At 39.8% G+C, this 60,948-nt stretch overlaps 6 protein-coding genes across 7 annotated transcripts; 2 read left to right on the plus strand and 4 right to left on the minus strand.

Annotated features, from left to right (window-relative positions):
- The first annotated feature begins 4,177 nt into the window (after positions 1-4,177).
- Positions 4,178-6,358, plus strand: LOC112214673. 2 transcript variants are annotated; one of them, XM_024373590.2, is made up of 6 exons: positions 4,178-4,243; positions 4,385-4,753; positions 4,900-5,250; positions 5,362-5,490; positions 5,592-5,641; positions 5,773-6,358. In XM_024373590.2, exons 1-6 carry the CDS (start codon positions 4,204-4,206, stop codon positions 5,887-5,889), a joined length of 1,056 nt encoding a protein of 351 aa, XP_024229358.2. In that variant the 5' UTR covers positions 4,178-4,203; the 3' UTR covers positions 5,890-6,358. The 2 variants fall into 2 exon arrangements, with proteins under 2 accessions (XP_024229358.2, XP_024229355.2); XM_024373587.2 differs by lacking the exon at positions 4,178-4,243 and having other exon boundaries at positions 4,258-4,753.
- A 4,145-nt stretch (positions 6,359-10,503) lies between these two features.
- LOC112214676 lies at positions 10,504-14,867 on the plus strand. The gene is made up of 6 exons (XM_024373593.2): positions 10,504-10,564; positions 10,721-11,065; positions 11,222-11,263; positions 12,884-13,066; positions 13,257-13,291; positions 13,388-14,867. Exons 1-6 carry the CDS (start codon positions 10,522-10,524, stop codon positions 13,520-13,522), a joined length of 783 nt encoding a protein of 260 aa, XP_024229361.1. The 5' UTR covers positions 10,504-10,521; the 3' UTR covers positions 13,523-14,867.
- A 9,395-nt stretch (positions 14,868-24,262) lies between these two features.
- On the minus strand, positions 24,263-25,550 carry LOC112214677. Its single transcript, XM_042297802.1, has 5 exons — positions 25,472-25,550; positions 24,925-25,269; positions 24,798-24,839; positions 24,449-24,580; positions 24,263-24,294 (listed from the first exon to the last, which is right to left on the minus strand). Exons 1-5 carry the CDS (start codon positions 25,512-25,514, stop codon positions 24,263-24,265), a joined length of 594 nt encoding a protein of 197 aa, XP_042153736.1. The 5' UTR covers positions 25,515-25,550.
- A 6,537-nt stretch (positions 25,551-32,087) lies between these two features.
- Positions 32,088-34,890, minus strand: LOC112214674. Its single transcript, XM_024373591.1, has 6 exons — positions 34,804-34,890; positions 34,352-34,699; positions 33,363-33,713; positions 33,044-33,175; positions 32,840-32,874; positions 32,088-32,486 (listed from the first exon to the last, which is right to left on the minus strand). The coding sequence occupies exons 1-6, from the start codon at positions 34,841-34,843 to the stop codon at positions 32,349-32,351; spliced, it is 1,044 nt and encodes a 347-aa protein (XP_024229359.1). The 5' UTR covers positions 34,844-34,890; the 3' UTR covers positions 32,088-32,348.
- A 6,844-nt stretch (positions 34,891-41,734) lies between these two features.
- On the minus strand, positions 41,735-43,160 carry LOC112214876. The gene is made up of 5 exons (XM_042297803.1): positions 42,836-43,160; positions 42,344-42,685; positions 42,104-42,232; positions 41,953-42,002; positions 41,735-41,851 (listed from the first exon to the last, which is right to left on the minus strand). The coding sequence occupies exons 1-5, from the start codon at positions 43,158-43,160 to the stop codon at positions 41,735-41,737; spliced, it is 963 nt and encodes a 320-aa protein (XP_042153737.1).
- Positions 43,161-56,374: 13,214 nt separating this feature from the next.
- LOC121839344 lies at positions 56,375-57,977 on the minus strand. Its single transcript, XM_042297804.1, has 4 exons — positions 57,974-57,977; positions 57,497-57,838; positions 56,752-57,102; positions 56,375-56,553 (listed from the first exon to the last, which is right to left on the minus strand). Exons 1-4 carry the CDS (start codon positions 57,975-57,977, stop codon positions 56,393-56,395), a joined length of 858 nt encoding a protein of 285 aa, XP_042153738.1. The 3' UTR covers positions 56,375-56,392.
- Positions 57,978-60,948: the final 2,971 nt, after the last annotated feature.

The following is a 60,948-nucleotide window of genomic DNA, read 5'->3' on the forward strand; positions in this document are numbered from 1 at the left end:
GTCACTGTTCCACTGACTGTCAGGTCATCGTAGTGGGTGTACAGTCTGAATAGTCATGTCTTTTGTAGTGTTTTCTTCCACAGGAGAATTGAAACACTATATAGTTGTCGCGCCCTGACCTGAGTATTCTTTGTTTTCTTTATATATTTTGGTTAGGTCAGGGTGTGATGAAGGTGGTATGTGTGTTTTTGTCTCATCTAGGTTGTTTGTACTGTCTAGGGGTTTTGTAGATTCATGGGGTTGTTTCCATCTAGGTGTTTATGCAGGTCTATGGTTGCCTAGATTGGTTCTCAATTAGAGGCAGGTGTTTACCATTGTCTCTGATTGGGAACCATATTTAGGCAGCCATCTGCTTTGGGTATTTTGTGGGTTATTGTCTATGTTTTGTTGCACGTTAGCACATTGTTTATATAGCGGTCACGGTTGTCTTATTTGTTTTTTTTGTTTAAGTGTTCTTCATTAAATAAAGAAGAATGTATTCTAACCACACTGTGCTTTGGTCTACTCCATAAGACAATCGCGACAATAGTAGATCATGCTGTCATAATGTATTTTCACCCCCAAGAAGAAGTCCTCCTCTAGAAGAGCAAGAGAGAAGACCAGCAGAGAGGATGCTGTGTACTCTGATGTCAGGAACCTGTAGCAGCAGTGAAAGATATCACCACTGTCACAAAGACTACAAGAAGAAATGTTACTATTTGTAGCATAATAAAACTGCTTTTAGTAACAAACGTTTGTATGGAGTTTTCAAAGTATCAAAGAAACTGTTTGTTTTAACATCGTTTTGCGGGTACTATTTAATGAAGCTGCCAGTTGAGGACTTTTGAGGCATCTGTTTCTCAAACTAGACACTCTAATGTACTTGTCCTCTTGCTCAGTTGTGCACCAGGGCCTCCCACTCCTCTTTCTCTTCTGGTTAGAGCCAGTTTACGCTGTTGTGTGATGGGAGTAGTACACAGCGTTGTACATCATCTTCAGTTTCTTGGCAATTTCTCGATTGGAATAGCTCAATTTCTCAGAACAAGAATAGACTGAGGAGTTTCAGAAGAAAGGTCTTTGTTTCTGGCCATTTTGAGGCTGTAATCGGACCCACAAATGCTGATGCTCCAGGTACTCAACTAGTCTAAAGAAGGTTTTATTGCTTCTTTAATCAGAACTACAATTTTCAGCTGTGCTAACATAATTGCAAACGGGATCAATTAACATTTTAAATGATAAACTTATATTAGCTCACACAATGTGACATTGGGACACAGGAGTGATGGTTGCTGATAATGGGCCTCTGTATGCCTATGTAGATATTCCATAAAAAATCAGATGTTTCGAGCTACAATAGTAATTTACAACATTAACAATGTCTACACTGTTTTTCAGATAAATGTGATGTTATTTATTGAACAAAAAATGTCTAAGTGACCCTAAACCTTTGAATGGCAGTGTACATAATAGTAGCATCAACATATATTGTAGTGTAATTAAATTTCACATATTTAATTGTTTTTTTGGTTCAACCATAATGCATAATAAGCATCATCAACAGGGGGAATATATTGGGTGTGCGCGGATTAGCTCTAGAAAGAATATATCAATTTATAAGACTTTTTCATAAAAATAGGCTTTCCCACATGAACAGGTGATGAGATGATACCCCGAACAGGGTTTTTCGACCTGTATGTGGGTGTCTGAAGAAGGATGTTTTTATTGTGATATTGCACTGTGCGCAAGAGACACATTTGTAGTTCCCATTTGGAATGTGTGTCAAGAATGTCTGAGTGGGCTCAGGGTGCATGTCTGATCTCATGAAGCTATCTCCAATATTGCGACCACCGGGACATGGACTTGTACCCATGTACCAACTTACTATGAAAAAGTGTCATTCCAGGGAGATTTCGCAAATACATCTTGTCTTGAGCTGCAAAGGACGACTTGAGTTTTATTTTGCCCATACTGATGTTGGTTCGTATCATTGTGGAATATTCTGGTATAATGAATAGAGATGGTGCATATGCCATGAAGGTCAGTGAAGAAACTGAAAGTTTAGTAGCAAACTATGTTTCCAATTTGAATTTCAGTTTATTTTCCATCAGAATGTCAAAATGTTATGTGGTTCTCTTTAGCCAATTGTCACATTCTGACCTTAGTTCCTTTGTTATGTCTTTGTTTTAGTTTGGTCAGGGCGTGAGTTGGGGTGGGTAGTCTGTTCTTTTTTATATGATAAAATCATCTATCATTGGTGTTATATATGATAAAAATTACAGACCTCTACATGCTTTGTAAGTAGGAGAACCTGCCAAATCAGCAGTGTATCAAATACTTGTTCTCCCCACTGTAAAAACACTAATGAACAATGTTTTCAAGTGAAATGAAATAGAACGGTATTAATTACTGGAAAGGAAGACCCAGAGTTACGTCTGCTGCAGAGGATTAGTTCATTAGAGTTACCAGCCTCAGAAATTGGCAATTAACTTGAACCCCGGATTCAAAGAAATGCTTCCCAGAGTTCAAGTAACAATGTCACGGTTGTCATAAGAACGGGACCTAGGCGCAACGGATGTTGAGTTACACATATTTATTGCAAAGTGAAACTTAAAGAAAAAAACAATAAATCAAATAAACAAACAACTAAAAGTAACTAAGTGGTGCACAAACACAAAACAATATCCCACAAATGCAGGTGGGGAAAAAGCCTACCTAAATATGATCCCCAATCAGAGGCAACGATAAACAGCTGCCTCTAATTCGGAACCACTTTAAGCACCAACATAGAAATATCTATACTAGATCACCCCCTAGTCACGCCCTAACCTACTACACCATAGAGAACTAAGGGCTCTCTATGGTCAGAGCGTGAAAAACAGACATGTTTCAACATCAACTGTTCAGAGGAGACTTTGTGAATCAGGCCTACATAGTCTAATTACTGCAAAGACACCAATAACAAGAAGAGACTTAATGGGCCAAGAAACACGAGTAATGGACATTAGACTGGTGGAAATCTGTCTTTTGGTCATGATTAGTCCGAATTTGAGATTTTTGGTTCCAACCGCCGTGTCTTTGTGAGACGCAGAGTAGATGAAAGGATGATCTCCGCATGTGTGGTTCCCGTCGTGAAGCACGGAGGAGGAGGTGTAATGTTGTGGTGTGTGCTTTGCTGGTGACACTGCCAGTCATTTATTTAGAATTCAAGGCACACTTAACCAGCATGGCAATGACAGCATTCTGTAGCAATACACCATCCCATCTGGTTTGCGCTTAGTGGGACTATCATTGTTTTTTCATCAGGACAATGACCCAACACACCTCCAGACTGTGCAAGGGCTATTTGACCAAGAAAGAGATTGATGGAGTGCTGCATCAGATGACCTGGCCTCCACAATCACCCATCCTCAACCCAATTGAGATGGTTTGGGATGAGTTGGACTGCAGAGTGAAGGAAAAGCTGCACACAAGTGCTCAGCATATGTGGGAACTCAAGATGATTGGAAAAGCATTCCAGCTGATGCTGGTTGAGAGAATGTCAACAGTGTGAAAAGCTGTCATCAAGGCAAATGTTGGCTACTTTGAAGAATCTAAAATCTAAAATATAATTGTATTTGTTTAATACTTTTTTGGTTACTACATGATTCCATATGTGTTTCAAACTGTTGATGTCTTCACTATTATTCTACAATATAGAAAACAGCACCGTATATTATTCAATTGCGGTTACAAATAATATTAGTATTTAATGTTGGAGGCTTATGATGAAAACCAATAGCCAGAAATGCAGCTTCTATGCAGTGGTGGGTAAATGTACATTATGGATCACTTTAACCCTTGGGCTGGGCTGGGCTGGGCTGGGTTAGGGTCGGTAGTATCAGCAGCACTAGAGATATTTCACTGTTTCTTGTCCAAACATCAATTTCATTTCAGAAAATGTTTAATTTTTCTCAAAAAAGAAACAGCCGTATCAGGCAAATATTTGATAGCCTTGATCTAGTAACTCTGAATCGCTTTATAATGTCTTCTTGGAAAGTCATTCCCGTGAAGCTCACACTATGGTAAGCCAGAGGACACACTTCTAAGATTGTCGTCAGCCAATAAAATCTCTAGTTTCAGTGTTCCCTCCTACTGTATGATGGGTACATCTAAAGTGCCATCATATATAAGGTGCCCCACTGTCAGACCCACACACTATACAGTGCAGAAGGGTGTAATGCTACAATGATGAATAGAGAAGTATTTATATTTTACATCAACTTGGGTAAGAGTAAGACATTTTAATTTAGTTCCTTATTTAATCATTTGTAGTATGTAGTTTGAATATAATAAGCGAAGTGGATGTTGTCTGTAATGGGTAGAAATGCCTGTGACTTTGTTCCATGTTGTTTGTTTGCTTTGACAGTTTGTGCTTTCACCAAACCAAACGTAATTCAACCAATCCCTGTGATGGTTACTGAGCTGGGAGGCACTGTGACTCTCACTTGCCTTTGTCCTAATGTGTCGGTGACCAGATTTAATTGGTTGAAGCAGAGTTTTGGACAGGAACCCCTCCTCATGGCATCATCTCTTTATGCTGGCCAAGAGAATTATTATTCCAACAACTTTATCAAGGACTTTACTGAGACCGAACGTTTGGGTGTGAGGAGAGGAGAATACTGCTATAACTTGACCATATCCAAGACAGAGCCAGGGGACTCAGCTACATACTATTGTTCCACTGCAGCCATCTATGAGCAAACATTTGGAGAGGGAACTGTTTTAATTGTCAAAGGTAACTAAACATTTGCATCTTCAATTTCAAAATGTATGGCACAGTATATTGGTATGTTTCTGCAACTACTTCATCAAATGCTAGTGATGAATACATGGCTTGTTTTTCACCCACTTAGTCTTACATTAGTTACTCACCTTCTTCAGATTCAGAGTCCAACAGAATGTCTGTGCTCCAGCAACCTGTGTCTGAGTCAGTCCATCCAGGAGACTCTGTGACTCTGAACTGTACAATACACACTGAGACCTGTGCAGGAGAACACAGTGTCTATTGGTTCAGACATGGCTCAGGAGAATCCCATCCAGGAATCATTTACACCCATGGAGACAAGAGTGATCAGTGTGAGAAGAGCCCTCAGGCTGGGTCTCCTCCACAGAGCTGTGTCTACAACCTCCCCAAGAGGAACCTCAGGCTCTCTGATGCTGGGACTTACTACTGTGCTGTGGCCTCATGTGGGGAGATACTCTTTGGGAACGGGACCAAGTTGGACATTGACGGTAGGTGATACAGATTCTATTTTATTTTATATCTACTGTATAGTCTACTATGTAGAACATACATTTACTTGCTATTCTGGGTTTCTTCTGTTACTGTTTGAATTTCAACAGACCATAGAGCAGATCCTCTTCTCTTGGTGTCCTGCCTGGGTGTAGTATTGTGTGTCACGTTCACCTTGATCATTGTCCTGGTTTGCATCATGTACAAGATGAACAACACAACATGTGTGCAGTGCAGAGGTAAGTTACTATCCCTTGATATTCGTTGATGTCACCATTTGTTGTTGTTTCAGTAGTGGAAGAAGTAGAAGTATCCTAATCTTTTTTGTCATTCGTTTTAGGACTCGTCTCACAGACCAGAGGTCCTTCAGTTACCAGGTCAGATGCAGGGGTAAGCAGAAATACTTTTATATTGTCTGAAGTCTATTGTGAAGCCTGTCTTCAACCAACTTCACTATTTTGGGTTAAAAAAACTAAATTTAAAATAATTGATTGTCAACAATGCTATTTTGTGCTTCACAGGACCAAGATGAAGACAGTCTCCATTACGTAGCTCTGAATCTGAGCAACAAGAAGAACAGGTCTAGAAGACAGAGAGGTCACATGGAGACAGTGGTGTATGCTGGGATCAGACAGTAGAACTGGATGAATGAAACAATGATCCTTTTATACTAGATAACTCTTTATTAACTAGTTCTAGCTTCATTAACTATCTTTGAATGCATAAGCAGTCAAATGTGATGAAAACAGTGGTCATAGCTTGTTTGTTATACAATGTTGAAATAATTGAATGCATTGCTATTTTTTTATTTTAATAATAATAATAATAATAATTAGGGGTGGTGCTTATATTTGTCTTGGTACACAAGTGTGTAATGAAAATGTTTTGTGTTGTTGTTGCTAACCCCAACTCCCCCTGAGACACCCGCAGGGAGTGGGTTCACAGCCAGGGTCACCATTGTACAGCACCCCTGGAGCAATTAGGGTTAAGTGCCATGCTCAAGGGCACCTTTACAGATTGTTATTATTTGTATTTATTTGTTGTGCCTATTTTAGCAACAGTAAAATAGTTGCTTGTGTAAAGAAAAATAAAGTGTTTCCAACTGTTTGAATTTGAATAAATTGAACCCACTGCATACTATGATGATATGACGCGTTGTACAGACAGATGCTATTAACTGTCTCAGATATTATGGTCTGTTTAAGCCTTGTGGTGAAGGTGGAAGTGTTGCTTTCCACTGATGGAAACTAACCTCTAATAGACATTTAACACAGGAAGACTGACCTGCACCCACACTACTCTCTTCACACTACTTAGTGGGTGTGAAACAGACCCTTAGTGCAGCAAAAGCCTCTCAACACAAATGTGTAGGACAAAGTTTACTTAATGATGTGATGTCTAGCAGTACCACATGTTATGGAAAATGATTTAGGCCTCTTGCAATAGATCTACTCATAGTGAAAGTTGCACAACAGCCAGCACCACAGAACGAGGACAGGTCATAGTCAGCCGTCATAATTTTTTTTTTAAGACATAACATAATAAACCAATTTTACACTCCGTATATCTCTATTCTCTGTCTACAGAAACATCTCTGCGACCACATATACAAATTTACAATATTATTAAAGTAACAGCAGTTTAGCTGAATATGTGTCAGGCTCCATCACACCATTAGAAATGGAGAAACACCAAGACACATCTATTTCTTATCACAGAAGAGGTGCCTTTTTATTGAACCTTTATTTAATTACTTAATTATTTAATTAGTCTCGTTGAAATGTAAAAAATATAAATAAATTTCAAGAGAGACCTTGTGCTTGCACACCGCAAGAATCTCTTTGACTCTACATACCTCATAGATATACAGTTGAAGTCGGAAGTTTACATACACTTAGGTTGGAGTCATTAAAACTTGATTTTCAACCACTCCATCAAATTTCTTGTTAACAAACCATAGTTGTGGCAAGTCGGTTAGGACATCTACTTTGTCCATGACACAAGTAAATTTTCCAACAATTGTTTATCGACAGATTATTAATTTTCAAACACCTGAAGGCACCATGTTAATCTCTACAAACAATAGTACGGAAGTATAAACACCATGGGAACACGCAGCCGTCATACCGCTCAGGAAAGAGACGAGTTCTGTCTCATAGAGACGAACATACTTTGGTGCGAAAAGTGCAAATCAACCCAAGAACATTAGTAAAGGACCTTGTGAAGATGCTGGAGGAAACAGGTACAAAAGTATCTATATCCACAGTAAAACGAGTCGTATATTGAAATAACCAGAAAGGCTGCTCAGCAAGGAATAAGTCTCTGCTCCAAAACTGCCATAAAAAAGCCAGACTATGGTTTGCAACTGCACATGGGTGATCCTAACTGACCTAAGACAGGGAATTTTTACCCGGATTAAATGTCAGGAATTGTGAATAACTGAGTTTAAATGTATTTGGCTTAGGTGTATGTAATCTTCCGACTTCAACTGTACACATTGCCGCTCTTGCTGCTGGTGAGTCTCTGATCCACCTCTACGCAGACGACAAATACCTAGGTGTCTGGTTAGACTTTAAACTCTCCTTCCAGCCACACACAAACATCTCCAATCCAAAGTTAAATCTAGAATTGGCTTCCTATTTCGCAACAAAGCATCCTTCACTCATGCTGCCAAACATACAGTCGTAAAACTGACCATCCTACCGATCCTTGACTTCGGCGATGTCATCTACAAAATAGCCTCCAACACCCTACTCAACAAATTGAATGCAGTCTATCACAGTGCCATCCGTTTTGTCACCAAAGCCCCATATACTATCCACCGCTGCAATCTGTACGCTCTCGTTGGCTGGCCCTCGCTTCATACTCGTCGCCAAACCCACTGGCTCCAGGTCATCTACAAGACCCTGCTAGGTAAAGTCCCACCTTATCTCAGCTCGCTGGTCACTATAGCAGCACCCACTTGTAGCACGCGCTCCAGCAGGTGTATTTCACTGGTCACACACAGGGCCAATTCTTCCTTTGGCTGCCTCTCCTTGCAGTTCTCTGCTGCCAATGACTGGAACGAACAACAAAAATCTCTGAAACTGGAAACACTTATCTCCCTCACTAGCTTTAAGCACCAGCTGTCAGAGAAGCTCACAGATCACTGCACCTGTACATAGCCCATCTTTAAAACATAGCCCATCTATAAATAGCCCAAATAATTACCTCATCCCCTAATGTATTTATTTATTTTGCTCCCTTGCACCCCAGTATTTCTACTTTGCACATGCACCTACTGCACATCTACAATTCCAGTGTTTTTAATTGCTATATTGTATTTACTTCGCCACCGTGGCCTTTTTATTGCCTTTACCTCCCTTATCTCACCTCATTTGCTCACATCGTATATAGACTTGTTTTTGTACTGTATTATTTACTGTATGTTTGTTTATTCCATGTGTAACTCTGTGTTGTTGTATGTGTCAAACTGCTTTGCTTTATCTTGGCCAGGTTGCAGTTGTAAATGAGAAATATACTGTATATATACTGTATATATATATATATATATATATATATATATATATATATATATATATATATATATATATACACACATATATGATTTACAGTAAATGCTCTCTTTGTAAGAAGTGCAGTGTCTGTTCACACACCTACCAGGAAGGGTGTTATTTGATAAATCTCCCACCAATCAGAGAGAATAGGTGACTTTCTGTCTTTCTCTGTAACTGTCAGGCAAGAAGCCTACTGATCACAGTACTTCACCAGTCCATTTGGTTCAGGGCAGGCGAGAGTAACCACGAAGGATGGACTGCAAGATGACCCCATTATTATCTGTCTGGTGATTCTGCATCTCACTTGTAAGTACTGTATGTGCATATCTACAGTAGACTGCCTAGTCCATTTCTCATGTGTTTCAGTAGCTATTTACGCTAAAGATTACTGACATTGTCTTCTACCTTGGCTCAACTTACTGACATGGCTTCACTGTAACTCTTATGCAAACTGTGAATTTATACATTTTTCTTCTACATCAATTAGCCAAACTTGAGCCCTTTACCTCTGAATGATTTACACCATGTGCAAATACAGGGGCAAACTGGGATCAAAAATCGTAGTATTTTAGTATTTTGATACTTTGTAGATAGGGCCTCCCGAGTGGCACAGCAGTCTGAAACACTGCATTGCAGTACAAACTGAGTTGCTACAGATGCTGGTTCGATACCCATGCCGGCCGCAACTGGGAGACCCATGAGGCGACGCACAATTGGCCCAGCGTTGTCCGGGTTAGGGGAGGGTTTGGCCAGCCGGGATGTCCTTATCTCATCGCGCTGTAGTGACTCCTGTGGCGGGCCAGGCAGATGCACGCTGACATGGTCACCAGGTGTACAGTGTTTCCTTTGACACATTAGTGCGGCTGGATTCCAGGTTAAGTGTGCATTGTGTCATGAAGCAGTGCGGGTTGGCGGAGTTGTTTTTCTAAGGTCGCACGGCTCTCGACCTTAGCCTCTCCTGAGGCCGTACGGGAGTTGCAGCGATGGAACAAGACAACTTGACATCACGAAAAGGGTGTAATGAATACATACAATTATTTTAAAAATTGTGGACATACATCATTTGTATGTACAATAGTAATATTTAAAATGAGTAAATTGGGTGATTTTGTATACATTTATTTAAAATTGCATAGGGACGCTTCTGGGGAGACTCTGATTAGATGCCAGCATAGTCGCCTGAATTCATTTAGACGGAAACGGCCGATGTACTTGGGCCGATTCTTGGCAGTCATTCATTTTGATTCCGGGCCGAGTCCGACACCAGATTCCAGGCGGATTCAATCCGTTCCGGTCCCCCGGAAGAGGGCCGCTTGTGGGCAGATTCCTCATTGCTAGCTGGGTAGTGGATAGTTCGTTTGAACTGGTAAAATCCATCTGTAGGGGACAATACAAATAAAGCCTTAAGAGCACTAACCCTGATAAGGTGAAGTCTTATGGTCACCTATTATCCCCACTAAACCCAAACACCTACTGTATATGAACCCAAACACTTATCTCCATTTTAATTCAACATACCTATGCTGAACTTTTGTTTTTACACTCCACATAAAATGTCTCTGTCAATTCTGCTCTCTGTAAATAGACATTGTGGTCCAATACCAACTACCACACCCACTACCAATGAAATCACCTTTGATCTCACTGTGATCTCAGAGTGAATAGTGCTCTCTGATTCACAACCAGACAGAGCAGAATAGATCTACACACAGAATGGCCAAAACCTTCCTACCAGCTCTACTGCTCTATGGATTGAGTAAGTAAGCTACTGTTAAATCTAACATACTGTAGAGACAGAGTAAGATTGAGTGCATCCGTCAAGGAAAACCGGAATGTTCAGTGTAGCACTTTTTCCTGAATTCTAACGTGATTTCAACGAATATAGTAATTCACTTTGTTCTCTGTGTTTCAGGTTTGGTCTCTGTGTTGGTTTCTCAGTGTCAGACTATGGTGGTCCGTATTGGGGATACCATCACCTTGCAGTGCTCCAATGTTACAACGGCTGTGGGACACACAGCATGGTTCAAGCAAGTCAACGGATCAGAGCCTGTGTGCATCTCGTCTATGTACGGCTTTAACTCAACACCTTATCTCCACAATAGTTTTCGAAGGAGCCATTTTGAAATGTTCAGCAACAACACCACTGTCTTTCTCACAATCACAAATGTGGAAATAGCTGACTGTGGTCTGTATTTCTGTGGATTGTATCCACATAGCCACATGTTCTTTGTCAACGCAACTGTTCTAAAAATTCAAGGTACGTTTTCAATTATTTATCTGCCGTTTGATACATTTGAAAACGAATAACAACCTAATCAGGAATTGTCATAAAACAAAGGCAAACCTTTGTTGGACATATTTTTTAGTATAAAAATTGAGAAAAAATGAATTATTTATTTTCTCGATCTTATAGGGCACAACGGAGGTGAGGAAATACTAGAGTCATCGACAAAAAGTGAGTTTCTCTTTCTTTCTCATGTACAGCACCTTCAGAAACTATTCATACCCCTTGACTTATTACACATTTTGTTGTGTTACAGCCTGAATTCAAAATGGATTAAAAATCTCACCTATCTACACACAATTCCCTGTATATTTATTTAACTAGGCAAGTCAATTAAGAACACATTCTTATTTTCAATGACAGCCTAGGAACAGTGGGTTAACTGCCTTGTTCAGAGGCAGAACAACAGATATTTACCTTGTCAGCTCGGGAATTAGATCTTGCAACCTTTCGGTTACTAGTCCAATGGTCTAACCACTAGTCTACCTGCCACCCTTGTAAATTATAATTTACATTAGTATTCACACCCCTGAGTCAATACATGTTAGAATCAACTTTGGCAGTGATTACAGCTGTGTCTTTCTGGGTCAGTCTCTAAGAGTTTTGGAATGTACAATATTTGACCACAATTTTTTTTAAATTCTTCAAACTCTGTTATTCGGCTAGAAAATCTATGAAAAGACTTGAAGATGTCTGTCTAGCAATGACAAACATATTGCTAGACAATCATTTTCAAGTCATGTAATAGATTTTCAAGCCACTTTGAGTCAGAACTGTAACTCAGCCACTCAGGAACATTCAATGTCGTCTTGGTAAGCAACTCCAGTGTATATTTGGCCTTGTGTTTTAAGTTATTATCATGCTGAAAGGTGAATTTGTCTCCCATTCTCTGTTGAAAAGTAGACCGAACCAGGTTTTCCTCAAGGATTTTTCCTGTGCTTAGCGTTATTATGTATATTTTTATCTTGAAAAAAAAAAACGTTGTCCTTTTCGATGACAAGACATGATGCAGCCACCACCATGCTTGAAAATATGAAGAGTGATACTCAGTGATGTGTTGTGTTGGATTTGCCCCAAACATAATGCTTTCTACTCAGGACATGAAGATAATTTCTTCGGCACATTTTTAGCAGTTTTACTTTAGTGCCTTATTGCAAACAATAATATATTTTTTATTTTGTTCAGACTTTCTTTCCCTCTGTCATTTAGGTTAGTATTATGGAGTAACTACAATGTTTTTGATCCATCTTCAGTTTTTTCCTATCACAGCCATTAAAGTCTGTAACTCATTGTGAAATCCCTGAGTGGTTTCCTTCCTCACCGGCAACTGAGTTAGGAAGGATGACTGTATCTTTGTAGTGACTGGGTGTATTGATACACCATCCAAAGTATAATTAATAACTTTACCATCCTCAAATGGATTTTCAATGTCTTCTTTTTTTTACCCATCTATCAATAGGTACCCTTCTTTGTGAGGCATTGGAAAACCTCCCTGGTATTTGTGGTTAAATCTGTGTTTGAAATTCACTTCTCTGCTGAGGGACCTTGCAGATAACTGTATGTGTAGGGTAGAGAGATGAGGTAGTCATTCAGAACTCATGTTAATAAACACTAATATTGCACACAGAGTGAGTCCATGCAACTTATTTTGTGACTTGTTATTAATCACATTTATCTGAACTTATTTAGGCTTGCACTAACAAAGTAGTTGAATACTTATTGACCCAAGACATTTCAGCTTATTAATTTGTAAACATTTCTAAAACATATTTTCACTCTGACTTTCTGAAGGCACAGCCGAAGCAAAACCAAAACACTGTGATGGAACTATCAGTTTAGTTGGAGAGGATGATGATGGAACGACGTACCTCCCTTCCCTGGTTGTGATCCTGGGTGTTGTGACTGCTGTTCTACTGATAGTCATCCTCATCCTGGTCCTCAAGATCAGACGAGACACAAAAACACACAACACAGGTACGATGGAGGACCATAAACATTTTCTAAAAGGTGTATATCTCAGATTATATCAATTGAAAGCAAACCACACACACACATGCTTAGGGTATTTCTCTCTGACCAAATGTCTTTACAGTAACACACAACGTAAAATGTATGTTTGAATAACTGTTTGTGTACTGACCCAAATTACTCTTTCCTTACTCAGGTATCGAGGCTCAACTGCAGCTACAAAATAGCCAGGTAATAGAAACTGTCATATTTCGTAAATGACATCCAGATAACTGTACTTGATTAGAATTGTTTGATACCTCTAACCTTATTATATGTTTTCTACAGGATCCGGATCAGGACCCAGAGTCTCTGAACTACTCAGCACTGAGTTTCCGTCAGAAGAGGTCCAGAAATAAGAAGAGAGCTGAAGGTCAAATGATGGAGATGGAGTCAAATGTTGTTTATGCTGCCACAAGATAATTGTCAAATGTTTTAATGTTGATATCAGTGTACTGTAGCACTGATAAAGAACTGATGTAATACATTGAATAGTAGTAGTCATAAATCCCCTTGTGACAGCCATCGTGATTGAGTGCTGAGGTAGAGGGGCCAGTGAGGAACGCATCACTTCCTGTGTTGTGAGTGACAGGAAGGAGCAGCTCAGTGTTGAGTGAGACCTGCTGAGGTGAACATCACTGGGCATATCATAGTCTTGACAGAAAGATAGTGTAATATTATTATAATATTTTTTTTTACTAATAACCAATATTTTACTACTTTTTGATATTAAAGATGGGCCCTGGGCGTGTATCTCTAATTCTGTGTAATAAGATTTAGGATGCAAACCGCAACAAAATGAGGGGCACTAGTTTGTATAATATATTTGAATGTGTATGATAATGGTAACACTGATAGGCCTTGTTATTTTCCACTGAGGTAAAGTCCTCTCTCTCTCTCTCTCTCTGATGAAGACGAGCAACCTGCACCACAGGAAGACTGGCCTGGAGCTCTCTCTGTTTGTATCTCTGTCTCTCTCTCTCTCTCTCTCTCTCTCTCTGTTTCTCTCTCTGTCTCTGCATCTAACCACACAATCTCTTATCAGCATTCAGGCCCCACATCAATTTCCATTCCTACCGCTAGACTGAAAATACCTGACCAAAACCAAACTAATCCAGGCTCTAGACTAGAGAGTTGTGCACAATGTGTGAAGTGTACAATGACAAACACTATTATACTTCAAAACATTATCTGCTGTTGTTATCGTAATTGTATGGTTGAATTTATTTGAATGCATGATGTACAATGATATGAGTGGACATCTGGGGTTTGGGACACCTGTACACCGCCACTGCCAAAAAATACAAATCTGCTGTTTAGTAAAATAGCCCACTAAATGCATGGTTATGTTCTAACAGTCCATAACATGTTAGTTTTTTTCAACTTCTTGAACACTTTTTTGCACTTGTAGGCATACTTCAATCATAGTGCATACATGATGTGTTTGCATGCATAGGGAACGCATCCATAAACAATAGGCCTACTGCACTAATGTTGTGTGCCGAGGCAGTTATCAATGCTCTCAGCCTGGTCTCATACACTAGACGTAACGTAGTAAATGTAAATCAGGGAAGTTCTAATTAGTATGATATGTTACGTTTGGTATGGTTACATAAGACAGAAGGTTGCTTAAGGCAAAAAAAAGTAGCGTCGTTGGTCGGGAGGGATGATTATCCATTTAATGTGAACCTCTAGCAACCCTTTTCCTTTCTATTGAATACTCTATTGTCCGGTTGAAATATTATCGATTATTTAGACAATTGACAACCTGAGGATTAATTATAAACATCATTTGACATGTTTCAACGAACTTTACCAGTACTATTAGGATGTATTCGTCTGCATGTTTTGACCTCCTTTGAGCCAGTAGATTACTGAACAAAACGCGCCAACAAAACAGAGTATTTGGGATATAAATAGGGAGTTTATCGAACAAAACAAACATTTATTGTGTAGCTGGGTCTCTTGTGACTGCAACCAGATGAAGATCTTCAAAGGTAAGTGATTAATTTTATCGCTATTTCTGACTTTCGGGACTCCTCTACTTGGTTGGAAAATGTTTGTATGCTTTCATAAGCGGGCGCTGTCCTCAGCTAATCGCATGGTATGCTTTCGCTGTAAAGCCTTTTTGAAATCTGACAAAGCGACTGGATTAACAAGAAGTTAATCTTTAAGCCGATGTATAACACATGTATTTTTATGAATGTTTATTATGACTATTTCTGTATTTTGAATTTGGCGCTCTGCAATTTCACCGGATGTTGACGAGGTGGGTCGCTAGTGGCACGCCTGAGCCAGAGAGGATATCATACGAAATGGATGATAGCCATCCACAAATTAATACATACCATATGAAACGTAACATATCATACTAATTGGAGTGTCCCAGATTTACATTTACTATGTTACGTCTACCCCTGAGTCCAGGTTGAGGCTCTCTGCAAACTCTCATCTGATGCATTCGCTGCACACACAACATCCTCGACCTGTGGTCAGTGTCACCTTGCTGGTGTGAACAGGGATGGAAAAAAACACGTACATCTCATACAAAGGTCTTTGTGGTGAGAAGTTTCCACTGAACAACAAAACATAAATGTTTTTTTGGTACTTTGGTACTTTTGATTTCACACCTCATCTGTTCTGTGCTATATTTGTTATGGTTTGTTACCAAGGCAGTTTGATGTGCATACAAATAATCATGTTGCTAATTGTGTTGCTAAGGTCTTGGACACGCCTTGTTGTGTTTTTGGTCAACACACACTCGATTTCACTATTTCTGCTGGACAGAGAGATTCTGAGGAGGTTGATAATTAACAAACCCTCAGGTCCAACAGTTTCAGCACATAGTTTTTATATTGTTACTTTTCAGGGAGGCAGGAGGGTGGGCCATGTACACATCAAGGCTTACTTTTCACTGACAAAACTGTTATCTTTCTACAGCATCAACCAAATAACAAGTGTGCTTCTGATGTGCCCTATATGTCTTCCATTTCCTAATAATTGCTCCCACAGTTGATTTCTTCAAACCAAGCTGCTTACCTATTGCAGATTCAGGCTTCCCAGCCTGGTACACGTCTACAAATCCTACAATGTGATTTTCTAGATTTTTTTTCTCATTTTGTCTGTCATAGTTGAAGTGTACCTATGATGAAAATTACAGGCCTCTCTCATCTTTTCAAGTGGGAGAACTTGCACAATTGGTGGCTGACTAAATACTTTTTTGCCCCACTGTATATGATTTACAATAAATGCTCTCTTTGTGTGCAATACAGCATCTGTTCACCCACATACCTACAATACAGGAAGGGTGTGATTTGAAGTCTCAAACACCAATCAGAAATTAGGTGACTTACTGTCTCAGTAACTGTCAAGGACCTACATCACATTACGGCATCAGTCCATTTGGACTAAGGTCAGGTCAGGGGAGAGTAACCACTTAAGACGGACTGCAAAATGACCCCGATAAACATCTGTATGGTGATTTTGCATCTCTGTTGTAAGTACCAAATGTACAGTAACGTACATACATGGACTAGCAAGTATAGCGGCTATTTCCATTCACTTCACTTACCATTTTACTTAGATTTTACTTAAACTAATGGCATGACTTAAACTTCTTTGGGATAGGGGGCAGCATTTTCACTTTTGGATAAATAGCATGCCCAATTTCAACTTTCTGCTACTCATGCCAAGAATATAAGATAAGCATATTTTATTTTATTAGTGGATTTGGATAGAAAACACTCTGAAGTTTCTAAAACTGTTTGAATCATGTCTGTGAGTATAACATAACTTATGTAGCAGGCAAAACCCCGAGGACTAACCATTCAGAATTAATGTTTTTGAGGTCACTGTCTATTAAATGAGGTCCCATTGGGAAACGAGATTTCTAAGGCACTTGATGCAGTTCCTACCGCTTCCACTGGATGTCACTAGTCTTTGGAATTTGGTTGAGGTTATTCCTTTGTGCAATGAAGAAGTACAGCCATCTTGGAACAGGGCAACGTTATGTGTACTGTTTGAGAGTTGCAAGACTTGAAAAGTAGCGTTAGTTTGTAATCCTCCTGTATTAAAAACAGATAGACCCGTCTTCAATTTGATTGATTATTAACATTTAAAAATACCTAAAGTTGTATTACAAAAGTAGTTTGAAATGTTTTGGCAAAGTTTACAGGTAACCTTTGAGATATTTTGTAGTGACGTTGCACAATTGGAAGCTGTTTTTTTCTGGATCAAACGCGCCAAATAAATGGACATTTTGCATATATATCGACGGAATTAATCGAACAAAATGACCATTTGTGATGTTTATGGGACATATTGGAGTGCCAACAAAAGAAGCTTGTCAAAGGTAAGGCATGATTTATATTTTATTTCTGCGTTTTGTGTGGTGCCTGCAGGGTTGAAATATGCTATTCTCTCTTTGTTTACTGTTGTGCTATCATCAGAGAATAGCTTCTTATGCTTTTGCCGAAAAGCCTTTTTGTTGGCTGGATTCACAATGAGTGTAGCATTAATTTGGTATCTTACATGTGTGATTTAATGAAAATTTGAATTGTATAGTATTTTATTTGAATCTGGCGCTCTGTATTTTCCCTGGCAATTGGCCAAGTGGGACATTTGCGTCCCCCCTATCCCAGAGAGGTTAAGGCATTGGCATACATGGACTCCTTTGCTTTAAAGCCTTGGAATTCTAATCCTCTCTAATGTTTTTATTTGATCAGATTTTAATAGCTAGCATTTTGATGGCCATAATGAATAGATATGGTGACTGCGGGCGCCACTGTTTAACTCCTCGACAATTCAAAACTTTCTTAGAAGTAGCCGCTATTTACTATTTTAAACCTGGGGTTGCTATACATTACTTTTACCCATTTTATAAGAGAATCACTGAAATTGAAAAAAAATCCAGGCTTTTATAAATTAAATCCAGTTTTAGTTTATCAAAGGCCTTTTCAAAATCCTCTATAAATACCAGGCCTGGCTTCTTAGATGTTTCATGCTGTTTTATTATTTCTAGTAGTTGTCGTTTGTCGTATTTTATCTCCAATGTATCGTTCATGTAAAAAACCTTTCTGATCCAGATGAAAAATACCTGGTAAAACCTTTTTAATTCTGAGTGCTATGCATTTCTCTAGTATTTTTGCATCACAACATTGAAGTGTAAGAGGCCTTAAGTTTTTTAGATAGACTAGATCTTTATATTTGCAATCTGGGTCTTGTTTTAATACTGGTGAAATCAGACCTTCCTGCAGAGTACCTGACAGACTACCATTTTTATAAGAGTAGTTAAAACAAGCTAACAATGGAGCTTTGAGTATACCAAAAAAGGCTTGATATCCCTCTACCGGTATGCCATCAAGCCCTGGGGTTTTTCCAGACTGAAAGGACTTAATAGCTTTAATAACTTTAAAAGTTATTCCTCTTTCTGTACATTTGTTAATTTTTTGTATTATTTGGAAATAATTTGTTACAGTAATCATCATTCAAAGGGTGAGGATGAGACGGAAAAGAGAACATCTACTTCAAATATTTAGCTTCCTGCGTTGGAGATTCAGGAAGAATTTGTTGCATTTTTCGACATATTCCATCAAATCAAATCAAATGTATTTATAAAGCACTTCTTACATCAGCTGATATCTCAAAGTGCTGTACAAAAACCCAGCCGAAAACCCCAAACAGCAAGCAATGCAGGTGTAGAAGCACGGTGGCTAGGAAAAACTCCCTAGAAAGGCCAAAACCTAGGAAGAAACCTAGAGAGGAACCAGGCTATGAAGGGTGGCCAGTCCTCTTCTGGCTGTGCCGGGTGGAGATTAGTTTGCTTTATTTTTGTAATAGTTTACATTAGATCGTTCTTGAATAAGTTCCTCCAGTTCTTTTTGTTTTTCCTCTAACCTATTTTGTATCTCTATAGTATTGTTTTATTGCTATCTACCTGTACTATTAATTAGACAGAAACAGTTTTTATTTATTTATTATTTATGAATATTGAATTGAATGACCTCTGAAGGTACATTTAAATGTATCCCAAACAATACGCGTATTTGCTGAACCTATATTGTACTGGAAATATTCAGTTATAAATGATTTTGTCTTAGTTAAAAATGGTCCTCCAGTAAACTTTGTTTAATTTCCAATATCCCCATCCAAGTGGAAATTCTATAAGAATTATGTGAAGGCCAATTAGATGATCCGATCGCATTCTGTCTCCTATTAATACTTTTTAATTAAGGCCACGGTGATGATAGTTTGTAGAGTGATTTCCTTCATGGTCCATTGAGGTACTTAACACTGTGTTATAGTCTCCCACCATAATGATTTGATCGTTTGTTGCATGTAAATTCAATAAATTGGTATAAATATATTTGGACAATATAGATTAATGAGCCAAATCTATTTTTATATCCACTTTCATATTTTAAAAAAATCTACCTTCCTGGCGAATCATTCCTGACTATTTGTATATTCAGATCATTTTTTTTTTCAAATGAATATCTTCACACCTGTCATGCCCTGACCTTAGTTATCTTTGGTTTCCTTATTATTTTGGTTAGGTCAGGGTGTGACTATGGTGGGTATGTTAGTTTTTATTGTCTAGGGTTTTTTATATATCTCGGGATTTTTGTAAGTCTAGGTATTTGTATGTCTATGGTGGCCTGATTTGGTTCCCAATCAGAGGCAGCTGTTTATCGTTGTCTCTGATTGGGGACCATATTTAGGTAGACATATTTCCTTGGGTATTTTGTGGGTTCTTGTCTATGTGTAGTTGCCTGTTAGCACTAATGTGTATAGCGTTTCGGTCGATCGTTGGTTGGTTCAGTGTTGCATTTCTTTAATAAATTAAGAATGTACGCTTGCTGCGCCTTGGTCTCCTCCTTACGACAGATGTGACAACACCTTTTGAGTTCCTTTGTTCATGACAGAATTATTTTACCATTCCTTTTTCCACACAACTTAATCTAAGGATGTAGAGGGAGTTTCCTGTAAACAGTATATGTTATATTCCTTTTCTTTTAGCCATATAAAGACTGATCTTCTTTCTTTCGAATCTGCTAAACCGTTACAATTAGAACTGCCTATACTTATTTCACCCTTTACCATAACTAGATACTATTCTCTGTCTAAATTGACCATAATTAGTGCTTGTAAAATTACTACCATAAGAGGTATTATGACAGTCAAAATTAAAGATTTCAAATGTCTGATATTTAGAACTCAAGAAACAGGTTCTAGCAATATTTGTTTTATTCCCTTGTCTGTTTTCCTGTGAGCCAATGCCACAGATGTTAGTAAAGTCTGATTAGGTTGATATGTATGATATTGGATGTGATTTAGTGATAGTGTGTATGATGTCTGGATAAGAGTAAGACTATGTGTGATGTCCAAATAAATAATAACCCAGACAATTTGCATGGTAGAGTGTCTATGTGTGTAACATGAAGTGAGTATAGCCTTAATATTCAGGATGATAATTGTAATCCATATCGTATCACCATCATAGTTGCATCATAATTACATTTAACATAATTTTCATTGAAAAACACATCCCAGCATTTCCATAGCAATTGACATTTCACATGATCATGAAAGATACCTGGCATTACTATAGAGACAGCTTCGCTACAGTACAAATGTATACCATACAATACGTTACAATTCCCCATTGCTTGTTGTTAACATAGATAAACATGTAGACAAAGACATGCAAAATATAGACAAAAAAAACATTAAAATATAGAAAAGTTATCAACAATAGAGAGAGGGGAGAGAAGAGAGAGAGTGAGAGAAGAGAGATCAAGTGTGTGTATGTATGAGTCCGTATGTGTAAGCGAACATGTAATTGAGTGCGTGTGCTCATAGTGTTCAGATATTTTTACAGTTCCCATACTTTTATCCCATACCCTGACATCCCCGTAGAATTTAGTACAGCCATGGTGTTATGGAGCTGTCTCTTAAGAGCTGTCCATCTGTAAAGACTTTGTCCACAATGAGAATGGCACGCTGACCCCTCTCCCTGTACAAGATTCAGCCTCTTACAACGTCCGTTTATCTCCCGGGAAAATTGGTAATTGAGACCGAATTTGGTCCCTTTAAGCTCCCTTCACCTGCTTTTGATCAGCTCCTTTTGTTAGTAGTCTTAAAATGTTGCAATGATTGACTGGAGACCCTTGGTCTTGTCGCTCCGAGCTCCAAGTCTGTGCACTTGGTGGAAAGCCACCCTGTTTACAAGGCGGATTGCATGAACTTTCTGATCGCCCCCTCTAGATTATTGGATGCGTCCTCAGGAATCCCAGACATTATTACATTTTCACACATGCTACGAATTTGTATGTCTAGTTGCATTCCAGCAAGAGCACTAGCCTCTACTTCAACGGTAAGTAATCATCCATGTCTGTATACAGTGCCTTGCGAAAGTATTCGGCCCCCTTGAACTTTGCGACCTTTTGCCACATTTCAGGCTTCAAACATAAAGATATAAAACTGTATTTTTTTGTGAAGAATCAACAACAAGTGGGACACAATCATGAAGTGGAACGACATTTATTGGATATTTCAAACTTTTTAAAAACTGAAAAATTGGGCGTGCAAAATTATTCAGCCCCTTTACTTTCAGTGCAGCAAACTCTCTCCAGAAGATTGTCGGATGAAGCCCGATACTTTTCTACTCTCAGATTGTCAGAAGTAAGGAAAAGAAAGCATTAAAAACGGCTAAATACAGCCGTGTCGGGATTCGTTACACGGTATCATTGGCGAGTATGTTCATTCTTGGTTGAAAATGCCCTCCGATTTCGCTACACTCGTTAATTCCTGGTGTAGCAACCTCGACTGATGAGCTTTATCCTGCTGCATTAGATTATTAATGAAACTAAAATTATATTGCCATTACCAGTATATTTGCGTTGAACAGTGTAAGGAACCATATGTTCCAACTGATGACCTTCCTACTGCACAGAATGTGGGCAATACAGCTGAACCTGCCAGAGCTTCCTGGGCATCTAGAGCAGCAGAGGACGGGCAAAGTTCCTCTCCATCTCTACTTAGCTGCAGATGGTGGTGGAGGGCGGTCCCACCACATTTTGTCAACCCTGACAAAGTCCATCTCTGGAATCCCATTCCCAGGCAAAATGCGTTGCCATCCCTTGGTAAGGCATACAGCTCTCCCTGAAATCCGAAGACAACAACATCCCCACATGAGAAATAATGTATTGATGATCAATTCCCCAGAGAACAGGTCATCATATCACATGAGACATACTGTGTAGGCCTAGTGTATTGTTTAAAATGCAAGTGCTCACTGTAAATACTTCAAATACAGGCTGGATGGGCTGAAAAGTAGAACTATTCATTTAATTAAATCAATAGATTAAACACAAAAGACGATATTTTGTTTTACTTGTCTATTATCTCCATAAACTAAACATCATCATTAATGAAAATAATAACTCTAGAATAGTATGAAAATAGTGGGGTTAACAGACTATTTTGATGGTCAGAGTCATCGGACGTTAAACTAGCTAACGTTACTTCATTAACCTGTGTCAGTGTCAAAACACCAGTTTACTAACGCGTTAGATAGCGTTACTAAAGCTTACTAACGCGTTAGATAGCGTTACTAAAGCTACACTGTAAATCTTGTTAACTGAACCGAGCTAACATATTACTGTAGCCTAATACACTGATCTTACCTGCTAGATATCCCGATCGATGATGATGATCAATGAAAACAGTAGACAACAAAAAATTGTAGCTAACGTTACTTCAGAAAATAAAGATCATTTGCGAACAAAATTACCTGACGAAATCTATTTTTCCATGATCCTCTTCTAGCGTTTTAAGGTCCCGCCAAAGCTCATAGCTAACGTTACTTCAGAAAAGAAAGAAAACTCGCAAACAAATTACCTAAAAGGAAATATCTCTTGACGAGAGTTTAAAGGTCCCACCATAGCTCTATCCTCATTGGTCAATTCTTGGTTACTTCCTGGTTGCACTGGCATCTCGGATTGGTTGACGAGTGCAATTCTTGGTTAATTTTTGGTTGCAGACGGCGATATGATTGGTTGTCGCAACCAGAAATTTCCTCAACTCACCTTGTCAGAGGGTGCAACACTGTCGATAGCGTGCTGGACTTCGGGCAAGAAGGTTGAGGGTTTGAATCATGCTTGTTTCATTTGAAGTTGTACACAATTATCAGTTAATATTTGGTTTTTATTACCTATTCATTGTCAGTTAGAGACACAGTAGTGCATTGGGACCCAAAAGCATAATCATTGCTCTAACCCCCCCTTGTGAGAAGTGCAAATCAATCCCAGAACAACAGGAAAGGACCTTGTGAAGGGGTTGGAGGAAACAGGTACAAAAGTATCTATATCCATAGTAAAACAATTACTATATTGACATAACCTGAAAGGCCGCTCAGCAAGGAAGAAGCCACTGCTCCAAAACCGCCCTAAAAAAGCCAGACTATGATTTGCATCTGCACATGGGGACAAAGATCGTACCTGTTGGAGAAATGTCCTCTGGTCTGATTAAAAAAATATATAACTGTTTGGCCATAATGACCATTGCTGTGTTTGGAGGAAAAAGGGGGAGGCTAGCAGGCTGAAGAACACCATCCCAACCGTGACGCACGGGAGTGGCAGCATCATGTTGTGGGGGTACTTTGCTGCAGGAGGGACTGGTGCACTTCACAAAATAGATGGCGTCATAAGGGAGGAAAATTATGTGGATATATATATACATTTTTATTTTTAAAATTTTACCAATTTTTTCTCTCCAATTTTGTGGTGTCCAATTGTTAGTAGCTACTATCTTGTCTCATTGCTACAACTCCCGTATGGGCTCGGGAGAGACGAAGGTTATGTGTCCTCCAATACACAACCTAACCAAGCCACACTGCTTCTTAACACAGTGTGCATCCAACCCGGAAGCCAGCCGCACCAATGTGTCGGAGGAAACACAGTGCAAGCTTGGTTAGCGTGAGCTGCGCCCGACCTGCCACAGGAGTCGCTAGTCCGTGATGAGACAGATCTATCCCTACTTGTATTGAAAGATATGGCAAATCAATATATTCAAAGATATGGCCAACCATTTCCCTCCTCTTCCATCCTCCTCCTGCCAAGTCCTCCCTAAACCAGACGCCGCTAGAACGATTGTGTGTCGCCCCTAATTTTGTAGTTGTCTTTGAGAATCACGTTCTGAATATGACATAAAAGAGAGACGAGAGAAAAGATGAACGGATCATTCTATTCCAGTGTACACACTGACTCTTCACGGGCCACAAATAGTACACACTGACACACTGACTGTAGTTCACAGGCCACATATAATCATGAAATGACATGATCCTACCTGTGTTTTGTCTTTTTGCATCTTGTATGATCTTGAGGACCAAGATGAGGATGACTATCAGGAGAACAGCAGTCACAACACCCAGGATATCAACCAGGGGAAAGGGGTACGTGATGGGTTCATCATCCTCTCCTACAATACCGATAGTTCCATTACACTACCACCCATCACAACCAGTGGGAAAAGGTTCATTGATCAATCATCCTCTCTTATCAAAACAATTCATTTTTTAATCACAAGTATAAAAACTATACCCATTTAATCTAACAATTATTAGCTTATATCGAAGATATGGGTTAAAATTGATGTTTGAAATGATTTTCACCATACAATAACAGACTAAGCGTACCTTCAGGACATTTCTCTGGCTCTTTGTCAGAATCCTTGTAACCTTTAGGATGAATAGGAGAGTTGAATATTCCTACCACAGTTGATTGAAAGTTAACTTGTGGTAGTCACAGCTGAGAAATGATTACCTGGAACCATCAGGAAAGTCATGTTGGTGAAGATGAAGTACTCATTGTACATTCCACAGCAGTACAGACCAGAATCAGCTACATCCACCTCTGTGATTTTGAGGACGATTATTCTTTTGCTGATGAACATTTCCATATGGCTGGGCTGAAAACCATTGTGATGCTTGACATACGGCTGAGAGCTGTACATCGATGCGATGCACAGAGGCTCTGAGACGTTGACTTGTTTGAACCAGGCAACGTGTCCTGGACCTTTAAGTACATCAGTGCACTGTAGGGTGACATTATCCCCAGGATGGACCACCACTGAGAGTGGCGGAGAGAACAACATGACAGGGGTCAAACCTGAAGGAGAGAAAACAGATTTAGAAACATAACATTCTGTGTATTTCTTATGGAAAGTACATCTGGTGTGATTGAATAAAAAGCTATTGTTCACACACAACAATGTTTTTGCACACATATACTACATACACACCTAGACACAGTCACAACTATTTGAATGACCAAATCTATTAAAGTCTGAGATGAAGATAAAGTAACTTACAGAAGCCGTAGAGGACCAGAGCTGATACATATATTCGTGCCATTCTGTGTGTACATCCACACTGCCAGACAATTAAGGAAGGACTGAATCTTCAAATATGAGAGATGAAAGTAACTTGAAATGATGGGCGGTACATAGTGTGACAACCATATAGCTGCATACACCCCAGATTGATAACAAGCCACGGGTTTTCCACTCTCGCATTTGGTTTGAGAGAGAGAATGCGAAGATATTTCAGTTGTAGACTGCCGTACTGTCGTATATCATTATCATAGAGGTTCCCAGAATATAATATTTTAAATACTCAGAATTGATCAAATGTATTGCAATAGACCAGTTACAGTGTCCACATAGTGTCCATTTTAAAGTAAATTTGGATGAAAGCAAATATTTCAAATCTGAATCTGTTTTCTCAATGATGATGCCCAGCATGGTTAGATTGCATAATTACACTACCGGTCAAAGGTTTTAGAATACCTACCCAGTCAAGGGTTTTTCTTTTTAAAAACTGTTTTCTACATTGTATAATTAGAGTGAAGACATCAACACTATTAAATAACACATATGGAATCATATAGTACTGCAAAAATGTTAAACATTAAAATATATTTTATATTTGAGATTCTTCAAATAGCCACCCTTTGCCTTGATGACAGCTTTGCACACTCTTGGCATGGTCTCGACCAGCTTCACCTGAAATGCTTCAAACAGCCTTGAAACAGCCTTGAAGGTGTTCCCACATATGCTGAGCAGTTGTTGGCTGCTTTTCCTTCACTCTGTGGTACGACTCATCCCAAACCATCTCAATTTGGTTGAGGTCGGGTGATTGGGGAGGCCAGGTCAACTGATGCAGCACTCCATTCTAGGTCAAATAGTCCTTACACAGCCTGGAGGTGTGTTGAGTCATTGTCCTGTTTAATTAAAAAACAAATTATAGTGCCACTAAGCCCAAACCAGATGGGATGGCTTATCGCTGCAGAATGTTGTGGTAGCCATGCTGGTTAAGTGTGCCTTGAATTCTAAATAAATCACAGACAGCATCAGCAGCAAAGCACCCCCACAGCATATGTCACACCCTGACCATAGTTTGCTTTGTATGTTTCTATGTTTTGGTTGGTCAGGGTGTGATCTGAGTGGGCATTCTATGTTGGATGTCTTGTTTGTCTATTTCTATGTCTGGCCTGATATGGTTCTCAATCAGAGGCAGGTGTTAGTCATTGTCTCTGATTGGGAACCATATTTAGGTAGCCTGGGCTTCACTGTGGGTGATTGTTCCTGTCTCTGTGTTTGCACCAGATAGGGATGTTTTAGGTTTTCTTGTTTTTTTTAGTCTGTTCATGTCTAGTTTTCTTCATTAAAAAAACATGAATAGAAACCACGCTGCATTTTGGTCCGCCTCTCCTTCACCGCAAGAAAGCCGTTACAGCATAACTCCACCTCCTCCATGCTTTACGGTGGGAAATCATCCGTTCACCAACACCGCGTCTCACAAAGACACGGTGGTTGGAACCAAAAATCTCCAATTTGGAATCCAGACCAAAGGGCAAATTTCCACCGGTCTATTGTCCGTTGCTTGTGTTTCTTGGCCCAAGCAAGTCTCTTCATATTGGTGTCCTGTAGTAGTGGTTTCTTTGCAGCAGTTTCCTTGAATAAGGCAATGAAGGCCTGATTCACACAGTCTCTTCTGAACAGTTGTTGTTAAGATGTGTCTGTTACTTGAACTATGTGAAGCATTTATTTGGGCTAGAATGTCTGAGGCTGGTAACTCGAATGAACTTATCCTCTGCAACAGAGGTAATTCTGGGTCTTCCATTCCTGTGGCGGTCCTCATGAGAGCCAGTTTCATCATAGCGCTTGATGGTTTTTGCGACTGCACTTGAAGAAATTTTAAAATTCCTTGAAATGTTCCGTATTGTCTGACCTTCATGTCCTAAAGTAATGATGGACTGTTGTTTCTATTCGCTTATTTGAGCTGATCTTGCCCTAATATAGACTTGGTCTTTTACCAAATAGGTCTATCTTCTGTATACCCCCCCCCCCACCTTACAACACAACTGATTGCCTCAAACGCATTAAGAAGGAAAGAAATTCCACAAATGAGCTCAACAAGGCACACGTGTTAATTGAAATGCATTCCAGGTGACTACCTCATGAATCTGGTTGAGAGAATGCCAAAAGTGTGCAAAATTGTCATCAAGGCAAAGGGTGGCTATTTGAAGACTCTCAAATATAAAATATATTTGATTTTTGTTTTGGTTACTACATGATTCCATATGTGTTATTTCATAGTTTCAATGTCTTCACTATAATTCTACAATGTAGAAAATAGTAAAAGAAAGACCTTTGAATGAGTAGGTGTTTTGAGCGGTAGTGTATATTGGTCAGGAGACCCCTTGGAGTGTGTAAGAATTAGCTGGAATTGGTGGTGTTTGAACAATAGGGTGAACTCTTCAGACTGCATCAAGTAGATCATTAAACTCTTACAGTTGGCTGAAGCCAGGAATGGATTGGCCATCTGCCATTTCATGAGAATGCCAGATGGACTTGTCCATCTTTAGCCCAATCGGCTTGTCTAACTTGGGTTTTTTACATAAAATCTGGCTAATAATGAAATTCATGAAATTGACTTGTTACTAACATCAGAAAACATTCATATTGCTGATAAACACATAGATAATTCCTTTGATGATGCAGTAGTAGATATACATGGTTATAGCATATACAGGAAAGATAGGAATGCAAATGGAGAAGGTGTTGCTTTATATGGCCAGAGTCATATTCCTGTTAGGCTGAGAAAGGATCTCATGTCAGGTGAAGTGGAAGTAATGTGACTACAGGTTCATCTGTCTCACCTACAGCCTATTCTTGTAGGAAGTTTTTATAGATCACCAGGGTGCAAAAAGTCAGTATTTGTAAAAAATAAAATACATTTAAAAAGCTGTACATTAATATCCCTTTGATCATGGTGAAGTTATTAATTACACTTTAGATGGTGTATCAAAACACACAGTCACGGCAAAGATAAAAGCATCCTTCCTATCTCAGTTGCTTGAGAGGATAGGAAACTGCTGAGGGATTTCACCATGAGTTACGGATTTGAACGGCTGGGATAGGAGAAAACTGAGGATGGATCAACAACATAGTTACTCTACAATACTAACCTAAATGACAGAAGGAAATAATATATTCTAAAACATGCATCCTATTTGCAATAAGGCACTAAAATAAAACTTCAAAACATGTGGCAAAGAAATTCACTTTGGGACTAATCCGAAACAAAACATTGAGTACCACTATTCCAACCTGGTAGGTTGGGATGGATGGGTTGGAGCATAATGAAAATGTTTAGCAACCCAAAGGTTGCGAGTTCAAATCTCAACACAGACAACTTTTAGCAGCATATTAGCAGCTTTTCAACTACTTACAACTTTTTTGCTACATTGCAACTACTTCGCTTGTTAGCTAACCTTTCCCCCAACCCTAACCCTAACTTTAAGCCTTTAATGCAACCGCTGTGTCAGATTTAAAAAAAACTTTAGCAAAAAAAAGCATAATCTGAGTACGGCACTCAGAGCCCAATCCAGCCAAAGAAATGTCCGCCATGTTGGAGTCAACAAAAAATAGAAATAACAATATAAATATTCACTTACTTTTGATGATCTTCATCAGAAGGCACTCCCAGGAATCACAGTTCGACAATAAATGACTTGTTTGTTCCATAAAGTTCCATAAATTCCATCATTTATGTCCAAATAGCCACTTGTTGTTAGCGTGTTCAGCCCAGTAATCCATCTTCATGAGGCGTGAGCACTACATCCAGACAAAAACTCAAAAATTTCCGTTACAGGTCGTAGAAACAAGTCAAACGATGTATGGAATCAATCTTTAGGATGTTTTTAACATAAAATCCCCCCTCCTTTATAGCAGAAGCCTGAAACAAGTTTCTAAAGATGGTGGAAGCTATTTTTAGAAGCCTTAGGAAGTGTCTTAGGAAGTGCAACTTGACCCCATAGACACTGTGTATTCGGTAGGCCAAGCATTGAAAAACTACAAACCTCAGATTTCCCACTTCCTGGTTAGATTTTTCTCAGGTTGTCGCCTACCATATGAGCTATGTTATACTCACAGACATCATTCAAACAATTTTAGAAACTTCAGAGTGTTTTCTATCCAATACTAATAATAATATGCATATATTAGCATCTGGGATAGAGTAGGAGGCAGTTCACTCTGGGCACGCTATTCATCCAAAAGTGAAAATGCGAAAAAGAAAGTCATACGTTAGCACACATTTATCGAGAGCTCTCCTTCACAAGAAAGTGTGTGTTACCACCAGGATAATAATGTTATGTTGTTCATAAATGCCTGTTGATTCTCTTGAGAATAATACATACATACATTTGAAAGGAGGGAATTCTTAAGGTTTCAGACCAGAATATCCCCAACAAATAAATTATAATAACTGTAGCTACATTAGGTGCCCCTGTTGTGGAATATTCTAATCAAGTGAGAGAGACTGTCATTTCTTCAAACAATTATATTTTTTCAATATCGATGAATTATTGCAATAATGAGACTTGTCAACCCAACAGTCTTGACTTTTGGGCCCAGAGCGTAACCGCTAATAAAAAAACAGATATTATATATATATGACCTAAAATGCTGAGTCAGGGCTGGTTCCACTCCTCCCATAAGCCACTTTGGTCCATCTCCTGGTTATCTGCATGGGATGTTTTACCCCAAAACCTTCTTAGTTTCCCAGATGCCAGTGTAGTTGGCAGGGTGCACGCTAATAGTGTTTCAATCGGTGACGTCACTCGCTCTGAGACCTTGAAGTAGTCGCTTTTCTGGAGCAATGGGTAACGATGCTTCGTGGGAGGCAGTTGTTGATGTGTGCAGAGGGTCCCTGGTTCAAGCCCAGGTAGGGGTGATGGGAGGGACAGAAGCTCAACTGTTACACCAGGAAGATGCGCAACGAGAGATCGTTCTAAACTCTTCCAGGCTATCTCTATCTAGGGTCACACACACCACATCTTGTCTATGGAATGCTAGCTTTAGGTTTTTATCGCCAAGTCATTGTCAGCTCAAGCTATCTCTAGCAAAACCCATTACCATGACCATACGCCCAGACTAACTGCAGGAAGCTAGAGTGGAAACCACCATCTCTTTACAGAAACACAGAATTAAACAGAACAGAAATGTCCTACTATTTGTTAAGTATATAATCCTTAACTATTAATATCAAACAAATCAGGTGAATATTCATTTTTTCTATCAGACCCCATGTGAGGACAATTCATCATTTTCAGAATTGCATAAAATATGTGCATCTTTTTTTATCAGCTCTTACACAGTCTTACCCTCAATGCCCAGCTTGGTTCCGTTCACTTGAGTTCCTTCATTGGCTACAGAGAACCACACAACATTTAGACATTCTGATGGAAGAAAATCTGAAACACAGTTTTATACGAAACGTTCTGTTTCTTCACTGATCTTGAATCACGAGATACACACCATCTCCAAAATAGTATTAATTATACAAGAATATTCTACAATGATATGATCCAACATCAGTATGGGCAACATTCCATAGGGTCAAATTAAAACTCGAATTATCCTAATGCAGCTCAAAACGAGATGTATTTATTTGCAAAATCTCTCTGGAATTGCACCATGTCCCGGTGTGTTTCAGCCGTATCCAGGATAGCACTGAGTCTACCGTGGAGAAACACTCTAGAGTCGCAGATCGCCATATATGCACCGATTCTGTCCGCACAGGCTGTAATATAATGGGATGCATGGTACAATCTGGAACACACAGGAGAGAGGACATAGTTGGAGAGGAAAATATTTCCACGGGTGAGGACTGGCCATCTGGCATTTGTGCTGGTACTTTTATTGCCTAGTGTGCCTGTCTAACTTGTTTAGTTTTTTTTGCATGATGATAATTATCTGGCTAATAATGGGGTCCTCGAGGAAGAAAAATCTGTATAGTCAGAAATGCCAAAGCCCATTTCTGGTCCCAGTCCACCTGTATTTGCCCAAGGTGTAAATCATTCATAGAGAAAGGACTCATGTTTGGCTAATTGATGTAGATGTCAAATTAATTAATTCACATCCTAATGTGCATAAGAGTTACAGTAAAGCCATGTCAATAAGGTAGAGGACAATGTGATTATCTTACAATAAATACCTACTGAAACAGAGGAGAAATGGACTAGACAGTCTAGATATTCACGCACTGTACTTACTGTACAAGTGAGATGCAGAATCACCATACAGATGAGTAGTGGGGTCATCTTGCAGTCCATCCTGAGTGGTTACTCTCGCCTGCCCTGAACCAAATGGACTGGTTCAGTACTGTGATCAGTAGGAACCTTTTTTCTCTGATTTGTGGGAAAATACAACAAATAACACCCTTCCTGGTAGGTGTGTGAACTGACACTGCACTTCTTACAAAGAGAGCATTTATTGTAAATAATATATATATATATATGCAGTATGTGTAGTCAGAGATATTCTCATGGTGTGCAAGTACCAGGTCTCTCCTAAATATTTGTGTATGTGGTCGCAGAGATGTTCTGTAGACAGCGTGTATAAAGAGATGTACAGTGTGTATAAATGAATGGTTTATTAGGTTAAAAACAGACAGTCATACAACAAAAACAGGATTCTCTATTAGATGATTTCTTACAAGCTGTCAAAAGTGATGGCTATTTAAGGCATTACAGGATCATTATATAAATCTAACATATAGACAATGTTCAAATTACAGTTTCTTTGTTGTGTGTAAAATGCCATACTAATGTCAGTTACCAAAAGCAGTTTTATTAGGCTACCAATAGTACTTGGAGTCTTGTGACAGTGGTGATATCTTTCACTGCTGCTGAAGGTATCTGACATCAGAGTACACTGCATCGTCTCTGCTGGTCTTCTCTCTCGCTGTTCTTGAGGAGGACTTCTTCTTAGGGGTGAAACTGACAGCTGCATAGTTCAACACGTCACTGTCTTGATTCTGAGGGGGGTGGAGCCATGAGGAAATACATTATGATGACAGCATGATCTACTATATAATGTTTTTATTCTCCTGTGGAAGAAAACACTCTACAAAAGACATGACTGTTCAGACTGTACACACACTACAATGACCTGACAGTCAGTGGAACAGAGACAGAAGTTCCATGGAAAAATCAACAACGATCACAAAGATCAGTAGGCTACATCTAGTACAGTGACGTATTACTTCCAAAAAAGCGTAATAACATAAAAAGCATACATAAACTGAATACTAGCTGAATAATAGCAGTTGTAAAGAAACACTTGTAAAAACTGAAAATATACTGTATTTGAACATTTTGACAAAATTACCTGATTGCCAAACGACTTTGGGACAACAGTCTTCCCTTGAAAGATTGAAATAGAAGAATGCCAGCAATTAATTTGAAGACAATACATTTTTCTGTTTAACCTTGAGTAGTTAGTTAACTATGCTTATAAGTTGGAAATTGAAATGATGTTTGCAGAATGTACATTTTATTGACATGAAACATTAGACTTGATATAAAGTAATACCTCTGCTATCTCTGTTCAGAGTCTTGCACAGCGCCCAGACAAGTAGAAGGGTCACTATCCCCAGAATGATGTTGGAGATGACCAAGGCCAGAACAGTAGGACTCAGATCAAATGGAGAATCATGCTCTGGAACTGTGGAGAATGTACAGGTATTTTGTATTAATTAACCCTTAGTAGTAAGACCATCAAACAATAAAATAATGCACCAATAATCTAATGGTGGTACAGCTCTATCTTGTTGTGACAAAAGTATATACTTTTTTAGGTACATTTTTCTGAATATATCATTGTGCTGATTTACAGATTAAATGGGAATTACCTTCAATATCCATATTGGTCCCGTTCCCAAACAGTATGTCCCCACATGAGGCCACAGCACAGTAGTAAGTCCCAGCATCAGAGAGGCTGAGGTTCCTCTTGGGGAGGTTGTAGACACAGCTCTGTGTAGGAGACCCAGCCTCAGGGCTCTTCTCACACTGATCACTCCTGCCTCCATGGGTGTAAATGATTCCTGGACGGGATTCTCCTGAGCCATGTCTGAACCAATATACACTGTGTTCTCCTGCACAGGTCTTAGTGTGTATTGTACAGTTCAGAGTCACAGAGTCTCCTAGCTGGACTGACTCAGAAGCAGGCTGCTGTACAACAGTATCACTGTTCACCTGAGCACCTTTGAAATTAATAATTTATTATTCAATATTACATCCACAAATACATTTTTTTAATTAACCAGCATTAGTTTTCCTCTTACATTAATGTGATTATTGTGGATTGCCAGAGTAATATAGTAGTTAGATTAAAATGTTTATATGCTTTGCAAGAACAACAATTTTCCTAATAATCCTGTTTACATGGACACATCTGAAATCAGGCTGCAGAAAATTGGCAATCAAAATAAAATGTATACCAGAAGGAGCATGTTAATTTTGGAGAGCATATTTCATTCTGTGTTAAGACATAGAAAGTTTGTAGCTACGTGAAAACGACTTTTAAGACACATACATTGTTGTTCCGAACTGACTTTCCTCGTGCTAAAGGGCTAGTCGTGCTCGACTGGTGCTAGCACATGCACAGATCAAATACACCACCGGAACGCCAATGAAGGTGATGACATGTCCTAATAACTCTACAGACTTCTCAGATAACCAGGTGTTTTAATCGGCGTGTGCGTACTACAATCGCGACCTTACGCCGAGTAAGGTGTCTACATGGCTAACACCGTACTCAGCCTTCTGCCATAATCAGTTTAATAACAAATTACTAGTGTGCATGTAAACGTACGTGTTGTAAATACTGTGTTATCATTACCTTTAACCATCAAGGCAGTTCCAGGTCCAAACTCTACAAAGTTTAAGTGCAAAACTCCACAGTAGTATATTCCAATGTCCTCTGGCTTCGTAGCAGATATAGTTAGGTGACATTTTCTTTTTTCTATCAATACACCAAAACGCCAGTTTCTGAAGTTAGCAAAATATTGTACATGTTTGTAAAAGATCTCTGCCTTTGCCACACACTGGAGTTTCTTGCCAGTGGTCATCTTGTACCACACCATGTGATCAACATTACTGGTTACATGGCATTCAACTGTCACGTTGTCCCCCAACTTTGCTGCTAGGAATGGAGCAGGCTGAGAAATCTCAGATGATTTAGTCACATCTGAAACAAAGTCAGGTATTTCTATTGAGAAAAAGACAATATACCAAACACTTATTATTGAACCCAGATTGAAACTAGACTTTCTTAGGAAATGTGTCACTTACAAGAGTTGCAGAGAAGAAGAAAGACCAAGAGCTCAACCATGTTGTCCTCACCCCTAGCTTTTCTGGTGCAGGGGTGATTTGTTAAGTGCATCCTGTACAAAGTCAGACTCACATATCCTATGTCTGATTGGTCAGATCTAGGTGGCATCTGATTGGTCTGTCAGATTTGTATGTTCCGCTCATCATCTGATTGGCTGCCGAGTAGGTCATTGGTGGAAAGAGGAACAGTCTTTCTATGAAGTTTGAATCAGTGTCACTTTGCAAGAATGGATACAAGACAATACAACCTGAACATATGATGTTTGGATCAGAGGGTCACCCATGTTGTGAGTTAGTGAACTCAAAACTACTTAGGGACTTCCCTGGCTCTACTTTGACTTCACAGTTCACCTAGAGGGTCATTTTTTAACAGTTTAATATATCTAAACGTTAACATATAACATGATGAAAATAAACTAGGATGTAATAACAAACTCATGAAGGAAGCAGTGATTTCTGATCAGAAACCTTTATTCAATTAGCATATTTAAGACATTAGAGATACAATGAAAGCCTACTCATCAAATATTCTAATACAAATAGCTTCTCCAGGTTACAAGTAGAGCTATTTCCTATTTTATTTATGTCACACCCTGACCATAGTTTGCTTTGTGTGTTTCTATGTTTTGTTTGGTCAGGGTGTGATCTGAGTGGGCATTCTATGTTGTGTGTCTAGTTTGTCTGTTTCTGTGTTTGGCCTGATATGGTTCGCAATCAGAGGCAGGTGTTAGTCATTGTCTCTGATTGGGAACCATATTTAGGTAGCCTGTTTGGTGTTGGTTTTTGTGGGTGATTGTCTCCTGTGTCAGTGTTTGTTCCACACGGGACTGTTTTGGGTTTACACGTTAGTTATTTTTGTAGTTTATTCATGTATAGTTTTCTTATTAAAAACAAACATTAATTTCAACCACGCTGCATTTTGGTCCTCTCCTTCGACGGAAGAATCCAGTGACAATTTAGCTGTTATTTACATACTAAAAGCAGTTGTTTTACCAGTCATCACAAGGCCTTCAAAGTTATCTCTATTGTATATGGATGTGGTTTCTGTTCAATGTGGTGAGGTTCTTCCCATATCTCACTCCTGCTGAAGTTACCTGACCTCAGAGTACTCTGCATCCTCTCTGCTGGTCTGGGCTCTCTCTCTTCTGAAGGAGGGTCTTTTCTTGGTGGTGAAACTCACACCTGCATAGTTTACCACGTCACTGTCTTGGTTCTGTGTGAGAGAGGTGGAGCCATAACAAGACATTATACTGGTCACATCTCCTAGATAAACCCCTTTTGAGATGGAGAAAAAAGTGATACAACAAAGAGTTTACCTGATTGACTGATGGGGTTGGTGATCTATCAGTGCATCTATGCATCTTCAAATGAAAAACAAGTAGATAAAAACGTGTTACATATACAAGCTAGCTCGCTGAAACCATCGATATGGTTTGGACATTGGAAAAAATTATAGTCAATGAAAAATCCCACAGCAGAATATTACTGTAACTAGTCATATGCAGGACACATGCAAAACAACAGCAAGGATATTACTGTAACTAGTCATACGCAGGAAACATGCAAAACAACAGCAAGGATATTAGTGTAACTAGTCATATGCAGGAAACATGCAAAACAACAGCAAGGATATTAGTGTAACTAGTCATACGCAGGAAACATGCAAAACAACAGCAAGGATATTAGTGTAACTAGTCATACGCAGGAAACATGCAAAACAACAGCAAGGATATTAGTGTAACTAGTCATATGCAGGAAACATGCAAAACAACAGCAAGGATATTAGTGTAACTAGTCATATGCAGGAAACATACAAAACAACAGCAAGGATATTACTGTAACTAGTCATATGCAGGAAACATGCAAAACAACAGCAAGGATATTACTGTAACTAGTCATATGCAGGAAACATACAAAACAACAGCAAGGATATTAGTGTAACTAGTCATATGCAGGAAACATGCAAAACAACAGCAAGGATATTACTGTAACTAGTCATATGCAGGAAACATACAAAACAACAGCAAGGATATTACTGTAACCAGACATATGCAGGAAACATGCAAAACAACAGCAAGGATATTAGTGTAACTAGTCATATGCAGAAAACATGCAAAACAACAGCAAGGATATTACTGTAACTAGGCATATGCAGGACACATGCAAAACAACAATAAGCCTGACTCTACCTTCAGGCCCTCTGGTCCTTTCCTTGCATATCCAACATGTCAGTAGAATGACAACAATCACAAACACAATGGTTGGTGTGACCAGTGCAAGAGCAGTGGGAGTCAGGGGGAAATCATACTCTGAAACCAAAGAATTACATGATTTATTATGCTCAGCATCTAGCAATACAACCTTAAATTAATATAATAATAATTTCCTCAGGTAAAAGCCCTTACTAAGGATCTGACCCTTTTCTCAATTTTAGCCTAAAATGACATTCCCAAATTCGTTTCTGTTAAAAACGAAGTGAAAGAAATTATCTTCAACGTCCAGCTTGGTCCAGTTCCCAAACAGTATCTCCCAACATGAGGCCACAGCACAGTAGTAAGTCCCAGCATCAGAGAGGCTGAGGTTCCTCTTGGGGAAGTTGTAGACACAGCTCTGTGGAGGAGACCCAACATCAGGGCTCTTCTCACACTGATCACTCCTGTTTCCATGGGTGTAAATGATTCCTGGACGGGATTCTCCTGAGCCATGTCTGAACCAATAGACACAGTGTGTATTGTACAGAGTCACAGAGTCTCCTGGCTGGACTGACTCCGACACAGGTTGCTGTATAACAGTCTTTCTCTTTAAAGTTGTGTCTGATAACAAAGTTAAATAACAGATCAAATGTGATAAAATAACTATTTACAAATATTCGGAGAACATACTGTATGTGAAGTAGTTCCCAATGTCCTCTTGTTTTGTGTCAGAAACATTGAGGTGAAATGTGTTTTTGCCAGCCAGCACAGAGAATCACCCATCATCAAATTTGTTGTAGAATTGCACATCACTCTGGTACTTGGAAGATTTAGCAATATATTGAAGCACCATGCCAGTGGTGAGTTTGTACCATACCATGTAGTTGATGTTCTCACTGGTCATGTGGCAATCAATAGTCATATTGCCTCCTTCTGGAAAGAAGCAGGCTGAGCAATGATTTGTGTTTTAGATACTCCTGAATTATAATAATAAATGTACCATGTTGAAAGCACATGTACCAAATATAGTAATGTATGTTTAACAGTTATAAGATTAGTAAATTGAGATAGATGTTACTTACAAGCTTTCCAGATGAAAAGAAAGATGAAGAGTTGGTCCATCTTGCTTGTTCCTTCAAGTGATGATATTGACCTGTGTGAAATGCAGTCTCTCTACAGAAGAGAAAGGAAACTTGTGTTTGCTTTCATTGGTTGATCTCCGGTACCATCTGATCTGGATGTTCAGATTTGATTGGTTGGCCCGGTAGGTCATGAATGCAACAAACACTGTCCATTCATGTTGTTGTACAGCTTGAACATGTGTTACAACTTTATCACATTGCAAGTTTGAATATGTCAATTTTTTCTTGTATTTTTAAGCTGAATGTGACGAGTGTGGATTCATCCTTTATTAGACCTAAATACAGCTCATACTGTCTACAATACTATATACTACAGCCGTACACCTGAGGGCTTGTCCACCGGAATGTATAAGACATAACCACAAGCATCAATGGATCACTTCACTTCATCAGTTGTTCTTGCCGTTGTTGTCCATGGGAGTCATACAGTAGTTGTGACGTTGTTGGCCACATTTTATGACGCTGTCATCCTCGAGGGCTTCTACGACCACCACACATCACTTCATTACACAGAGAAACATCTACAGAAACAATTATAATAGTCTTTGCTTAACCAGCAATATCTCATATACATTTATTCTCCAATGTATGGACAGATAAAAGCCCTTCCATGATATAAATATGAGGAAGCTCTTTCTTCTTGTCCCAGATGATGATGATGCTTTACATCACACTTAAAACTGTCATGTGCGTGGGGCAAAGTACTTCAGAAGTCTAGGTCAAATGACCCAATAGAAAGTTCATTGTGGTTTTTCACAGATTTCAGCTGAGTATATATATATATAGATATCAAGCTGCCTCATGAAAATAGTGGTCTACTGTTGCTAACATGTGCAACTTGAAGAGAGATTATGGAGTATGTGAAACAACTGATTGACACCACTGAGACATCCTGCTGGAAACCACATAGAGAGAAAATCAATGAAGAAAGACAGAGAGAGAAAGAGAGCCAGAGAGAGAAAGACAGAGAGAGAAGGAAAGAAAGAAAGAAATGCAGAGAAAGAGCGAAAGACAAAAAGAGAAGAGAAGGACATAGAGAGAGAGAGAAAGACAGAGAGAAAAACAGAGAAAGAGAGAAAAATAAAGAGAGAGTGAGAGACACATATTTCCCTCAGATTACACAGATCCACAATGAAGAGGTGTGCTTTTTCCGTAAAGTTTTAAAGTTCCATGTATAACACTTGTATCTTTTATCAATGTTTATTATGAGTATTTCTGTAAATTGATGTGGCTCTCTGGAAAATCACCGGATGTTTTGGAGGCAAAACATTACAGAACATAACGCGCCAATGTAAACTAAGATTTTTGGATATAAATATGAACTGTATTGAACAAAACATACATGTATTGTGTAACATGAAGTCCTATGAGTGTCATCTGATGAAGATCATCAAAGGTTAGTGCTTAATTTTATCTCTATTTCTGCTTTTTGTGACTTCTCTCTTTGGCTGGAAAAATGGCTGTGTTTTTCTGTGACTTGGTACTGACCTAACATAATCAGATGTTTTGCTTTCCTTGTAAAGCCTTTTTGAAATCGGACACTGTGGTGGGATTAACAACAAGTTTATCTTTAAAATGGTGTAAAATACTTATATGTTTGAGGAATTTTAATGATGAGATTTCTGTTATTTGAATTTGTCAAGTTGATCCTGTTAACGAGATCTCAGCCGTAAGAAGTTAACTAACCTCCAGACGAGCTTCAATGCCATACAACTCTCCTTCCGTGGCCTCCAACTGCTCTTAAATGCAAGTAAAACTAAATGCATGCTCTTCAACCGATCTCTACCCACACCTGCCTGCCCGCCCAGCATCACTACTCTGGACGGCTCTGACTTAGAATATGTGGACAACTACACATACCTAGGTGTCTGGTTAGACTGTAAACTCTCCTTCCAGACTCATATTAATCATCTCCAATCCAAAATTAAATCTAGAATCAGCTTCCTATTTCGCATCAAAGCATCCTTTACTCATGCTGCCAAACATACCCTTGTAAAACTGACCATCCTACCGATCCTGTCATTTACAAAATAGTTGGATGCAGTCTATCACAGTGGCATCAGTTTTGTCACCAAAGCCCCATATGCTACCCACCACTGCGACCTGTACGCTCTGTGAGTGTAATATTTCCTTTCATTTTTATTGTTTATTTCACATTTGTATATTATTTACTTCACTTGCTTTGGCAATGTTAACATATGTTTCCCATGCCAATAAAGCTCCTTGATTTGAGAGAGAGATTTTTATTATTTATTTCACTTTTGTTTACTACCTATTTCACTTGCTTTTGCAATGTTAACATATGTTACCCATGCCAATAAAGCCCTTGATTTGAATTGACAGACAGACAGACAGACAGACAGACAGACAGACAGACAGACAGACAGACAGACAGACAGACAGACAGACAGACAGACAGACAGACAGACAGACAGAAACAGAGGGTGCTGTGCAGAAGATCTGCAGGCCTCACGAAAGTGTAGCTAGTTACAACGTCGTGATTTGTTGACAGCAGACCACAGCCTACCTGTAAATAGGTTACTGTGTATGTGAGGGGGTGTGTAGGATGCAATAAGTAGACCTATGTCTTAAAACACTTTTTTTTTAAAGAAGCTACGACAGAATGATGCCTGGCGATGGCCTGTCCTCCTTCTGTGGTGGTGGCTGTTGTGCAACTTTCACTATGAGTAGATCTGTAGGCAAGCGGCCTAAATCATTTATCGTAACATGATGTGGTACTGCTAGACTTCACATAACTTAGTCAACTTTGATCTACACATTTGTGTTGATTGGTCTTTGCTGCATGAAGGGTCTATTTCACACCCACTAACTCGTGTGAACAATACAGGGCCCTAAGGGACAAAGTGGAGAGTAGTGTGGGTGCAGGTCAGTCTTCCTGTGTTAAATGTCTATAAGAGGTTAGTTTCCATCAGTGGAAAGTTACTGCAACACTTCCACCTTCACCACAAGGCTTTGTAAACAGACCATAATATCTGAGACAGTTAAGAGCATCCGTCTGTACAACGCGCCACATCATCATAGTATGCAGTGGGTTCAATTTATTCAACTTCAAACAGTTGGATACACTTTATTTTTCTTTATACAAGCAACTATTTTACTGTTGCTAAAATAGGCACAACAAATAAATACAAATAATAACAATCTGTAAAGGTGCCCTTGAGCATGGCACTTAACCCTAATTGCTCCAGGGGTGCTGTACAATGGTGACCCTGGCTGTGAACCCACTCCCTGCGGGTGTCTCAGGGGGAGTTGGGGTTAGCAACAACAACAACAAAAACATTTTCAATACACAGATGTGTACCAAGACAAATATAAGCATCCCCCAAATTATTATTATTATTAATATTTTTCAAATGTAAAAATTGGTTTGTCAGAGAAGCAATGCAATCAATTGTTTCAACTTTGTATAACAAAAAAAGCTATGACCACTGTTTATCACATTTGACTGCTTATGCATTCACAGATAGTTCATGAAGCTAGAACTAGTTAATAAAGAGTTATCTAGTATAAAATTATCATTGGTTCATTCATCCAGTTCTACTGTCTGATCCCAGCATACACCACTGTCTCCATGTGACCTCTCTGTCTTCTAGACCTGTTCTTCTTGTTGCTCAGATTCAGAGCAACGTAATGGAGACTGTCTTCATCTTGGTCCTGTGAAGCACAAAATAGCATTGTTGACATGCAATTAGTTAAGTTGGTTAAAGACAAGCTTCACAATAGACTTCAGACAATATAAAAGTATTTCTGCTTACCCCTGCATCTGATCTGGTAACTGAAGGACTTCTGGTCTGAGAGACGAGTCCTAAAAATAATTACAAAAAAGATTAGGATACTTCTACTTCTTCCACTACTGAAACAACAACAAATGGTGACATCAACGAATATCAAGGGATAGTAACTTACCTCTGCACTGCACACATGTTGTGTTGTTCATCTTGTACATGATGCAAACCAGGACAATGATCAAGGTGAACGTGACACACAATACTACACCCAGGCAGGACACCAAGAGAAGAGGATCTGCTCTATGGTCTGTTGAAATTCAAACTGTAATAGAAGAAACCCAGAATAGCAAGTAAATGTATGTTCTACATAGTAGACTATACAGTAGATATAAAATAAAATAGAATCTGTATCACCTACCGTCAATGTCCAACTTGGTCCCGTTCCCAAAGAGTATCTCCCCACATGAGGCCACAGCACAGTAGTAAGTCCCAGCATCAGAGAGGCTGAGGTTCCTCTTGGGGAGGTTGTAGATGCAGCTTTTCTCAGTCTCAGTGCTTTTCTCACACTGATCACTCCAGTTTCCATGGGTGTAAATTATTCCTGGACGGGATTCTCCTGAGCCATGTCTGAACCAAAGGACACTGTGTTCTCCTGCACAGGTCTCAGTGTGAATTGTACAGTTCAGAGTCACAGAGTCTCCTGGCTGGACTGACTCAGACACAGGCTGCTGGAGCACAGACATGATGTTGGACTCTGAGTCTGAAGAGAGTGAGTAACTAATGTAAGACTAAGTGGGTGAAAACATGAAAAGCCATGTATTCATCACTAGCATTTGATGAAGCAGTTGTACAAACATACCAACATACAGGGCCACACAATTCAAAAATGAAGAAGCAAATGTTTAGTTACCTTTGACAAATAAAACAGTTCTGTCTCCATATGTGAGCTCATAGATGGCTGCAGTGGAACAATAGTATGTAGCTGAGTCCCCTGGCTCTGTGTTGGATATGGTCAAGTTACAGCTGTAGTCTCCTCTCCTCACACCCAAACGTTCGGTCTCAGTAAAGTCCTTGATAAAGTTGATGGAATAATAACTATCTTGGCCAACATAAAGAGATGATGCCATGAGGAGGGGTTCCTGTCCAAAACTCTGCTTGAACCAATTAAATCTGGTCACTGACTCATCTGAACTAAGACAAGTGAGAGTCACAGTGCCTCCCAGCTCAGCAACCATCACAGGGGTTGGTTGGATTACGTTTAGTTTGGTAAAAGCACAAACTGTCAAAGCAAACAAACAAAATGGATCAAAGACAAAGACATTTCTACACATTACAGACAGAACATCCACTTCACTCATATTCAAACTGCATACTACAAATGATTAAAAAAAGGAACTCAATTAAAATGTCTTACACAAGTTGATGCAAAACAAAAATACTTCTCTATTCATCATTGTAACATTAGTCCCTTCTGCACTGTATAGTGTGTGGGTCTGACAGTGGGACACTTTATATGCACCTAATATAGGACAGCACTTTACATGTACCTTTCATGCAGTAGGAGGGAACACTGAAACGAGAGATTTTATTGGCTGACTACAATCTTAGACGTGTGTCCCCTGGCTTACCATAGTCTGAGCTTCTCAGGAATTACTTATTAAAAATACATTTTAAAGCAGGTCAGAGTAACTTGATCAAGGCAATCAAATATTTGCTTGATACTGCTGATTCTTTTTTGAGAGAAATTAAACATTGACTGAAGGACGTCATAGGACGTCATTGTGAATAAGAATTTGTTCTTAAACTGACATGCCTAGTGAAAATTAAGGTTTAACTAGGAAATGGTGAATGATCTCTAGTGCTGCTAATACTTCCGACCTCAACCCAGCCCAGCCCAAGGGTTACACACTTTCTACTCTTGTTGAATCCTTTAGGGTTCTTAAATGTTTTCAACTCAAGACCCAAATGAGAAATTGACTGTCCTCCCGTGACCCAAATCGTCCTCCAATGACCCCAAGTGAAAAATAAATAGTCTGTGATTAAAGATGTATTCTAATACCTCAGGACCTATAGTTTAAGAAACCCTGCACAGTTTAGCATTTGGAAAATGCTTTTGCTTGTTATTTGTATTCTTGACATACTTTGCACATATAACTGAGCGGCAGGGGTCTGGTGTTTACTGTCCAGATGAACAGGTGAAGAGAGGTGTGTAAAGACCCCCCCCCCTCAAATCAGAGAGAGAGAGAGAGAGAGAGAGAGAGATAAAAGCATAAAGGACATTTCATCCCACAGTGTTAGTCCATGAGAGACCCAGTGATGTTCACCTCAGCCGGTCTCACTCTACACTGAGCTGCTCCTTCCTGTCACTCACACCACAGGAAGTCATGCGTACCCTCACTGGCCCCTCCTCTACCTCAGACCCCAATCATATTCTCTTTATAAGGTGCTTCTCAGAATAGGGGGCTGTGATTAGTGCAAAGCCAAGAAGGGAAATACTAAGTGGGGAATAACATCAATGTAAAGGCAATTTTGGTTTAACTCTTTATTTGTCTTTAGAAGTGATCAGTATAATATAGTTGTCTACTGCTGGGTACTTTGACCCTCAGGGTCACCCTATAAAAAAATAACCAAATGTGACTGATTGCCTTGATTCGATCTTATGTCGCAAAATTGAAATTGTGTTTTTTACGTTGGATTAAAGCAGAGACACAGAGCTACAAAATGGTAACCTGGGCAGTTAGCAGAGCGGCCTCTTCAGTTTCCCAAGAGCCCTGCTTACCTCCCCCGGAACACTTCGCTGGAGAGTCGGGAACCTATCGGCGTTTGTCATGTAGTGTTCTCTCATCATCGAGCTGCAGCCTTCCTACCCCTCGGACCTCTCGAAGATAGCGTACCTCATCACGATGAGGTCCGGGAGGGCTCTCGCCTGGGTTACGGCCGTGTGGGAGCAACAGTCGGCCGTATGCTTCGGTCTGGAGGAGTTTGTGGCGGAGGTGAAGAAGGTTTTTGATTCCCAATAATCTAGGAGAGAGGCTGACCGGAGGTTACTCCAGCTTTGGTAAGACTCCCACAGTGTGGCAGACTATGCGATGGACTATGCGATGGATTTCCGCACATTGACAGCTGAGAGTGCCTGGAACCCGGAATCGCTGTTCGACACATTCCTGTACAGATTATCAGAGGAGGTTAACGACGAATTAGCAGCCCGGGAACTACCGATGGATCTTAACTCGCTCATTGCCTTGACCATCCAGATCGATGGGCGGATACGGGAACGTAAGAAGAAGACGAGGTCCGATTCCACTCTCCCGCCCAAGAATTCCAACTCACCTCCGAGGCATCACGGAAGTCCCCGACGTCTCCGGCCAGTCAGAGCGAGCCAATCAAGACCTGGAGACAACTCTTCACTGCCTTGTCTCCGCCAACCCCACCACCTGGAGCCAGCAACTAGTGTGGGTTCAATTCGCCCGTAACACCCTCCTCTGCTCTGCCACTGGACTCTCGCCTTTCGAGTGTTCTCTGGGTTATCAGCCCCCGCTCTTCCTGGAGGAAGAGGTCGGCATACCCTTGACCCAGATGTTTGTCTGCCGCTATCGCCGTACCTGGAAGACAGCCCCTGTCGGCTCGTTTCAAGACCACCTCCAGGTATTGACGACAAGCGGTCCACCACCAGACCCTCGGCTCCCCGGTATTGTCTCGGGCAGAGGGTATGGCTGTCCACTCAACCTTCCCCTCCGGGTGGAGTCCCGCAAACATTCCCCCCGCTTTATCAGTCCTTGCCCCATCTCCAAGACCCTCCTGTCTCATCAACGGCTAACCAGTGTACATGGTGAGGCGCCTCCTGAAGGTTTGACAGTGGGGCAGGGGATTCCAGTACCTGGTTGACTGGGAGGGTTTTGGCCTGGAGGAGAGGTGCTGGGTCCCCACCAGGGACATCCTGGACTCAGGCCTCATGGCTGAGTTCCAACGCCGGCACCCCTGTCAACCAGGTATGCGCCCAGGTAGGATGCCAGGTGGCGCCCCTAGAGGGGTGTACTGTCACACGCTGATCTGTTTCACCTGTCTTTGTGCCTGTCTCCACCCCCCTCCAGGTGTTGCCCATCTTCCCCATTATCATCAGTGTACTTATGACTGTGTTCTCTGTTTATCTGTTGCCAGTTCATTTTGTGTTGTCAAGTCTACCAGTGTTTTTTCCCGTGGTTCTGTATGTCTCTAGTTCCTGTTTTCTAGCTTTACGGTTACTGACCTCTGCCTGCCCTGACCCTGAGCCTGCCTGCCGTTCTGTACCTTTCGGAATCTGCTCTGGACTAACAACAGGTTTGGTGTTTGCCCCCCTACTTGTTTTGTACTAAACTTTAGTTACTTCGAAACTGTCTGCATCTGGGTCTTCTCCTGAGCCTTGACACTTTGAATGTTTTGGTCCATACTGGAGAATTATTCTTTGTCTACACCCATTCAGCATAGTTCACACCATATTATGTTTTAGCCCCACCCATCTCTTTTAAGGGTTGATCCGAGTGTTCTGTCCTACACATAAAATATAGTAGGATTTAAAATTCTATTCAAAAATATGGAAAATCAATGTATTCAAAGATATGGACAACACATTTTCCTCCTCTTCCATCCTCCTCCACTTTATCATCTTGTAGCAGCATACACTACATGGTGGTCCAGCTCCTTCTCCTCTCCATCTTCCTCTTCTAGAACTGTTGTATTGACAAAGAAGGTGTGGCTATGTGGATACAATCCACAGAAACACAGGACACAGTCAGCTACAGTTGAATTCGGAAGTTTACATACACCTTAGTCAAATACATTTAAACTCCGTTTTTGACAATTCCTGACATTTAATCCATAAAATTCCGTCATACATGTAGGTCAGTTAGGATCACCACTTTATTTTAAGAATGCGAAATGTCAGAATAATATTAGAAAGAATGATTTATTCCAGCTTTTATTTATTTCATCACATTCCCAGTGGGTCAGAAGTTTACATACACTTAATTAGTATTTGGTAGCATTGCCTTTAAATTGTTTAACTTGGGTCAAATGTTGCAGGTAGCCTTCCACAAGCTTCCCACAATAAGTTGGGTGAATCTTGACCCATTCCTCCTGACAGAGCTGGTGTAACTGAGTCAGGTTTGAATGCCTCCTTGCTTGCTCACGCTTTTTCAGTTCTGCCCACAAATGTTCTATAGGATTGAGGTCAGAGCTTTGTGATGGCACTCCAATACCTTAACTTTGTTGCCCTTAAGCCATTTTGCCACAACTTTGGAAGTATTCTTGGGGTCATTGCCCATTTGGAAGACCCATTTGCAACCAAGCTTTAACTTCCTGACTGATTTCTTGAGATTGCTTCAATATATCCACATCATTTTCCACTCATGATGCCATCTATTTTGTCAAGTGCACCAGTCCCTCCTGCAGCAAAGCAACCCCACAACATGATGCTGCCACCCCCATGCTTCACGGTTGGGATGGTGTTCTTCGGCTTACAAGCATCTCCCTTTTTCTTCGAAGCATAACAATGGTCATTATGGCCAAACAGTTCTATTTGTGTTTCATCAGACCAGAGGACATTTCTCCACAAAGTACGATCTTTGACCCCATGTGCAGTTGCAAACCGTAGTGTGGCTTTTTTATGGCGGTTTTGGAGCAGTGACTTCTTTCTTGCTGAGCGGCCTTGGGCGGCATGCAAACAATTGTTGGAAAAAATGACTTGTGTCATGCACAAAGTAGATGTCCTAACCGACTTGCTAAAACTATAGTTTGTTAACAAGAAATTTGTGGAGTGGTTGAAAAACAAGTTTTAATGACTCAAACCTAAGTGTATGTAAGGTTCCGACTTCAACTGTATTTACACTTTTGTGGAATTTCCAAATGGCTTCATTTCCAAATGGCTCCTTTGAAAACCATTGTGGAAATCAGGAGATGAATTACAATCGTACAGATACGAGATACCCACAGGCTCTGATCCATTGACTTGCTTGAACCATACTGTGTGTCCCAAAGCCTTTGTAGACATTGGAGCACTGCAAGATGATGGTATCCCCAGTATGGACCTCCATAGTCTGAGACTGAGAAACCAAAGCAGAGACCAAACATAAAACACAGAGAACAAAGTTAATTATTATTATTGCTGACATCACATGCATATGTTAGAAATCAGGAAGAAGTGCTGCACTGAACATTCTGGTTATACTTGATGGATCCAGTCAATCTTACTCTCAGTCTCCATGTTAGCTTTAACAGTAAGTAGCTTATTTACTTAATACATAGAGAAGTAGAACTTGTAGGACGTTTCTGGCCATTCTGTGTGAAGATATATTCTTCTCTGTATGGTTGAGAATCAGAGAAAGCCTCTTCATTCACCCTGAGATCACAGTGAGATCAAAAGGGATTTCATTGGTAGGGGGCGTGGTAGTTGTATTAGACCACAATGTCTATTTACAGAATGCAGAATTGACACAGACGTTTTATGTGGAATGTAAAAACAGAAATGTAGCATATTTGTGTTCAATCAAAATGGAAATGGTGTTTGGGTTCGGTTGGGTTCATATAGGTCAGCGTTTCCCAAACTAAAGGTTGCAACCCCATGTAGTATGTGTAGTGCGTATGTTATCGTATGTGTGTTTGTGTCTGTGTGTATGCATGTGTCTGGGCCAATGTTTGTGTTGCTTCACAGTCCCCGCTGTTCCATAAGGTGTTTTTTAATATGTTTTTAAAATCTAATTGTACGGCTTGCGTCAGTTACTTGATGTGGAATGGAGTTCCATGTAGTCATGACTCTATGTAGTACCGTGTGCCTCCCATTGTCTGTTCTGGGCTTGCGGACTGTGAAGAGGGTGTCCGAGTGTCCGAGCTGTGTGCCAGTAGTTTAGACAGACAGCTCGGTACATCCAACATGTCAATACCTCTCATAGATAAAAGTAGTGATGAAGTCAATCTCTATTCCACTTTCAGCCAGGAGAGATTGACATGCATATTATTAATATTAGTTCTCTGTGTACATCCAAGGGCCAGCCGTGCTGCCCTGTTCTGAGCCAAGTCCTTTTTTTGTGGCACCTGACCAGACAACTGAACAGTAGTCAAGGTGCGACAAAACTATGGCCTGTGGGACCTGCCTTGTGTTGTTAAGTGTTGTTAACCTCTTGAAGCTATGGGGCACTATTTTTATTTTTGGAGAAAAAAAACAGCAGAGCACTTCTCCCCATTTGAGCTATTATCGCATAAATATATTGTAACCATGACAGTTTACAGTCTGGTGTTACTCCAAGCAGTTTAGTCATCTGAACTTGCTCAATTTCCACATTATTTATTCCAAGATTTAGTTGAGGTTTAGGGTTTAGTGAGCGTTTTGTTCCAAATACAATGCTTTTAGTTTTAGAAATATTTTGGGCTAGCTTATTCCTTGCCACCCACTCTGAAACTAACTGCAGCTCTTTGTTGAGTGTTGCAGTCATTTCAGTCACTGTAGTAGCTGACGTGTATAGTGTTGAGTCATCCGCATACATAGAAACTTTGGCTTTACTCAAAGTCAGTAGCATGTCGTTAGTAAAAAATTGAAAAAAGCAAGAGGCCTAAACAGCTCCCCTGGGGAATTCCTGATTCTAACTGGATTATATTTGAGAGGCTTCCATTAAAGATCACCCTCTGTGTTCTGTTAGACAAGTAACTCTTTATCCACATTATAGCAGGGGGTGTAAAGCCATAACCCATACATTTTTCCAGTAGTAGACTACGATCAATAATGTCAAAAGCTGCACTGAAGTCTTTCAAGACAGCCCCCACAATAATTTTATCACAAATTTCTCTCAGCCAATCATCAGTCATTTGTGTAACTGCTGTGCTTGTTGAGTGTCCTTCCCTATAAGCATGCTAAAATTCTGTTATCAATTTGTTTACTGTAAAATAGCATTGTATCTGGTCAAACACAATTTTTTCCAGAAGTTTACTAAGGGTTGGTAACAGGCTCTTTGTTCAGCTACTTAAGCCAGTAAAGGGGGCTTTCCTATTCTTGGGTAGCGGAATGACTTTAGCTTTCTTCCAGGCCTGAGGGCACACGCTCTCTAGTAGGCTTAAATTGAAGATGTGGCAAATAGGAGTGGCAATATCATCTGCTTTTCTCCTCAGTAATTTTCCATCTGTATTTTCAGACCCTGGTGGCTTGTCATTGTTGATAAACAACAATAATGTTAATAATGACACAATCAATACAAAAAACACTCCCTGACGTTATTCTGGCTGAGAGCCGGGAAGCAAGTGCAGGGAGTGAGTGTTTTAATAAATAAACGCAACATAACACGAACAACACACAGACATGGAACTGAAACAGAAACAATAACAGAAACAATAGCGACTGGGGAAGGAACCAAAGGCAATCACATATATAGGGAAGGTAATAAGGGAAGTGATGGAGTCCAGGTGAGTCTGATGACGCGCAGGTGTGAGTAAAGATGGTGACAGGTGTACACCATAACGAGCAGCCTGGTGACCTAGAGGGAGCACACGTGACATAATGACAAACACTGCGTGTCACTAGTTTATAGATTGTCAAAGGACACATACAGGTGTCTGTAAGCATGGCCGGGTGTGGCTTGATATCATTGGTTAATTTACAGATATAAATAGAACATTTAAAAAAGATCAAAATCACAAGAATCGCTTCAGATCAAAGTCTACGTTGACACCGAATAGAGCAATGGTCTTTAAATACAAGATCCCCAAAAAAAAAAAGTACCTAACAGAAATACAATGCTCCGAGGTTCATACTTTAAATTCGTGCATGGTTTTACCCACATCATTTTTACCACAAGGACAAGTAAGAAGATAAAAAACTGCCTTAGTGGAGAATGTGATAACACCTTTGATTGGGATCTCTTTCCCTGTTTGGGGGTGTTTGAAAGATCTACATTTGTAAGTGCCATTGCATTGAGCGCAGCCATTACACTTGTAGTTTCCATCCTGAAGAGGCGCAAATAGACGTTGCACAAAATACCCCTGCACAACATTTATTTGCACACCTACTAGATGGAAGTCTATGCCCCAGTATGTGTTTCAGCCATTTCCAGTGCTGTGTTTCAGCCATTTCCATAACACTGTGTCTACCATGGAGAAGCACTCCATACTCACAGATCCCCTTAGGGGTACCAATTCTGCCAGCACAGGCTGAGATATAATGGGATACATGGTACCATCTAGAACACACTGGATAGAGGACAAAGTTGGAGATGGAAATATTTGCTCATGGTGTAAATCATTCTGAGGTAAAGGGCTCATGTTTGGCAAAATGATGTAGACATAAATTAATACATTTGAAATTTGCGTAAAAGTTACAGTAAAGCCATGTCAATAAGTTAGAGGACAATGTCATTATCTTACAGTAAAGCCATGTCAATAAGTTAGAGGACAATGTCATTATCTTACAGTAAATAGCTACTGAAACAGAGGAGAAATGGACTAGGAAGACTAGATATGCACATACAGTACTTAGTGAGATGCAGAATCACCATACAGATGAATAGTGGGATCATCTTGCAGTCCATCCTGAGTGGTTACTCTCACCTGCCCTGAACCAAATGGACTGGTGCAGTACTGTGATCAGTAGGCTTCTTGTCTGACAGTTACAGAGAAAGGAACCTTTTTTCTCTGATTTGTGGGAGATACAACAAATAACACCCTTCCTGGTAGGTGTGTGAACTGACACTGCACTTCTTACAAAGAGAGCATTTAATGTAAATCATATACAGTTGAAGTCGGAAGTTTACATACACTTAGTTTTTCAACCACTCCACAAATTTCTTGTTAACAAGCTATAGTTTTGGCAAGTCGGTTAGGACATCTTCTTTGTGCATGACACAAGTCATTTTTCCAACAATTGTTTACAGACAGATTATTTCACTTGTAATTCACTGTATCACAATTCCAGTGTGTCAGACGTTTACATACACTAAGTTGACTGTGCCTTTAAACAGCTTGGAAAATTCCAGAAAATGATGGCATGGCTTTAGAAGATTCTGATAGGCTAATTGACATAATTTGAGTCAATTGGAAGTATACCTGTGGATGTGTTTCAAGGCCTACATTCAAACTAGGTGCCTCTTTGCTTGACATCATGGGAAAATCAAAAGAAATCAGTCAAGACCTCAGAAAAAATGTGTAGACCTCCACAAGTCTGGTTCATCCTTGGGAGAAATTTCCAAACACCTGAAGGTACCACATTCATCTGTACAAACAATAGTACGCAAGTATAAACACCATGGGACAGCCGTCATACCGCTCAGGAAGGAGATGCGTTCTGTCTCCTAGAGATGAACGTACTTTGGTGTGAAAAGTGCAAATCAATCCCAGAACAGCAAAGAACCTTGTGAAGATGCTGGAGGAAACAGGTACAAAAGTTTCTATATCCATAGTAAAACGAGTCCTATATTGACATAACCTGAAAGGCCGCTCAGCAAGGAAGAAGCCACTGCTCCAAAACCGCCATAAAAAAGCCAGACTACGGTTTACAACTGCACATGGGGACAAAGATTGTACTTTTTGGAGAAATGTCCTCTGGTCTGATGAAACAAAAATAGAACTATTTGGCCATAATGACCGTCATTATGTTTGGAGGAAAATGGGGGAGGCTTGTAAGCCAAAGAACACCATCCCAACCGTGAAGCACTGGGGTGGCAGCATCATGTTGTGGAGGTGCTTTGTTGCAGGAGGGACTGGTGCACTTCACAAAATAGATGGAAACGCGAGGGGGAAAAATTATGTAGATATATTGAAGCAACATCTCAAGACATCAATCAGGAAGTTAAAGCTTGGTTGCAAATGAGTCTTCCAAGTCAACAATGACCCCAAGCATACTTTCAAAGTTGTGGCAAAATGGCTTAAGGACAGCAAAGTCAAGGTACTGGAGTGGCTATCACAAAGCCCTGACCTCAATCCTAAAGAACATTTGTGGGCAGAACTGAAAAAGCATGTGCGAGCAAGAAGGCATACAAACCTGACTCAGTTACACCAGCTCCTTCAGGAGGAATGGGCCAAAATTCACCCAATGTATTGTGGGAAGCTTGTGGAAGGCTACCTGAAACGTTTGACCCAAGTTAAACAATTTAAAGGCAATGCTTCCAAATACTAATTGAGTGTATCTCACGGTCGTCCTCCTCTTCATCTGAAGAGGAGAGGCGAGAAGGATCGGAGGACCAACATGCGGCGTGATATGTGTTCATGTTGAATGTTTAATAAAAGAAAGAACTGAACACTGAAACACTATACAAAAACAGTAAACAAAATAACAACCGTGAAGCTAATGCGAGCTGCGCTGAAACAAGCCATCAACATAGACAATCACCCACAAACAAACAGTGCAACCCAGGCTACTTAAGTATGATTCTCAATCAGAGACAACTAATGACACCTGCCTCTGATAGAGAACCATACTAGGCCGAAACATAGAAATCCCAAATCATAGAAAATCAAACATAGACTGCCCACCCAACTCACGCCCTGACCATACTAAATAAATACAAAACAAAGGAAATATTGGTCAGAACGTGACAGTGTATGTAAACTTCTGACCCACTTGGAATGTGATGAAAGAACTAAAAACTGGAATAAATAATTCTCTCTGCTATTATTCTGACATTTCACATAATTTTTTCAATTTAAAGTTTCAATTAAGTTTTCTTGTTTTTCAAATCAACCAACAACACTTTGCACATTCACAGATGTGACAGGCTATATAAAAAATTTTTAAAATACAAAATAATAATAAAAATAATAGTTATTTTTATATATATATATGAATATATATATACACATATACATACACACATACATACACATACACACACATATCCTACATACAGTGGGACAAAAAGTATTTAGTCAGCCACCATATGTGCAAGTTCTCCCACTTAAAAAGATGAGAGAGGCCTGTAATTTTCATCATAGGTACACTTCAACTATGACAGACAAAATGAGAAAAAAAATCCAGAAAATCACATTGTAGGATTTTTAATGAATTTATTTGCAAATTATGGTGGAAAATAAGTATTTGCTCACCTACAAACAAGCAAGATTTCTGGCTCTCACAGACCTGTAACTTCTTCTTCAAGAGGCTCCTCTGTCCTCCACTCATTACCTGTATTAATGGCACCTGTTTGAACTTGTTATCAGTATAAAAGACACCTGTCCACAACCTCAAACAGTCACACTCCAAACTCCACTATGGCCAAGACCAAAGAGCTGTCAAAGGACACCAGAAACAAAATTGTAGACCTGCACCAGGCTGGGAAGACTGAATCTGCAATAAGTAAGCAGCTTGGTTTGAAGAAATCAACTGTGGGAGCAATTATTAGGAAATGGAAGACATACAAGCCACTGATAATCTCCCTCGATCTGGGGCTCCACACAAGATCTCACCCCGTGGGGTCAAAATGATCACAAGAACGGTGAGCAAAAATCCCAGAACCACACGGGGGGACCTAGTGAATGACCTGCAGAGAGCTGGGACCAAAATAATAAAGCCTACCATCAGTAACACACTACGCCGCCAGGGACTCAAATCCTGCAGTGCCAGATGTGTCCCCCTGCTTAAGCCAGTACATGTCCAGGCCCGTCTGAAGTTTGCTAGAGAGCATTTGGATGATCCAGAAGAAGATTGGGAGAATGTCATATGGTCAGATGAAACCAAAATAGTAATAACTCAACTCGTCGTGTTAGGAGGACAAAGAATGCTGAGTTGCATCCAAAGAACACCATACCTACTGTGAAGCATGGGGGTGGAAACATCATGCTTTGGGGCTGTTTTTCTGCAAAGGGGCCAGGACGCCTGATCCGTGTAAAGGAAAGAATGAATGGGGCCATGTATCGTGAGATTTTGAGCGAAAACCTCCTTCCATCAGCAAGGGCATTGAAGATGAAACGTGGCTGGGTCTTTCAGCATGACAATGATCCCAAACACACCGCCCGGGCAACGAAGGAGTGGCTTCGTAAGAAGCATTTCAAGGTCCTGGAGTGGCCTAGCCAGTCTCCAAATCTCAACCCCATAGAAAATCTTTGGAGCGAGTTGAAAGTCCGTGTTGCCCAGCAACAGCCCCAAAACATCACTGCTCTAGAGGAGATCTGCATGGAGGAACGGGCCAAAATACCAGCAACAGTGTGTGAAAACCTTGTGAAGACTTACAGAAAACGTTTGACCTCTGTCATTGCCAACAAAGGGTATATAACAATGTATTGAGAGAAACTTTTGTTATTGACCAAATACTTATTTTCCACCATAATTTGCAAATAAATTAATAAAAAATCCTACAATGTGATTTTCTGGATTTTCTTTCTCATTTTGTCTGTCATAGTTGAAGTGTACCTATGATGAAAATTACAGGCCTCTCTCATCTTTTTAAGTGGGAGAACTTGCACAATTGGTGGCTGACCTAAATACTTTTTTGCCCCACTGTATATGTGGTTGCAGAGATTTACTGTAGACAGAGAATAGAGATGTACAGAATGTAAAAATGTATAGTTTATTATGTTAAAAACACATAGTAATACAGCAAAAATGGGATTCTCTACCATATGATTTCTTACAATAAAAAGCTGTAAAAAGTTAAGCTATTTAAGGCATTGCAGGATCATTATATACATCTAGCACACAGACAATGTTAAAACAACAGTTTGTTACATTGAAAATTCCATAGTAATTTTTGGTACTAAAAGCAGTTTTATTATGCTACAAATAGTACAACTTATTTTTGTAGTCTGTGATAGTGGTGATATATTTCACTGCTGCTGAAGGTATCTGACATCAGAGTACACTGCATCGTCTCTGCTGGTCTTCTCTCTTGCTGTTCTAGAGGAGGACTTGTTCTTGGGGGTGAAACTGACAGCTGCATAGTTCAACACATCACTGTCTTGATTCTGAGGGGGGTGGAGCCATGAGAAAATACATTATGATGACAGCATGATCTACTATATAATGTTTCTATTCTCCTGTGGAAGAAAACACTCGACAAAAGACATGACTGTTCAGACTGTACACCCACTACAATGACCTGACAGTCAGTGGAACAGTGACAGAAGTTCCATGGAAAAATCAACAACAATCACAAAGATCACAAGGCTACATCTAGTAGAGTGACCTTTTACTTCCAAAAAAGCTTAATAACACAAAATGCACAAATAAGCTGACTTCTAGCTGTAAGGCAAGTTAAATGGCAGTTTCTTGTAAAAACTAAAATCATACTATATTTATAAATGTTGACAAATTTACCTGATTGCCGTGGGACGTTGGGACATCAGTCCTCCCTTCATAGAGATTGAAATAGAGGAAGGCCAGCTATGATTTTTTATGACAATCTATCTATTTGTAACCTCATGCAGTTAATTAACAGTGCTTATATGATGGACATTGAACTGATATTTACAGAATGTACATTGCATAGAGATGCATGAAACATTAGATACATCAGCTATATCATTATAACATCACATACATTAGATATAAAGTAATACCTCTGCTATCTCTGTTCTTGCACAGCGCCCAGACAAGTAGAAGGGTCACTATCCCCAGAACGATGTTGGAGACGACCAAGGCCAGAACAGTAGGACTCATATCAAATGGAGAATCATGTTCTGGAACTGTGGAAAGGGTATCAGAGAATTCATATTGTATTCATGAGCACTTAGGAAGATCATCAAACAGTAAAATATTGAATCAAAAGCTGATGGTGATATTGTATAGCTTGTTGAGACAAGATAATGAGGTCATTTGGAGGTAGGCTGTTTGCATGAATATACAGTATTGTTGGGGATATTTACAGATTAAATGGGATTTACCTTGAATGTCCAGCTTGGTCCCGTTTCCAAACAGAATCTCCCCACATGAGGCCACAGCACAGTAGTAAGTCCCAATATCAGAGAGGCTGAGGTTCCTCTTGGGGAGGTTGTAGACACAGCTCTGTGTAGGAGACCAAGCCTCAGGGCTCTTCTCAAACTGATCACTTCTGTCTCCATGGGTGTAAATGATTCCTGGACGGGATTCTCCTGAGCCATGTCTGAACCAATAGACACTGTGTTCTCCTGCACAGGTCTCAGTGTTTACTGTACAGTTCAGAGCCACAGAGTCTCCTGGCTGGACTGACTCAGACACAGGCTGCTGGAGCACAGTCATGTCTCTTGACCCTGAACCTGACAAGAGGATTTATAAGTCAGTAAATCTGTTCCCAATGTTGTGTCCCAAGTTAACATTGTTGAAATCATACACAGTCATTTCTGATTATGGAAATGCAGCATAATTAAGCCATTGTATCCTAAACATAAAGTGGAAAAAAACAAAAGATTGTAGTTGCAGAACATAAGATGCTATTTCCTTTGTTTGTAGAATGTTTATAAGTCAGTACAACTGTCCCCAATGTTGTGTCCCAAGTTAACATTGTTGAAATCATACACAGTCATATCTGATCATGCAAATACAGCATAATTAAGCCATTGTATCCTAAACGTAATGTGGAAAAATCCCTTAACATTATAAGTGCAGAAAATGAGTTACTATTTCCTTTGTTTGTAAATTCAGATGTTGTACCTTTCACAGTGAGAATGACTCCTGCTCCAAACTCCACCTGGTTGGCATACGAGTTCCCACAGTAATATGTGGCTGAATCAGAGAGTTGCATGTCTGAGATCTTTAGGTGATTCATTCCTTCACCGCTTTGCACTGAGAAGTGAGTGTTACCCTTAAATTCATGGTAAAATGTTGCATTCTTGTTATACTTGTAAAAGGTTAATAAGAGTTGAGGATTGTCACCCATTGTTTGCTTGTACCACATAAGGTACAGTGCCAGGTTGCCTTTATAGAAGCAGTGCAAAGTCACAGTCTCTCCAACATTGGCCATAATAAGATGCATTTCCAAGGATTGTGCAGCAGCTAAAATACACACAGAAACATGATCCATTACTTACACAAGTCCTTTATATACCCCAAAAATACCTATATGAATTGCATCAATTAAGTACCTGAGTCTACATCCCTTAAGCAGAGAAATATCAAAGTTGGACTTACCCATCTCTACAAGAAGTGCCAGTATCAGACACAGTGCCATCATCTTTGAAGATGTCCTCTTCACAACCTGTGTGTTGAGTGGAAAAAGTCCACCTACTGTATGTAGACAACACTTCAACTATGGGGTTATTGGTGATTGGTCGAACTGGGCGCGTCATTTTTGTTAACATCTTATTCAGGCAACCATGGTCTTCGTAACTGAAAATCACTCATATAATCCATGCAAAGTGAACCAATGCTTACTGTGTAGGATATTGTGGAGAGGGTGGGTGAAGCATACACACTTTGTGGTGTCTAGATGATAATTTTATATATTTTTTCAACTTTGTATAGTTTGCTATTTAGGCACCAGTTGAATCAAAGATGTCCAATACTGAGGCAGTGTTTAAGAGAATATATGAATATGATTAATTTAATTGGGTGAAAAGTATAATATTATCTGGTAAGTATGCAGTACATTTTCAAGCATACATTACACATACATACACCTGTATCCTCTTGTTATTAAACTCAGTTGTGTGCCTGAGATAGATTTAGCCCCTCCCCATGTAACAGTTACAGGCAGTACTCCTGATGACCTTTAGGGATAGAACATATCCTGACATGAAGGGTGAACAGGGGTGGAGCATTACTGTGAGGGTATGTGGAGGAAACACCTACAGAATGAAAGTCAGTCTCATCCCTGTCATTCAGTTACTAACTCAAGTGTAGGCTACTAGTTGAGTGTTTAGTAGGGGTGTACCTTATGGATAGGCCTCTTCACTGTAGCCTAGTATACATGAACAAAAACAATTAACTCAGTAAACAAATGATTGTAGTTTGAATTAATTTAACCTATGACCTTGTAAGTGACAAGATATAGGCGACATGGCATACAGTATATAAGTGGACTGTGTTGCTTATTGTCATGGTTGTGAACAACATTGAAAGAATGAGAGAAAACAGAGTGACACCACATAGACATCCTGCTGAAAACCACATAGAGGCACAGAGTGTGTAAAAGGCCAGCAGGCCTGTCCAAAGCGTAGAGATGGCCTTGTTTTGTGCTCACAGCAGACCGCAGTGTGTAGGTACCTGTGAACATCTCGCTGTGTGGGTGTATGCATGGGTGGGATTTGTATTTATCAGTAGGTTGGATCTGCAGAAACCCTCTGCACACATTCATACAGACATGGTGTATGTACAGACCAGAGGAGAAGGGACAAGTCTATTTTAGTTAGTATCAGTTGTTTAAATGGATATTTATAAATGCTATAAGAAGCAGCATATACAGGGAATTTCAGAAGAGCAATTTAACCAACTGACATCCAACTTTTTAAACAAGGTCAAAGGCCATTAATTTTAAAAAATGCAATATGAAACAACTCAGCAATCTCAACAAATACACATTTTCAATACATAGTGATGATATTTCCGACTTTTACTGCAAAAGTCCATCGACATTGTCTTAGATTGATCTATTTCCTGGTGGTGTAGATGATGATGAAGATGGTCAGACAGCGGAGGAGAACTCCAGTTCTTATGACAGAGAGAAGGACCAGGATTCTCATCTGTGGATCATCAGAGTGACCACACTCAACATCCAGCTTGATCCCATTCCCAAACAGTATCTCCCCACGAGGCCACAGCACAGAAGTATGTCCTAGCATCAGAGAGGCTTACCCATCTCTACAAGAAATGCCAGTATCAGACACAGTGCCATCATCTTTGAAGATGTCCTCTTCACAACCAGTGTGTTGAATGGAAAAAGTCCACCCATGTAGACAACACTTCTACTATGGGGTTATTGGTGATTGGTCGAACTGGACGCGTCATTTTTGTTAACACCTTATTCAGGTGTGTAGAGGGTGCATGTAGAGGGTGCATGTAGAGGGTGCGTAAAGCATACACACTTTGTGGTGTCTTGAGGATGTTTTTTTTGTTTTTATACATTGTATAGTTTGCTATTTAGGCATCAACTGATTCAAAGATGTCCAATACTGAGGCAGTGTTTAAGAGAATATATGAATATGATTAATTTAATTGGGTGAAAAGTATAATGTTATCTGGTAAGTATGCAGTACATTTTCAAGCATACATTACACATACATACACCTGTATCCTCTTGTTATTAAACTCAGTTGTGTGCCTTAGATCGATTTAGCCCCTCCCCATGTAACAGTTACAGGCAGTACTCCTGATGCCCTTTAGGGATAGAACATATCCTGACATGAAGGGTGAACAGGGGTGGAGCATTACTGTGAGGGTATGTGGAGGAAACACCTACAGAATGAAAGTCAGTCTCATCTCTGTCATGCATGTACTAATTCATGTGTAGGCTACTAGTTGAGAGTTTAGTAGGTGTGTAGGCTTCTTCGCTGTAGCCTAGTATACATTGATACAATTTCTACTTTAACCTCTGTAAACAAATGATTGTAGTTTGAATGAATTAAACCTATGATCTTGTAAGTGGCAATACATAGGCTACATGGCATACAGTGGACTGTGTTGCAAATTGTCATGGTTGTGAACAACATTGAAAGAATGAGAGAAAACAGAGTGACACCACATAGACATCCTGCTGAAAACCACTTAGAGACACAGGGTGTGTAAAAGGCCAGCAGGCCTGTCCAAAGCTTAGAGACTGTCTTGTTTTGTGCTCACAGCAGACCGCAGTGTATTATAGATGTATTCTCATAACTCAGGACCCATAGTTGAAGAAACCCTGCACAGTTTAGGGTTTGAAAAATGGTTTGTATTCTTTACATACTTTGCACATATAAATGAGCACCAGGGGTCTGGTGAGAGAGAGAGAGAGAGAGAGAGAGAGAGAGAGAGAGAGAGAGAGAGAGAGAGAGAGAGAGAGATAGAGAGATAGAGAGAGAGAGAGAGAGAAAGAGAGCGATAGAGAGAGAGCACATAAGGGACATTTCACCCCCCAGTGTCAGTCTATGAGAGACACAGTGATGTTCACCTCAGCAGGTCTCACTTTACAC

This window comes from Oncorhynchus tshawytscha, linkage group LG15 (assembly GCF_018296145.1).
Source record: "Oncorhynchus tshawytscha isolate Ot180627B linkage group LG15, Otsh_v2.0, whole genome shotgun sequence".
Classification (NCBI taxonomy): Eukaryota; Metazoa; Chordata; class Actinopteri; order Salmoniformes; family Salmonidae; genus Oncorhynchus; species Oncorhynchus tshawytscha.

Coding starts and splice junctions, on each gene's coding strand:
- LOC112214673 (XM_024373587.2), top strand. CDS start 4,321: ATGTTGTCTGTAATGGGTAGAAATGCCTGTGACTTTGTTCCATGTTGT. Junction 4,754..4,899: donor AACTGTTTTAATTGTCAAAG/GTAACTAAACAT, acceptor CACCTTCTTCAG/ATTCAGAGTCCAACAGAATG. Junction 5,251..5,361: donor GACCAAGTTGGACATTGACG/GTAGGTGATACA, acceptor GAATTTCAACAG/ACCATAGAGCAGATCCTCTT.
- LOC112214676 (XM_024373593.2), top strand. CDS start 10,522: ATGGCCAAAACCTTCCTACCAGCTCTACTGCTCTATGGATTGA. Junction 11,264..12,883: donor ACTAGAGTCATCGACAAAAA/GTGAGTTTCTCT, acceptor GACTTTCTGAAG/GCACAGCCGAAGCAAAACCA. Junction 13,292..13,387: donor TGCAGCTACAAAATAGCCAG/GTAATAGAAACT, acceptor TGTTTTCTACAG/GATCCGGATCAGGACCCAGA.
- LOC112214677 (XM_042297802.1), bottom strand. CDS start 25,514: ATGGCACGAATATATGTATCAGCTCTGGTCCTCTACGGCTTCT. Junction 24,581..24,797: donor GCCAGAGAAATGTCCTGAAG/GTACGCTTAGTC, acceptor TCGGTATTGTAG/GAGAGGATGATGAACCCATC. Junction 24,295..24,448: donor TGCAAAAAGACAAAACACAG/GTAGGATCATGT, acceptor TGTCATATTCAG/AACGTGATTCTCAAAGACAA.
- LOC112214674 (XM_024373591.1), bottom strand. CDS start 34,843: ATGGTTGAGCTCTTGGTCTTTCTTCTTCTCTGCAACTCTT. Junction 34,700..34,803: donor TCTTCTTCTCTGCAACTCTT/GTAAGTGACACA, acceptor ACTTTGTTTCAG/ATGTGACTAAATCATCTGAG. Junction 32,487..32,839: donor CAAAGTCGTTTGGCAATCAG/GTAATTTTGTCA, acceptor CACCCCCCTCAG/AATCAAGACAGTGACGTGTT.
- LOC112214876 (XM_042297803.1), bottom strand. CDS start 43,160: ATGGTTGCTGAGCTGGGAGGCACTGTGACTCTCACTTGTCTTAGTTCA. Junction 42,233..42,343: donor GACCAAGTTGGACATTGACG/GTAGGTGATACA, acceptor GAATTTCAACAG/ACCATAGAGCAGATCCTCTT. Junction 42,003..42,103: donor AACATGTGTGCAGTGCAGAG/GTAAGTTACTAT, acceptor AATTATTTTTAG/GACTCGTCTCTCAGACCAGA.
- LOC121839344 (XM_042297804.1), bottom strand. Junction 57,103..57,496: donor AGTCATTCTCACTGTGAAAG/GTACAACATCTG, acceptor TCCTCTTGTCAG/GTTCAGGGTCAAGAGACATG. Junction 56,554..56,751: donor GACCAAGCTGGACATTCAAG/GTAAATCCCATT, acceptor CCCTTTCCACAG/TTCCAGAACATGATTCTCCA.